Raw genomic sequence first — 72,089 nt, 5'->3', positions numbered from 1 at the left:
AAGGGAGAATATTTCATCATAATCAACTCCTTCTTCTTCTTGGATTATGATCGAGACTTATTAACACTTTATCTGTTTCAGAACTTACTTCTCCCACGTTCCTGGTTACCCTTTACCACAAGCCCTTCACCTTCTGAAATCACATCGTTAGCCTTCTTTCTTTGATGTAAACTTAGCAGAGTGCTTGTTACCTCTTCCAAATTCAAGGTTTCTTTTCCCCATGTTAAAGTATTAACTAGATTTTCATACATATAAAACACAGGTAGGGAATTCAATAGCATCAACACCTTGTCTTCTTCCTCAAACTTCACATCAACCCACATCAAATCACTTATAATATGATTAAATACATTTATGTATTGGTTCAAATCCGAACCCTTCGTCATCATAAGCCAATACAACTTCTGCTTAAGATACAACTTGTTTGTTAAAGACTTAGGCATATACCGGGTTTCAAGTTTATGCCAAATAGCAGCATGATATTCCTTATCCATAATGTGATACAACACGTCATCTGTCAAACAAAGCTTGATAGTCGCTACAGCCTTCGCTTCCAACTCCTTCCAACTTGTTTTGTACATGCCTTCTGGTTGACCTCTATATAATGCGTTCACCATACCTTGTTGCACTAACAGATCCTTAATGTAGTGACCCGAAGAATAATATTATTTTAATAATAAAGAGGAAGGAAAATGGAAACAGGAACAGAAGGAGGCAATAGACTTCGTCGACGAACGCTCCATCGCATTTTGGAGATAATAAATAATAATAATAATTTCAAGGAATTGACAAGACTCGTCGACGAATACAGGGGTTCGTCGACGAGTGCATAAGGAAATTCGTCGACGAATACAGGGTTTCGTCGACTAAGGTCTCTAGGACCTCGTCAACAAAGGAAAGATTTCGTTGACAAGAAACAACAGAGCAAAGGATAGGCTACTCTGAATTTCGTCGACGAATTTAATGAAGGACTCGTCTACGAATCTGGCCCTATAAGTAGTGACAAATCGGATTTTTTATCACATTTCAGCGCCTTTCTCTCTCTCCTATAGATCCTCTCACTTAGTTTTCTACAAGTCAGCTGGAGCGGATCGTTGGTGAAACGAAGTTGGATTTCATCCCAAATTCAAGGTAAGGCCTTTTAACCCATTTTTGGCCTTTTGACAGTTATAGGAAATGATGTAGGTGAAGAAATACTAATATTTTGTTCTAACAAACGTTATTTTCAGGGTGTTATGTAGGAGGCTCTGCGGGGGTTAGGCCAGTATACCGTAGGGGCTTTCTGGTTATCAAGTAAGGGAAATATGTTATGCTAGGAAATTTTGAAATATTATATAGTTTATTAAATTATGAAAATTATGTATTAAGTATGGTATGGCTTGAGAATATGAATGTAGTACGGAGATATGTTTTATGAATTTTAGTACCATGATTTTATGAATTTCAGTACTATGATTATATAAATTCTAGTACCATGATTATACGAATCTCAGTACCATGATTCTACGAATTTCAGTATTATGATTATGCAGTTTCAGTGTAATGATTATACAGTTCTCATTATTATGACGTATGAATTAAAGTACAGTTTATGCAGTATCATGGTTATTACGGTTATTTCAGAATCATGGTAAATCAAATAGTTGTATATAGAGATATATTATATAGTATCAGACCCTGTTGGACTATGCAGTTATAGAGCACAGTACCGTTACTACAGATATTATGTTATGTTATGAGTGCAACCACCTATTTAGATAATACGTAGTAGTAGGTCGATCACCTAGGCCCTTGACGTGGATAGGCTCCCCATCAGATATGAGTTGAGGTGGGCAGATCAAACCGATGGAGTATAGTGATTTATTCCTGGTTGGCCAGCCAGGGTAAATCCCGCCTACGGGCCACACAACCCTGTTATGAGGGGTTAAATCATGACACACAGTTATCCACAGGGAAAGTTTTCAATTACTATTACGTATGTACAAATTTATAGAAACAGAGAACATACTTACTTATACTAGAAGTATTTTGAATAATAATATTCAATACTGTTATGTTAAGTAACATGGAAAGGGGTGGTGGATTTTATTACTTGTATTGTATTTACATATTCAGTTATACATGATTATATGAAAACGGATTTTCATAATATTGTAGCTCATTTGCCACACACTAATAATAGCATATTTCGTCTTACTGAGCGTTGGCTCATCCCAGTGTTGAATCATTTTTCAGGTGATCCAGGTAGGCGAGCAGACCAGGCTCGCAGATAGAGGGGATTCTGTAGTGCCCTATTAGTGAAGTGGGTATTGTGGAGGATTTTTGTATATCCTAGTATAGTTGAGGGTATTTTGGGAAACAGATATATGTGCGTATTTTGGGGAAACATGTTAGTACTTTGGTACTGGTATTGTATGTATATTTTCATATGGTTATGTCTAAGTGATTTCTGCCTCTCGCTGCTTAGGCTAATGATTGGGTTTACTCCCAGAATGGTATCAAAGCATGTTATATGTCATAGTATAAAAAAAATAATATGGAAATTAAGCAGGTCATTACACTTAACCCTTCTTTGCCATAGTCTGAAATTACCTATTCCATCGAACTTAACAACATCAAACTTTTCAAAAGAAATTCTAGAAGTTATTATAATCAAATGCTCTGATACCAATTTTTTTGTGCAAATGAATGTGCAGCGGAATACCGAATCACACAATGCACCAACCAACACTGAAATATATAGAAAATATAATCACACAGATTATATGAAAGCAATAAAACAATGACATGGAGAATTACGTGGTTCAGCAATGCCTACATCCACAGGAGCAAACGGTCATGATTTTTCAATATCTTTTGTTAAAAGACAAAGAGTTACATTATACAACATGTATATATAACCCTTCCTAAGGGTTTTCCCCCAAAACACAACCTTTACAACTTCCCAATTCAAAATTTGAAAACCAACGTTGTGTAAGCGAGAAAAATCATCAACAGTTTAAAGTCGAAGACAAACAATCGATGTAACATTGCAAATTAGCCATCAATATGGTGTAGCTCACACCCATCGATGACCAGCCGAAACACACTAGTGATATTTCACACCCTTGGATATAGAGTCAGACACTCTCGCCCATGGTAATGACCCGGTACATGGCGCAGCGTACGATAATTAGCCGCCACATAGCTATTTCAGCGTATGGTAATTAGTCGCCACTAGCTGATTTCACAAAACCTGGAATCATTTTGGAACTCACGTTCCTATACTTATCAGTGTACGGTAATTAGCCGCCACTAGCTGTTTTACAAAATACCTGGAATAATTACATACAACCATACATTCCACACTTATTTGGTATATCATAAATCATATCGTTTTCCAATTCAAGCATACAATTTTATACAAATATGGATACGGTCACCTCAATAATACAGTTTAAACACAACATACAGTTTTCCAATCAAAGTAGAGGTGATACCTGAAAATCATGATTTTCCCACTGTAACCCGAAAATCACGCATTTTTACCTGACAGATTTTCCCAAATAAGTAGTCAAAACATACATAGGATCATAACCTACTGGTTTACCGATCTCGATTTTAAAAATAAACTGATATAAACAGAATTCCCTTATCTTAACCCGAAATCTAACCACAAACTCTACGGCTCCCAAAACTACGAACCGAAACACCAAAACCGAAACAACGTAGAACAATACTTCCTTACAACTCGTACTACTACCCATATTTCGAAACAGAAATGAAAATTGAACCTTACCTCAATTTTTATCAAAACCCAAAACTGCTCGAAACGAGATTTCGATCCCCTATTCAACAAAGAGAATCTTGCCCTAATCTACGCAGTAACGTCGGATTTACGAATCAGGCGATGAATTGCGATGAAATCTAGAGAGAGAGAGAGAGAGAGAGAGAGAGAGAGATCCTCAAGTTCTAGAGAGAGACGGAGATGACATTTTGAGATTACTTAGCTTGGAAGCAATGGAAACTGATATTTATAGCCCTTAACTCGGTCGTCTTCGTAGACAAAATGGCGTCCTCGTCGACGAGTCACTAAAGACACCTCGTCGATGAGACGGTGACCTCATCGACGAGCCTGAGATCCCTGATTTTTTGAAATCCCTCGGCTTCTTCTTGTCGACAAGACACTGAATTTCGTCGCCAAAAATAGAAGGGACTTCATCGACGAACCTTGGCTTCGTCAACGAAGTTTACCCAATTTACCAATTTACCTTTCTTTTATATAATTAATCCATATATCACGGTTCGGGTTCTTATATGTCGATTGCTAGAAAGGTTCCAACTGAGGTAAATCAGTTGGGGACTCTATTGAAAAAGGAAGTTGACATGAAAGTGTTGAGTACTACTAAGAGTATTCTTGAGTTGGAGATTCGCAAGGTTATAGGGAGATTGGGATTATATCAAGGTGACTTTGTAGCTGCGGGGAGATTGGTGTTCTCTCAGGAAGATTGTATGGACAAAACTACATGGAGATTGTGGTTATCTCAAGGTGGTTTTGGGGATCAGGTGTTGGTGAGGTTTAGCATGGTTGATGTTAAACCTATCACCAATACACCATTGACGAATCTAAGTAAACAATCTACCGCTCAGAACTCATAGACGAACAGTGATGTTTGGGTCATGTCAAAGGTTTCCTACGCCAATACAGTTGGGTACATCGGTAGGCAACAAAGGGTTTCGTCAATTGTGAGGTTCACAAATGGAGACTACACAGGGGGCTTAGAAGACAGGAGGCTTGCAACAAGGTACGTTGGGGGAAGACCTAATTGTTGGAAGTCATGGGTACAGTCTCAGGGTGCGCTGATTACAACTGGATCGGAGTTCTTTACATAGGCTGAGGCTGCCAAGGTAGTATTGTGGTTCGGAGGATCATTCAAGGAGTTAGGTGTTCAATTAGGTGAAGTTCATGTTACCACAATCAAGTTCAAGCATAGCTTGGACTTGGTTTACGTCTCCAAGTGTTAGAGGGGAGGCAGGTCCCGATCTATAGCCCATGTGGAGCAGTGGTTATGCTTTCATATTTCCAAGGTGGTGAATATTCACCAAGATGGAGATTGTTGGGGATGTGACTTGTATTCATAGCGGATCAAATGTATCGGAGAGAGCTTCGTGAAGCAAAGGGCAATTGCATGAGAAGAGGTTTCAGGAAATATGCAAGAGGACCTTTGCTCAGCGCAAAATTGTCAATAGTTTGGTTAAACCGTCAACGGTTTTCGTCGGCGCAAATTACATAATTTGAATTCGAGAGCTTGTAAATTGGGCTTATTTGGAGGATTTTCCTCCGGGGGATTGCTAATGTAGTTTAGATATACTAGAACACTTATGTATGTATATAAACATCATTATGTAACCTTAGATGGGATTAAACATCATTATGTAATCATAGTTATACAACTATTACTATAAACTAGGATGTGCACAAAGATGACACAAATATTTTTAAAGAATTATGATTTCTTAGACTCAAAATTTTAAAGCTTAAAAATTGTTATGATTCATCTTTTATGTTAACCAATGTCACATGCATTTATGTTGGCTTTGAAAGAGTTTACGCAAATCTAAGCAACTGTATGACATGACGAGTTGACCTAAGAACTTCAAAAATATAAGGTTTGTACGTAATAATAAGTTTGTCATAAATTTGATAACAACGAGCTATTAGCTTCCCTCTTTCACCCTCTAAAGATGCATTGTTAGGATTCTTCGAACTAGGAACAAGTTCGCTAAAAGAGGTATGGACATTGATCCAACCAGTACAATTGATGTTTAAATTTATTCTTGGGTGCAAGTTCATTTAAAATATGGTTCTTCGTGATCTTATCTTGAGTTAGACCAAACCAACCACCCCCCCCCCCCCCCAAAAGTCCACCATAAATTGACATATTGTGGTTTGAGCGATTTAGAAAAAAAGCAAAAATATTATGTTTAATCACAACTGTAGGTTTGTAATTTTGATTTCATCTGCCATTTTTTAATTTTCTTAACTGTGCATGATTTATAAATAAGGATTAATGCAATATTCTATATACCCATATCATGACCTCTTCGAGTAATTTCAGAATTAAAGAAATTTATATTTCCAGACATAACTTATCCTTTGGATAATGTTTGGATGCATTTTAGATTTTGAGTTGTTTGGAATTTGGATAAAATATAATATAAAATAATATTAAAATTTTTTAAAATTTTAAACCCAAAATTCAGTGAAAAAAGTGTCAGGCAGGTTGCATTCAAACCAAACTTTTTTTTTTTTTTTTTTTAAATTTGGAAATCAATTAACCCAACCCTGGTGTGAACCATCAAAGGAAGGAAGTGGGTTTGGTTGGATTGGGTTGTTAAAGGTAGCTGAGCAGCCCCAGCTGGGCGTACACGTTCTGTGTCGTTTTGTTGTGTTTCGTCATCGTTTTGATATGGGTTTCACGGTTAGTGCCATCACGTAACTCAATTAATCTATCATCACAATATGACATCTTCTTTCTCCATCGGTTCAAGATGTAGTTCGCTACTCATCACTGTACAGCAGTGGTTACAAAGAAACACACTCTCTCTCTCTCTCTCTCTCTAAATTCCTAATGTGATCGGTCCTAAGAAAGGCAAAAGCAACAGCAAAGCGACGATCCACCTCAGCTCTTTTTGACTGAAATTGATTCCATCTCGTCCAGTATTCCTGCCAGATGATTTTTAAAGAACAGCAAAAACAATCTTCTCAGTATTTCTGTTTTTCAGTCAGCAAACTGAAAGCAGAAAAGATAAATTAAATTAAAATTAAAATTAAAAATATATATATATATATATATATATATATAAATTAGTTTTTTTTATAAATTAAAAAAAAAAAAAGTATCCAGATCCGGACCCGACCCATCCACAGTATAGAAAGTTCCAACCCGGTAAATCAGTTAGACGGTGCGGAAGACTTCGCGGGAGACCCGAAAATAATGCAACTAGACGAGCGCAGGATAAAAGGCGGGAAATTGGGGGGGAGATTTTGAAAATAATAACAACTTTTCAAAAAGGAAAAACGGGAATTCGGCGCAAATGAGTTTGATTGTCGCTTTCGACGCGGTTACACGAATCAAAGATCCGAAGAAAAAGATGAAGATCGAATAAATTTGAGGACAAGATCGAGTTGAATTATTAATTCTGTACTCATCAGGAAGTTAAATTTTGACAACGAAAGACAAGTATTTTTTACTCTGAAGTTTTTTAAGAAATTTAACTAATCAGAGTATAAAATTTCGAACATAAGATAAAATCAAGAGTACAGATGAAGAAAATCATGAGTCAGGGAGTTCTTGTTTACAGTAATTTTTAATTTGTAATTTTAAAAGGTGAAGAGTTGATTCAATAACTATTGATGTTAGCTACAAGAAAAAATTAGCTCGCAGTCGATCAATTTTCGCAGATGAACAAAACTAGTAAACAAAAGAAAGATCGAGAAAGAACCTTGAAGATCGAGTTCAGGAGCTGCGATCATCAGTGTAAAGCCTTGACGGGAGTCTTGCCGCTGAGAGGCGAAGAAGGCAAGATCGGTCTCGAGAAGAGCATGAGATCCATGTGCGGGGCCACCTGATGATGATGAAGATGAAGATGATGATGAGCGCATCCCATAACCTTGTGATCCTTCGTGCTCAAGCCCTCCCCAATATCCTCGCCGAGATGCGAGTCCTCCTCCCTGATCCTCAGCACCTGGCTGTGTACGTTCGCGATCTTCTTCCGCCATTGCCTCACCTTCGCCACCGACTTCGGCGACTCCGTCTCCTCCGACGACCCCCAGCTCTCTTGATCCGTCTCCACCTCCGCCCACATCTTCACTTTCTCCGAGACAGAGAAACTCCGATGATCCACCCCCACCTCCGGCTCCGAAACGTCAACGCTCTCTCCTCCTGCTGCCATGTACAAGTCGGGCGGCGAAATCTCCTTCGATTTCTCGAAATCTGAACCGGAGACTCGGTCCTGAGACTCACTCGCCGGCTTCACTGTCATCTCCGATCTCGATCACCGGGGCACAGAACTGAGTAACCAGGCTCTACGGGATCGATGCGCATAGGATAATGTATATAGATTTATACAGGTGTGAGGGAGGGCCGGTGTTCGGGTGCAGGGGGGAGTATCGTAGAGACTCACGCCACGTTGCGTGTTGAAGGAGACAATGAGGAGGCGACACGCGGCGTTTGATGGAGAGAAAGAGTGGGGAAGATCACGTGTTGAATGATATGGCATGTGGTGATTAGTGGATGGGAAAGTCCAAGCCGTTGGAGTTTTGATGGGAGGAGGGCTCGGATGGCTTCCTGTGCTGCCACGTCACCGGTGCCAACACGCCTCGTCTCACTAGCTTACGCTAGTAAATATGAATAAATAATGGGATTTTGTTCATATTTCGGCCAAGATTATCTAATTTTGTTAATAAAAAATATTAAAGAGATTAATCAATTCAAAACACTTTAAAAAGAAAATGGAGAATTAAATAAATAATTTAATTAATGAAAAGATTAATTTTTAATGATTGTGTCAATTCATCTTTTTATTTGTGTTTGCCACGAATTGCCTAACTTTTAATATTAAAAAATATATCTTAAATATTTTTAAAATTTAAATTTATTGAGTTAATTACACTAGATCTTCTCATTAACTTTACAATAAATAATTCTAAAAAAATAATCGCAAAAGAGTTTATCTAATTTTGTTAATAATACAAAAGAGCATTACTATTTGAAATACTTTCACAACAAAATACTTTATTTGATTGAGAATTTCATCTATAAATTTACATTTATTTTAAATTACTAAGTTTTAAATATTATAAATATTCTTAATATTGTAAAAAAATTTATTGGTCAATAAATACTCGATTCTTTTCATTAATTTTTCAACTAATAATTTTTATGCTATATTTGAAAAGTTTAATTTAATTTTAAAAAAATCATTTTCAATCATTTTTTTCTCATTTAATCATCTAAAATCTATTCTTCAGTTAAAGCATTTTAAAATTAAGGTGATAAAGTAATTTAATGAATACAATTTTATTTTATATCTTTTTCTACTTCCTATTATTCTTTAAAAAAAATATTTAAAATTCCTTTTTGGTCATTTTCAAATTGTACAAATTCTCTCTTTTAAAAAAAATTAACATATTAATTATATTTTACCAAATCTATTTCCAAATCGGTTTGTTGGTCAAGTGGAGGGAGGGGATTGGGAGTGGATCACATCAAATCTCCTTTCAAGCACTGCAGGATTTTAACGGGATCAGAGGCATCCACGTGGCGACATGATGAGGTTGCGTGGCCGCCGACTCAAAAGACGTGGGCCTAGACGGAAACTGGGGGACAAGTGGCGTGAGGCGGTCAAAACAGATACTTTTCTTCAGTGACGTGTCCCCCACTCGCCCAGCCTAACGCCCTTTTTATAGAAGATGACGTTGGGATGCGGAAGTTAAAATATGGGAGCTCTTGAGAACGGCTTACACGTGGCGGCGAAGAGCAGGGGAGGCTGGGGCCCATGGACAGGTGGACAGTCGCGTGGAGAACAGTCCCTCGAATTGGCACACTCGCGCGCTAATAATGGTGGGATTACGTGTATGGGGTGAATTGGGTCACGTGACTTGGGACATATATTATTGTATGGGTCCGCCTTTGTCAAAGTTTTGACCCTGCTTATCATCACATGGATAACGGGTTGAATTGAGAGTTGACAGGGTTAATAAGATTGGAATTTTAAATTATTTTATTAATTATAAAAAATAGTATTATAAAGAAATTACAATTTGACATATTTTTTATTACAAACAAAAATATTTTTTTAGCTTATTAAATAAAAATTACGTTCTAGTCACATGGTTAATAAATTAAAATTTGGCAAACTGATAAGTTATAATGAGTTTAAAATTTATTAAATTAATTAATTACATATTAAGTGTTATGAATAGATGAGGGTGGTTGTAATTCATCCATATCTTGTTCACCTCTTCATATCGCACAAACCTGCTCCATATGTTTGCACTAATTAATGTCCCCTTGAACTTGTTTCATATGTCTGCACTAATTATGTCTCCATGTGAACATGTCTCATATATTTACACTAATAAAGTAAGTATTAGCTAGCTTGTGAAGACTATAAAAGTCTCCTCCCACCTAGCCCGTGGAATAGAAAAAAAAAAAAAAAGAAGAGAGAGAAAGAAACAAAAAGAATGAGGAGAGATATAGAAGAAAGTGGGAGAGATATTTTGTATAAGGTCAGTTCTATATTACTTAGTAATTCTTCCTCAAAATAACGAAGTTCTAATCTCATCTGCCCTTGAAGTAGGCATATCCGAACCACATAAAATTTCAATCTTGTCTTATTTAATTTTCTATTTATTTTCCTGCATATTTTATAACATGTTATCAGCATGAGACTCTAACCAATTGAGTTATTTTTTTAATTCTTATTTAATTTATTCATTTTTTGTAAATTTTATTCCACAAGAATATAATATTCTCCAGAAGAGAATATGTTTTTTAAATTTTAAAGAGAGAGATGGTAAGATAGTCCTCCTGCTATATATATTTAAATCTTCCGAATAGATAGTCATCTTAAAGAGAGTATATTTAAATCTCTTGTCTATATATTTAATCTCCCGAAGAGATAGTCCTCCTGAAGAGACTATATATCTAATCTCCAAAAGAGATTTTAAATTCGACATCCTGAAGAAGTGAAATGTCTATCCTCCAAAAGAGGTAGTATATTTAATCTCTGGAAGAGGTAGTAAATTATTACTCAATTTAATATTATAAATTGAAATCATACTCTTGAAGAATACAAATTGAGAAAAATAAAATAATGTTCCTGAAGAAACATATTTAAGTACCCCAGAAGAGTGGAAATAATATTATATTATTATTTCAGTTTTTACATTTTGTTTTTGAAATTGCCTTATTATTATTAATTTATTCAAATGTTGAACCTAAGCAAAGTTGAATTTGTTCCCCGTACTATCAAATACAACAATTATTTATCATGGATTCTTAATGTTGATATCCATCTAAATGCAATAAGCATGGGAAACAATATTTTAAATGGAAATACTGCTTCCTTACAGGATCTTGCAAAAGTTATGATCTTCCTCCGTTATCATTTAGATGAAGAATTAAAGACTGAATACCCCACTCTTAAAGACTTACTTATCCTATGGAAAAATTTAAAGGATAGATTTGACCACTAAAAAACAGTAATTTTACCAAAAAGCTCGATATGAATGGTTGCACCTGAGATTGCAAGACTTTAAAATAGTCGGTGAATATAACTCAGCTCTATATAAGATTAACTCGAAGTTAAAATTATGTGGTGAAAATATTACTTATGAAAACATGTTAGAAAAAACTTTTACTACTTTCCATCCCACTAATATGTTCCTACAGCAGCAATATAGGGAGAGAAAATTTACCAAATTTTCTAAACTTATATCATGTCTTCTTATTCCTGAGTAAAATAACAAGTTTTTGATGAAAAATAACCAAACTCGTCCAACTGGTTTGACCCCATTCCCTAAAGTGAATAGTAATACATCTTGTTGTCGAGGACGAGACCGCAAGCATGGTCGTGGGCATGGTCATGGTTGTGGTCGAAATAATCATTAGCATCAACCTGAAGTTGCAATCCCCCAGAAGAAGGATAACCCCCAAAAGAGGGATGGCCCCTAAAAGTGGGTAAATGATCAAAATCAGCGACCTGAGCAGCATAAAACTGAATGTTACAGATACGGAGGAAAATGTCATTGATGGCATACCTATCGTACGCCTAGGTACTTGGTAGATCTATACCAAGTCTCTATAAAAGAAAATGAAAAGAGTAAAAAAATTGAAACAAATTTTGCTAATAATGTTATTCCAATAGATCTTAATGTTGGACCATCCAACTCGGTTTATCTTGATGTTGTTGATTTCCTTGTAAATCAAGATGAAAATAATGATGTAATATTTTAAGGTATATATAGTAAGCAATATTGTATTTTGATTTTAATAAATTATCATATTTATTGTTACTATAATCAATTATAATAATGGGTTATTAAAATATGTGTTTGAGTATGAATTGTCTTAAAATTTTGATTGATTCTAAGATGTCTTTAGAATAAGTTTGTTTAACTGATAGTGTTATAACACACACAATTTTTCGAGATAGGAAATATTTTCATTACTTGAATAAATCTTCAAAAATGTTAATATAATATTTGGTTCTACAAATTTGATTGAAGGCTTTGGAAGAGTTAAATAAAGTTACCCAATGGTACTTTATTACAAATTGATGAAGTTTTAAATTCCAAGAGATCCTGAAGAAATCTGTTAAACTTTAATGATTTAAGACTCAATGGATATCACATTGAAACTACAAATGAAGACAGTAAAGAATTCTTTTATATTACTTCTATTGTTTCTAGGAATAAACATTTTTTTTTTAAAAACTATCAACTTTATCTTCTAAATTATATTATACAAAGATTAAAACAGTTGAATCATATAATGTCTTACACCAGAAGTGTAATGACCCAAAGTCATTTACACTTTGGCATGATCATCTTGGACATCCTGGAGATGTAATGATGCGTAGAATTATTGATAATTCACATAGTCATCCACTAAAGAACCAAAAGATTCTTTTATCAAATAATTTCATGTGCATTCCTTGCTTTCAAAGGAAATTAATTGTCAAACCATCTGTTTCAAAAGTAAGTCTTGAATCTCCCAATTTCTTATATAGAATTCTTGGTGATATATGTGGACCAATACATCCACTATCTGGACCATGTAGATATTTCATAGTCTTAATTAATGCATCTACTAGATGGTCGCATGTTTCTCTACTTTCTACTTGTAATATTGCATTTGTTAGACTTTTTTCTCAACTGATTGGATTGCGAGCTCATTTTTTCGATTATCCAATCAAATCAATTCGTTTAGATAATGATGGTGAATTTACATCTCAAACTTTTGATGACTATAGCATGTCACTTGGAATAGATGTTGAACATCCCGTTGCTCATACTCATACACAAAGTGGTTTGGTTGAATCTTTTATTAAGAGACCTCAACTCATTGCTAGACCTACGATTATGAGAACTCAATTGCCTTTATCTATTTGGGAATATGCTATTCTTCATGTTGCATATTTAGTTCATATAAGGTCAACTGCTTACAATAATCTTTCACCCATGCAATTAGTTTCTAGGCAACAACCTAATATTTATTATTTAAGAACTTTTGGTTGTGCAGTATATGTTCCTATTGCCCCTCCTCGAAGAACTAAAATGGGTCCTCAGTGTAAACTCAGTATCTATGTTGGTTTTGATTCCCCTTTTATTATTAGATATCTTAAACCTTTAATAGGTGATTTGTTTAAAGTACGATTTCAAAATTATCATTTTGATGAAACAGTATTCCCTACATTAGGAGGAGCAAAATCAATGCCTGAAGTACAACATGAAATCACATGGAATGTCATGAGTTTATCTCATTTAGATTCTTGCACAAATCAAAGTGAACTTGAAGTTCAAAAGATTATACATTTGCAAGGGGTTGCAAATCAATTACCAGATTCTTTTGCAGATACCAATGCCGCATTAAAATCTCATATATCTGCTGCAAATATTCCAACACGCATTGATGTCCCTAAAGAAGAACAGCCGACTAATGAACTTAAACCACAAGTTAAGTGTGGAAGGTCTGTTTGTGCAAAAGATAAAACTCCCAGAAGGAGAAAGTTGAAATATGTAAACACTCCAGAAGAGGTTATAGAGGTGGATAATTCATTTGACATTCACAAAACCATTTCTCCTAAAAATGAAATCCCTATTATGGAACCTCCGGAAGAGGAATCTCCAGAAGAAAAAACTCCTGAAAAGACATCCCTTGAAAAGGGACAGGTACCTAGAAATAATAATAAGATCTCAATTCATTACACATGAGAAATGTGGGATAGAAATAAAGTTGTTGTCAACAACACATTTGCATATGGAATAGCTACTGACATTGCCAAAAGTAATGAGGATCCTGAACCTAAATTAGTTAATTAATGTCGATATAGAAGTGATAGGCCAAAATGGAAAAAGGCTATCACACCAGAATTAAATTATCTATTAAAAAAGAGAAGTTTTGGACTTGTAGTCCAAACACTAGAAGATGTCCAGCCCATTGGATATAAATGGGTATTTGTGCACAGGCAAAATAAAAATAATAAAATTACTCTATATAAAACAAGGCTTGTGACACAAGGTTTCTCGCAAAAACCCGGATGTTAATTTAGGTGTAATCCCAAGAGGTGGTGAATTGGGTATTTAAAATTATTTTGGTATTTCAATCCTTAATTGAAAACCTAACCATACAAGTACAAATTTGGATATACACTGATTTCAATATTATACAACTTAATTGATTTAATCAGTGGATATCTCAATTAATTCAGTATTACCCAATTATTCTCACGTATTTTAGATATTCATATATATCAATATTTAAAACATGCATAGCAAATATAATATGAATACAAGTATGGAAATATAAAGAGAGATAAAGAGAGAGTGCGCGCAAACACCGAAATTTTAACGTGGTTCGGCCAAACCTGGCCTACGTCCTCGCCTTGGGCAAAACACCCAAGGATTCCACTAATCCCGCTCCTTTAACTGGTACGGAGCTTCCTGTTACAAACTCACCGCTTACAAGAGGCACAACTTCCTCCTACTTTACTGCTTACAAAAGACATAGCTTCCTCCTACTTCGTTGCTTACAAGATGCACAACTTCCTCCTACTCCGCTGCTTACAAGAGGCATAGCTTCCTCCTTCCCCGATTCACAACCCAAACCGTCAATACGATAGATTGATAAAATTCCTGAGCACTTAGATGCTTATCAACAAGCTAATGAGTACAATAAAATTCCTAAAAAACATTCATAAGATATAACTTGAAGCTCAATGAATGTATGTGATGATTTCAATAATAATCAAATATATGATATTTGTATATAAAAATATGTATGATGGGTTTTCTCAAACATCTACACCCAATGCAATATATTTCCAAAAATTAATTTTTCAAATAATATGTGTTGGAGATCTAGCGTTTTCTCAAATAACTTTTGGCACGAATAAAAGAATATTAAATCTTTGAATAAAATAATAACAAGAATGCTTCAAAGATTTAAAGTCCTAGAATGAACTTCTCCCACAAGATTTTACAAACAAAAATATGAAACTTAGGGTTCTTACTCTCTTAATAAAATAATAAATAAAATATGAGAGAAAAAAAAACTTTTACAATGAAGATTAAGTGCTAAAATATAAAACCTTGTATACCAAACCTCAATATCAAATGTGCTTAGCAAGATGTGCGAGTCCTTTGTGAAGCTGAGACAATGCCCAAAAGATGTTTTAACTTGATAGAGTATAGGCAAAAGTTTGCAAAAAGTGATCTCTTCTTGTCTTCTTGTGTTATCCTAGGGTTTTGGGAGTGTTTAAACATGTATTATCGGCATTGGATCAATTCTTGGTCGTTAAATCATTTAAAATAAAGTATTTATGTATGTTTCTGCACTAAATCGCCGTTCTGCACCAGGAACTCATCGATGAGAGCACGCGTTCATCGATGAGTGTTCAACACTCGTGCGTCGACGGGACCATGAATTCGTCAACGAGAGACCTGTATTAAATTTTTGAGCTCTCAGTATTTTCTCATCAACGAGAAAAAGTGTTCATCGCCGAATGGCCATATGTATTCGTAGACAAGGCCAATAGGTTCGTCAATGAGCTGCTTGTTATTCAGCCCAATTCAACCTAGGTACAATTTATATGGATATATCATAAAAAATATGCACCCTAAGGCCATTCTATATGTCATTTTGAGCTTCCAACTATATGTAAATACAAGTGAGACTAAACACACATTACAACTGAAAATCTAAGGTGTCTTCATCTTTTTGCTCTTTTAATTTCATGGAATATGTTAGGTCGTATACGCTTCTGGTTCCTCATGACTTCCATAGCATTCGTATCATCCATGCATGCTAAATAATGTCCTGCTAAAAAGTTCAATGCACAGATGAGATAATTGTGTTTTGTCATTATCAAAACAAAATCGGACTCAAAAATCAATAATCTCCCCCATTTTGATGATGACAAACACAAGAGCAAAATGCATAAATTTTAAAATAAATATTGTAATTCAAATATATCTAAAGAGAAGACACTGAGATATTTCAAGGTGAGAATTTTAAATGCAGCTCAATATGTATCTAGATATAGCAATACAGCATATGCACATTAATCCTCACCCCCTAAAAATCCTCTCCCCCTAAACACAAGGAGTATATCATTTTGCGCATTAATCCTCTCCTCCTTTTGGCATCAGCAAAAAGGGTTAAGTTAAATGTAAAAAAAAAAAAAATCTTAGCTTTAGAAAGGATGACTCCCCCTTTTTGAAACAATTTTTATTTTAACTTAGAAAACTTTCCCCCCCTTTTAAAAAAAACTTTCACCTTTTTTTTTTATTTAAGCTCATACACATTGTAGACTATGCACTTTTAAAAAATATCTCTCCCCCTTTTGATCTCAAAAAAAAAAAAAAAAAAAATTTCTCTCCCCCTTTAGATCTCAAAAAAGTTTGCTTTAGTACATATCTCTCACCTTTTGGAAAAAAAATTTTGCTTTAATTTTTTTTTGCTTTAACTACATATGGAAAAGAATTATAACCAAAAAGACTAATCATATAGATCCTAATTATATCAATGCATTTTAAAACAAGATCATATGGTTAAATCAAAGAATTTGTGACAAAGTGATATATTTTTCATTTAGAGTATTCAATAAAATCATCATAATTGTGTACATGCTACAGAAAGTTCAATGCACATCTAAGTATAACAATAATGGTGAGCAGAATAAGATAGAAAATAATTTTTAGATGCTCCTCCTATAAGTTTGAAGACTTGCTTAGATGAAATGAAATGTTTATACTTATCAAAGATTAATTTCACTAATACATCCAAATCGTATAAACAATCATTTTAGAATAACTTAGACCAACTATAGCGATACCATGATGCACATAAGTCCTTTATGCTCTTTCTCTTGGGATGGAGCTCAGCTCCCCTACATATTTTCAAGCATGCAACAAGTTTAGTTCAGTATAGTTTTTAAAAAAAAAAAAATCATGTGGTTAACAAGTTGCATCAAATATGCATAGAAGAATTTACACATACCATTCATCATTTGATACCACATGTAAATACCAAATGTGATTATGCTTATTTTTCAGAACCATAGTATTTTCAAGTTAATTTGCTGCCTCTCAATTATGCACTTGTCATCGTTTTATGTCTTTTATTTTAATCATTCTTCACCAGTTTAGCTGAGTGTTCTAAGATTTTCAATGATTTATACTTGACTTTACCTGCTTTGGCTTAGAGGACCAAAAAGTCATAAACAATTCTTCTTCAAGATCATAAGCCTATATTGCTTCTTTTCTTATAGATCTCAATGCATAAGCTTTCTAATCATTTGCATTTTCATATAGATTATAACCTATTGCATATGACTTAGCCATTTGACATATTCAAAAATTTCTAATAGATTTTATTTGAGGTTTGAGAGCTTGTGAAGTGAGATTGGACAAATATTGTTCAGAAGAATATTCATTATGAGTGGACAATGTTCAAAATATTTCGTGGAAGCGAATATATCCAACTACTTAGTCAAAGAACAATTTGACAGAATATTAATTTTTGAATACTGCTCTTTGGGTAATTCTGATTATCCCACCATTGGACGGTACCTTATAAGTATGTCTTCAATTTTAAGTAAGGGTATGAGCCTAGGATAGAGGAATCTTTATCGGATATGATCGTGGTATGGTAAAAATTTCTTATGGAAGAGATAGCTTTAGCGTAAATCAAAATTAGGGAATTTTATGTTTTGAGTACAAAGGGAATATTTATTAAAATGTTTTGATAAACAATTTGTTTGCAGATGATATTGTATTAATTGATGAAACTAAGGATGGAGTAGAGGCTGAGTTAGAATTATGGAGAGAAGCTTTGGAATCTAGAGGCTTTAAGATAAGTAGAAATAAAACAGAATATATGAAATGTAATTTTAGTAATGATAGGAGGAATATTGGAGACAAAGTTAAACTTGATGATGAAGAAATAAATAGCACTTGTAGATTTCGATACCTTGGATCTATTATGCAAGCTGAAGGAGAAATTGAAGATAATGTAATGCATAGAGTTAAAGCAGGTTGGGTAAAATGGAGAAGTTCTTCAAGTGTTCTATGTGATCGTAGAATACCCTTAAAATTGAAAGGGAAGTTTTATAGGATAGCTATAAGACCAGCTATGCTATATGGATCAGAATGTTGGGCGACGAAGAAACATAATATCCAAAAAGTAAAAGTTGCCGAGATGAGGATGCTTAGATGGATGAGTGGTATAACATTGAAAGATAAATTAAGGAATGAACATATTCGTGGTAAGTTAGGTGTAGCTCCTATAGAAGATAAGATAAGGGAAGGACGACTTAGATGGTATGGACACTTGCAACGTAAGCCTTATAGTGCACCTGTGAGGAAGAGTGACTTAGTTACTGTGGGGGGCAGTAGAAGGGGTAGGGGTAGACCTAAAATAACTTGGGAGGAGATAGTGAGTAAGGATTTAATATCTTTGAATCTATCAAAAGAAATGGTCCATGATCGCATAAATTGGCGGTAAAGGATTCATATAGCCGACCCCACTTAGTGGGACTAAGGCTTGGTTTTGTTGTTGTAGAGAATGCTCCTTATTTGATTATAACAGGATGTCTTTTAATAAGCACTTGATAGATATTGAATTTATGATTGTTAATGTTTGTGGCTAGAGTGATGACTGATTTAAGTATTTAAGTCTCCAAGAATGAGTTTGAGATTAGATGATGCTTAGTATATGATTTATTTCCTAAGGCTTATTCTTATGCAATGGACATGATCTGCTTAACTTAAGATTTTAATATTTAAGCATGGGTTAAGCAGTAAGAATTATTCGCTAAACAACAATGCTTTAGTCCATTTGAAAGTGGATATATTCTTCAATATTATGATTTATGTTACTCATTGCAAAGATACAAGGTTCCTGATATTAGCTAGTTAAGTCTTCAACCTTTTACTTTGAACGTTAGCATGGTTTAACCAATATTTTTATATCTTACCCGATCATTATATATATTCATTAAGTTTAGATTGGATAAATTACTTATATTTCCACATTGGCTAGCCTTTCTATGGTTCTTAGTATACCAGTGGTGTGCATACACTAAGATTTGTCATTATAATCACACACCACTTCCTAGGCCTTTAGTCATCATTATCCTTTTTCATTTCTATGGTTGGCTCCACTAAATTTTCAATCCTAAGGTCAAAAGAGGAGTTTTTGGGGTTCCTTGTTTATACCCATTTTTCTTTGACTCTTCAAACTTGTTTAGATTTCACACCTTTCCTTTTAAATGGACAATCAAATTTAATGTGTCCTTTATTTTCACGCAATACGAAGATGGTATGAACATACGGACCAGAGGAGATACTAGCATAAAATTTTGATGCTTTAACAAAGTACCCCATGTATAGGTTCTTTCTTCTCCTATTTTCAATTCCATTGTAACATATATCTTCTTTGTATAAGGTCATCTTTTGTAAACCTAGAAGCTTGTCTAAGTTTTCTTTGCCTCTTGTAAGTGTATGGATGATCTTAGTTTGGTCCTCAATTTTCCTTTCTAGACCTTGAGTCTTTGAATCTTTTAAGCTCTTGCAAATACCTTGTAGATTTGTGAATTCTTTGGACATTGTGTTTGCATTACACTCAAGTTATGAAGTAAGATTTTTTTTATCCTCACTCGAAATCTTGGACCTTAACTTTTTCAGCTCTTTTGCCATCATATCATTCTTGTTTTCTAATTTCGTGATTTTCAAATCCTTTTCTTTTTCAACCCTAATTTTTTATTCTAATTCTTTCAGTGATGCCTCATTTTTGTTTACTAATCTCTTAATTTCTAATTCCATTTCAACCTTTTCTTTTTCCCAAGAAGTTTGAGACTCTAAAATCTTCTAACTATTTTGCTAAATCTTTATTTTCATTTTCCTACATTGTTTTCTTTTTAGACATCTTTGTTAACATTTTATGGGCCTTAACAAATCCTTTTTGTAATTCCTCATAAGATGGCATGCTATCATTATCATATTTATCATAAGATTCACTACCAAAATTATCACAATATATATCACAAGATGTATCACAATTATTGCATGAATCATTAAGAGAAGTAGAAGGAGTAGAGTGTACCTCTTCATCGAGTAATGCAACTAAGTTACAATTTTCCACTACTTGATCATTCGAGCATGAATCTTCCCAAGTGGGGTGGACTTCTTTCCTTTGGTCTCTCCAAATCTTCTATCAAGTTCTTCCCATATCTCCTTAGTACTTTGACATGACTTGATTTCATGAAAGACATTAGTATCTAAAGTAAGTAATAGAATATTCATGGCACCAAAATTTATTTGCATTAAATTCATGTCATTCTCATTCAGCTCATATCCAGATTTAGGAATTTCAACATTATCAACAATTTTAATAGTTACAAAGTTCCCTTAAGCAATTACTCTACAGGTCCGCCAATTCATTGATTTGATAAAAATAGTCATTCGTATTTTCCACTCGGTGAAATTTTCACCATAAAACGTTGGAGGGCTTGTAGAGAATTTCCCCACACCGAATGGGGATACACCAAAATAAGTCATCGTGATCTTTTTACAAAAAAAAAAAACGATTAAGTCTATGCAACCAGACTCTAATACCAATGTTAATTTAGGTGTAATTTCAAGAGGGGGTGAATTGGATATTTAAAATTATTTTGGTATTTCAATCTTTAATTGAAAACCTAACCATATAAGCACAAATTTGGATATACACTGATTTCAGTATTATACAACTTAATTGATTTAATTAGTAGATATCTCAATTAATTCAGTATTACCAATTATTCTCATGTATTTTAGATATTCATATATACCTATATTTAAAACATGCACAGTAGATATAATATGAATACAAGTGCGAAAATATAAAAGAGAGAGAGAGAGAGAGAGAGAGAGAGAGAGAGAGAGAGAGAGAGAGAGAGAGAGAGAGAGAGCGCAGACACTGAATTTTTAACAAGGTTTGGCCAAACCCGAACTATGTCCTCGCCTTGGGCAAAACACCCAAGGATTCCACTAATCTCACTCCTTTAACTGGGACTAAACTTCCTGTTACAAATTCACTGCTTACAAGAGGCACAACTTCCTCCTACTTCGGTACTTATAAGAGGCACAGCTTCCTCCTACTCCGCTACTTACAAGAGGCGTAGCTTCCTCCTTCCCCGGTTTACAACCTGAACTGTCAATACGATAGATTGATAAAATTCTTAAGCACTCAGATGCTTCTCAACAAGCTAATGAGTACAATAAAATTCCTAAAACACATTCATAGGATATAACTTGAAGTTCAATGAATGTATGTGATGATTTCAATAATAATCAAATATATGATCTTTGTATATAAAAATATGTATGATGAGTTTTCTCAAAGATCTACACCCAATGCAATATATCTCCAAAAATTGATTTTTCAAATAATGTGTTGGAGATCTAGGGTTTTCTCAAATAACTTTTGGCACGAATAAAAGAATATTAAATCTTTGAATAAAAATAATATCAAGAATGCTTCAAAGATTTAAAGTCCTAGAATGAACTTCTCCCACAAGATTTTTCAAACAAAAATATGAAACTTAGGATTCTTGCTCTCTTAATAAAAATATTATATAAATATGAGAGAAAAAAAACTTTTACAATGAAGATTAAGTACCAAAATATAAAACCTTGTATACCAAACCTCAATATCAAACGTGCTTAGCAAGATGTGTGCGTGAAAGTCCTTTGATAAGCTAAGAGAATGCCCAAAAGATGTTTTAACTTGATAAAGTATAGGCAAGAGTTTGCAAAAAGTTATCTCTTCTTGTCTTCTTGTGTTCTCCTAGGGTTTTGGGAGTGTTTAAACATGTATTCTCGGCATTGGATCAATTATTGGCTGTTGGATCATTTAAAATAAGGTATTTACGTCCATGTCCGCGCTGAACCGCCGTTCTACACCAGGAACTCGTCGACGAGAGCACGCGTTCATCGACGGGACCATGAATTCGTCGACGAGAGACCTATCTAAAAATTTTGAGCTCTCGGTATTTTCTAGTCGACAAGAACAAAGTGTTCATCGTTGAGTGGCCATACGTATTCGTCGACAAGGCCAATAGGTTCGTTGACGAGCTGCCTATTATCCAACTCGATTCAACCTAAGTACAATTTATATGGATATGTCATGAAAAATATGCACCCTAAGGTTATTCTATATGTCATTTTGAGCTTCCAACTATATATTATGAAATATGTAAATACAAGTGAGACTAAACACACATTACAACTGAAAATCTGAGGTGTCTTCATCCTGCTAAAAAGCTCAATGCACAGATGAGACAATTGTGTTTTGTTATTATCAAAACGAGATCGGACTTAAAAAGTCAACATCGGAATTGATTATGAGGAGACATATTCTCCCATAATGGATGGAATCACTTTCAAATTCTTAATTGTGCTAGGAGTCGCTGAATGACTGAGCATGCGTCTTATGGACGTAGTAACAACATACCTATATGGATCGTTGGATAATGAAAATTATATGAAAATCCCTAAAGGATTTAAATTGCTGGAAGCAAAACCTAGAAATTTATATTCAATTAAACTCCAATGCTCTTTATATGGATTAAAGCAATCTAACGTATGTGGTACAATCAATTAAGTGAGTACCTTGTGAAAGAGGGATTCATAAATGAGCCAATTTGTCTATGTGTTTTTATTAACATATCAGAGTCCGGATTTTCCATAATTGTTGTTTATGTTGATGATTTGAATTTAGTTGGTACTCCTGAAGAGCTCACTAAAGTTGCTAATTATTTAATGGGGGAATTTGAGATGAAAGATTTAGGAAAGACAAAATATTGTTTTGTCCTACAAACTGAACATGTAAATGGCGAAATTCTTGTTCATCAATGTAAATATACCGAAAAGGTATTAAGGCAATTCTATATGAACAAAGTTCATCTTTTGGGATTTCCAATGATAGTGCGATCACTTGACGTTAAGAAAGATCCATTCTGATCAAGTAATAATATAACATATTTGTTCACCAAAACTTTGCCTACTAAAAGATTCAAGAAATTGGTTCATCTCATCGAAATGAGACATTTTAAATATTTTAACAGAAGAAGTTAATATATGAGTGACAATCAAGGGGGAGTGTTATGAATGGATGAGGGTGGCTATCATTCATCTATATCTTGTCCACCTCTTCATATCCCCATGATCCTGCCTCATTTGTCTGCACTAATTAATGTCCGCATGAACCTGCTTCATATGTCTGCACTAATTAATGTCTCCATGAACCTACCGCATATGTCTACACTAATTATGTCCCCGTGTGAACATGCCCCATATGTTTGCACCAATAAATTCAGCATTAGCTAGCTTGTGAAGACGATAAAAGCCTCCTCCCACATAGCCAGTGGAGTAGAGAAAAAAGAAGAAGAGAGAAAGAAAGAAGCGAAAAAAAAAAATAAAATGAGAGATATAAAAAAAAGTGGGAAAGATATTTTATACAAGGTCAATTCCACATTACTTTGTAATTTTTCCTCAAATAGTGAAGTTTTGATCTCATCGGCCTATGGAGTAGGTATATCTAAACCGCGTAAAATTTCTATCTCGTTTTATTTAATTTTCTATTTATTTTCCTACATATTTTATAACATTAATACATTAATATTTTTAAAATAATACTACATTTTAGAAAAATCTTAATAAAAAAAAAGAATATAACTATTCAAGCAAATTAATCAGTAATATTTAAAGCTAGCATATAACATCAATTAGTCAAGGACTCTAAAAAATAATGAATAAAAAATATACTAGCTCGTGAGATTTGTGCATAAATTGATACAGACAACAAGTAAGGCGATAAAGTGCTAAAATTTTTAAGTGACAAATAATGGATTTAATTTAAGTTATAAATATTTCATTTTGATTGACATGTTCACTTTTTTCAATAGTGAAATTCCTCTTTGAATAATCTTTTAACTCAGTTAAGCATGTTAATCATATTGTTTCATATTTGATGATATGATAAGAATTCATGAAAGTTTATAATTGTTGTCACTTGATTAAAATCCTCTAATGCACCTCTAGACTATGAAGCTAAAGAGAGGAGTAAACAAAAATTAAATTTTCAAAAGGAATAGAGTTAATATAAGAAAATTATAACATTACTTGACTCGAAATGATGAAAAATTAAAAAAGAAGATAATATGTTACTAACTCAATACTTTAGAAAATTTAGATAGTTTTTGAACAACTTAAAGTCTTTTGATAAGAATAGTAGACAGTTAAATTTTTATTTTGCCCAATCCTTTGAGGGGTTAAGTAGGAAGGTGTGTAAAAGGTCTATCAAAACTAATGAAAGAGTGAAGTACTTTGGTTCAATTGAACAATCCTTTGAGGGGTTAAGTAGGAAGGTGTGTAAAAGGTCTATCAAAACTAATGAAAGAGTGAAGTACTTTGGTTCAATTGAACCAATAGTTCAATTCAATTTGTAAAGGAATTCAAGAATTAATTGTCTAATTATTTGGTTTGTTACTAATAATTAATTAAATCGAATCATGAACTAATTCAATTGACTTTTACAAATAAAAATAAATAGTGTTGTCCTCAATGCACATGGATCCACCTTTTTTGGTTTGTTTGACCTAATCATATAAGTTGCAAACTATTCTAATTTTAGGTTAGCTCTTTCCAACCAAATTTACTTCCTAATTATGTATGTTGCTCGACATCAACCCCAAAAAAGTCCCCCCCCCCCCCCTTTTCTTTTTTGCAAGGAGCCCTCTTCCCATAAGAGGATTTATTCAATCATATAGTTTAAGCTCACCTTCTTCAATAACTTAAGCTCGGAGAAAGAAGAGATAAAATGACCCTATGAAAAATGTGATTAAAAATCCATAATAGAAGATGACCACAGTGGATGAAATGATTAAAGATTTAAAAATCATCACAAAACCTTCCTTTTTCTTTTCTATTACATTTTATGAATTATTATATGACAAATTTTATAAGGTAAAAATTTTATCCATCCCACAATTCCAAATACAGTTGCATCAATTCAAACATAATAAAATTTGTTGAGTTTTTCCCAAAGTAATGAAAATTGAACACAGCCTAAACTCCAAACCTATAATTTGAAGCTTTCCAAGAGCGCATACACGTAACTATGACAAATTGCATCTTCACACTGAGAAGGTTCCAAACAGAATAGAACCACCACCGAAAAAACCTCAGCCGATTATGGATTGGAAAGCAGATGAAACTGGCAAAGCCTGGAACATTGTTTATAGATCCCCTAATTGCCTAACTGCCTCTTCCCAAAGGAGCCAGATAGCATTGATTATGAGGGGGAGGCTGGATTAATTGAGCACAATCAAAACAATGTAACAAGCAAAATCATCCAATGTCACAAAAATTAAAAACAAACACCAAAAAGGAATTGAACTTTCATGTTCAGCAAAATAGGCAAACAAGAAAAAGTACTACTACCAAGTACCAACACCCGGTAAAGTAACATAAGGGGACATGAATGTGGTTTAATCCTCGTCCTCTTCGTCTCCATCTCCACCAGCAGCCTTCTTGGCAGCTGCCCTCTGGTTCTTTCTCTTCACTCTTCCGGGGCGTCCGCCTCCAAAAGGACTGGTGAGGGAGAAGTCAATGTGCTTCTGAGAATCCACTCTCACCATGAAAGATGGGATGTTCACCACCTGCCGCCCAACCCTGAGATTGGAAAGATGTTACATCTTCTATTATGTGGACAAGAAAATGAAACTCATTCCCCTCCATAAAAAGGATGGGAAAATACAGCTTCAAACAACTAGGCCAGAAACCACTACTACTGCTATCTTACTACCCCTGTGAGGAAATTGCACATGTATTGATAGCACAAAAACATTCAAGACAGTATCTTCCTAACAGAGATTTTAAACATAAAGAAATTTTTGCCACAAAAGCCAAGTGCATATCCTTTTCCCTGTTTGATGTAATAAATTGCCATATGCTGTACTTAATATTGAAGAAAACAATGGCATGAATGCAATAAATTAATCATTGGGTCAGCAATGCAAAAGGTACAGTTGCCAAAAATGACAAATGTAAAATTTACACATTCATATTTGTCATCATATCAGACTTCCACCACCATGAGGTCACATTTAACTGTTGCCAAAAACCACAGTACATAGGATTGTTAGAGGGAGGTCTGCAGGAGCAGATCGTGGGATTGGATCGAGAATCAAAAGATTCTATTTACAATGTAAAACAAATATTAAAAAGTTATGTATGCAGAATTTTATTGTACACAGAATTTTATGACAATTCTTAAAAACTTCAAATATAAGTTTAAAACACATTTCTGGTATGTAAACTATTAAAAAGCTTTTTCTGCTTTTCTACCAGACTGCCACTGCAATTAGACTTTTAGAATGATCACTCATCAAAATATAAAATTCAGAATTCAGACTCTATTCTGGGAACCAATAATCAGTACATAGCAGGCCAGCACTGCTGTTTGTTGAAACTAGGAGTCAGAGAAAGCCGGAATCAAGAGCAAGCTCTCTGTTTTTCGAAGGTCTGACTCCAGAGCTCTCTGCCTCTGCAAGATTGCATCATAAAGAAACAAAAACTCTGCAAGCTGATCAAACTCCGGAATCAAAGACAAGAAGAGCCTAAGAAACACAAGCTGGGTGAGCAAGAAAAACTCAGCAGCAAGGAGAGGAGTGGACCCAAGAAATCAGAGCAGACAGAACAAGAACTATGCAAGCTTATAGAACGCGAAGTAAAACTATTGCTGCTGTATAGAGTTCTCTACAAGCTGGACATTTTTCCTTTTGTGCTGTTAGTGAGAGGAGAGTCCGCTGCATGTTGCTGCCGTTGAGATGTATAGAGAGTAAAATAAACTAATCAGGTGCTATCTTGCCCTAGTTGTAAAGGATTTGGACCAAATGGGTTGATAGAGTTCAACACAAAACTATTCAGCCAAGAAAAATGCATCTAGGGCCTCATATTTAAAATGCAGTACAAAAAAAAATGGTTAGTTCAGCTCAATAAGTACAATCGGCAGAATCTACTGTAGGATTGAGATTCTACAATTCTAGTTGCACTTCTACGACTCTAAAATTCTACTTGCGCTTCCAGCTGATCCTCAATCTATAATCAGGATAGCTTGGATAAATATGGATAATTAAATCAGATACCAAAATCTATACAAAGAAAATAATCCCAATAGTCAAATTGATTTCATAAAATTGAGAGGGAAAAAAAGTATATGATGCACCAGGACACGCAAATAGGTACACACTGGGGTCTATAAAGTAACAACAAAATGTGGCCTGACTAACCAGTACAGCAGAACATTTTTTATTTAAAAAAAAAATTATTCTGAAGTTGCAGCAAGCAGATTGTGGCCTCCTGTAAAGCATGGAATTGACACAATACAAATATGGTGGAAGACAGAAGTGGACATTGGAAATTCTCAAAAAAGAGATATGAGGCAATACAGCATGCACAGAAATAAACAAGTACATAGGAATGTACAAATTTCATTACACATGAAAAAAGTTTAAAAAGAACATTTGTCTAATATATGGCTAAACCTTCCTATAATTTTTCACAATGATAATATTGAAATTCTTACTTTATGGTTTCAATAGCAAAAGATTAATTTAAAAAACATCCGCAATGGAAGTCTTAAAAGGGTGTCAAAGAGGTTCAGAAATATTATATCAGTGTCAAAAACCTGACCCCTTGCCCTTTAATTGGTGCAAGAGTGTTTCTTGGTTGATTTCAACTATTGCAATTACCTCATATGGCATATGGCTGTAAATGAATGATACAGGCGTCTCACTCCTTGAGCAAGGAAACTTGCCTAAGGCATCATTGAATAACACCAACTTAGTAAGTGAAGGATGATCCCTGAGGCTGCTGATTTCATAGATATTCCGTACTTAACTGGGAAGATCAGAAGTTTCAAGAAGAATCTGTTGTCACCGTGCTTGGTTGGCTGCTATAATATAAATACTAACCTACTAGCTTTCTATATGCTAGATCAGTTTTTTAAAAGACTCAATCGAGGCTCGCCTCAAGGCACAACATGCCTAAAAAGCCTCGAGGCTAAATCTAAATTACCAAATTCCAAAAGGCTAACGCATTTTTACAAAAGGCACACCTTTTGCGCTTTTTTAATTGAGGCTTAAGCATTTTGGGTGTGTGATTCTCAAGTAAAAAATTAGTTAAAAATTTTAACTACATGTTTGCATAAAAGAAATCTCATAATATGAGTTGGTTCCAAAACTCTTGAACCTCAATCTTTCCAAAATATTAGAGTTTAGAGAGTTGTATCTTAGATCATGAAAATAGTTTGAAATATGTAATAGTATAACTATCTCTTGTCATGATTTAGGTCATGTATTCAAGTTAGCAATTTTTTAATACCCGACTAGTTTGCAAAGTATATACAATTTTTCTTGGATTTTCATAATTTTTCTTTATTTTTAAATAAATAAAGTTTATTTACATTTTTTTAATCTTAAAAATAAATTCTTAAAAGGCTTATGCCCCATTGCCTTAAGGCTTATGCCTTGCCTTTTAAGGGTTAAAAGGCCTCACCTTACGCCTTTGCCTTTTAAAACATTGTGCTGAATACCACTCATTGGTATGCATTAAAAAAACCATTTCAGCAAAACTGCCATATCAACAGATAATGTGAAGGAAACACTAAGGTGAACCCACAGGCCAATAAAAAAGCAAGCAGATCAGGTGCCTGACCCAGGTACTGCTACATCTACAGATTAATAAACATATCTGAGCAGTTTTTCAAGATATGTGGTGTCAAACCCCAAAACACCTCCCTTCTTCAGAGATGTCCATGTCACAAGGCCAAGAATTGAAAGGTAGTCTCTTGAGGAGCCTGCACGATAAATTGCCACATATCGTGTCCCAGGACCTTCTCAGCACTTATTATAAGCTACTTAAAAGAAAGATCTTTTGTCTTACATGAACTGGGAAATCAAGCTTGGAAATATATTAAATGCTTAAATTTGAAGTAATTAAAACAAGGATCCAAGTACCATACCCAAATCCTGTTATAAGGTAAGGATCTTTGGGAAACAGCACATTCTGAGTATGGTGAATGTTCCTTGGGTGAAGGCTGATTCCATTGCCCAAGAATGGGCTTGGCCAGCATCAAACCATGCAGAGAATAGGCAGAAAAAGTTAACTTTTTGGTAATTGCAAGATAGATGTACATGTTATTCCTGAAATTTTTAACTTTTTGAATTGAAAGCGCTACAAACTTGGGTTGACAGTTAGCAACCCCTTGGTGACAGTTTAATGGCACTACCTTGTTTTACTGATAAAATAAAGTTAAACCAAAAAACAAATCTTCTAGCAACTACAAGAAATGAAACAAATCCAATTGATTGAAAAGGTTATTTCAACCATTAAGAACTTTAGAACAAGAATCTTTTTGGGGATATAAATGGGAAAACCTCAAAAAATCAGTAATGCAAAAAAATTGACAAAGAATGAATGCTGTGTGCAACATACATCAAGAAATATATAACTTGAAAATAGGGCAGATTTCTCTAGGATAGATCCTAACCACCTTCTGCAGAAAATTGGAACTCAGCAGAAATATTTTAAATATCTGTGAAACATGATTTAAAAATTACAAAAATAAATGGTCATAGAATTTCAGAAAGAAAATCATGACTTATACCTGACATGCCTCTGCCTGATGAGTACACGAGCATGGTGAATAGACTTTGCCATGCCAGACTTGAAGACGAGTGTTTGAAGCCGGCGCTCAAGAAAGTTCTCCACGGTCAAGGCCAAGACGTAATCAAGCTTGTTCTGGCTCTCATCCAAAAGCCCATACCTGTTCATCCTCCGGAGAAGTGCTTCACCCTCAAAGATCCGACGAGGATTTTTCTCATCAAGAGTGAGAAGCATCCTAGCATTATTTCGGATGCGACTTAAAGCATACTGAACCCTCCATAACTCCCGCTTACATCGAAGCCCATACTCTCCGACAAGCTTCAACTCCGCATCCAAACGCTCCTTCTCATATGGACGCCGGGGCTTCTTGAATGTCTTCCCATCTATACCAACCCATCATTGTGCATATATGTTATATCCCACCAATAAACGCACGCAAGCTGAGAGAGAGAGAGAGAGAGAGAGAGAGAGAGAGAGAGAGAGAGAGAGCTTACAGTTTCTGTAGAAACTGACGTGAACCATGCTTGCCTCCGCTCGGCCGTCAGACGAAGAGACAGAGAGGGGAGGGGGCGAAAGGAAAAACTAAAGAGGAGATGAGGGAGGGAGGGAGCCGCCGTCAGACGAAAAGACAGAGAGGAGAGGGGGCGAATTGGCGAAACCCTAATGGAATTTTGGGCTAGGCTGCATTATTGGGCCGAATCTATAATGAGTTTGAAATTTATTAAATATTAAGATATTAATATTTTTTAAATAATACTACATTTTAGAAAAACCTCAATAAAAAAAATCTAACTATTCAAGCAAATTAATCAATAATATTTAAAGCTAGCATATAACATCAATTAGTCAAGGACTCTAAAAAATAATTAATAAAAAAATACTAGCTCGTGAAAGCATAAATTGATACAAACAATAGGCAAGGCGATAAAGTGTTAAAAATTTTAAGTGACAAATAATAGATTTAATTTAAATTATAAATATCTTATTGTGATTGACATGTTCACTCTTTTCAGTAGTGAAATTCTTCTTTGAATAATTTTTCTACTCAATTAAGCACGTTAATCATATTGTTTCATATTTGATGATATGATAAGAATTCGTGAGAGTTTATAATTATTGTCATTTGATTAAAATCTCTAATGCACCTCATTTTAGGTTAGCTCTTTCCAACTAAATTTACTTTTATATGATCCCAATTATGTATGTTGCTCAGCATCAAACCCAAAAAAGGTTTTTCCTCTCTCTCTCTCTCTCCTTTGCAAGAAACCCTCGACCCATAACAGATAGAGGAGGATTTATTCAATCTCATAGTTTTGGCTCTCCTTCTTCCATGACTTGAGCTCAAAGAAAAAAGAGATAAGAGGATCTTATGGAGAATGTGATCAAAAATTCATAATAGAAAATGACCAAGCGGGTGAATTGATTATCTTCATGTATAAGGACACTAGATTACCTAGTAGAAAATATTTGAAAATCATGACAAAACCTCCCTTTTTCTTTGCTATCACATTTTATGAAGTATTATATGATGATTTTTACAAGGTTAGCATTTAGAGTTTAAATCACATGAATGTAAATTTGGAATAGTGGTCGATTACAACGAAGTTTTAGCCCCCATTCGGTATGGTTGTTTCATTGATATTGTTACTGTTTCCTATTTTCTATTTCTACACAATAAAGAAACATATTATAAATATATGTTTATTTATGTTTATTTAATTGTTCCTATGCTCATTACAAAATATTTTTACTATTTTTTTATTACATAAAATTTTTATTGTAAAGTAAAATTTGAAAACATAATAATCAAATAAAAATTTATAATAATTTTATTTTTATTCTAATATTGTTAATGCGTATTATTTTAAAATTTTATTATTTTAATCATATTTTTATAATATTATTTGATTTAATGACAAAAATAAGTTTTTTTATAATTTATTTTAAATTTAAAAATATCAGCCAAACATGTTGCTAGTTTCTAATATTTTTAATTTATGTTTCTAATTTTTATGTTCATTTCTATTTTTTGTTTTCATAATTTTAGACAACGATACTAAATTAAATGTCCCTTTAATTTTTGATATTTTTTAAAATGAAAAATCATAACAAGAAAGGGAGAACTCTATTTCTAAAGATAAAAGAATTTTAATAATATTTAGCTTATTTTTATTTGTTATTTTAAAATTGTTTAACATTGATGACGAAAAAAGACATTTTATTTTTTTAATCTTTTAAAAATTATCTAAAGCATAAAAAAACTAAAAAAAAAATTGAAAATGCTTATGAACTTTCTTATACACATTTTAAAAACAAAAGAAAAGGGTAATATTTCTAAAATATTTTTAAAAATTAAAAATAAAATTACTTCCACAATAGAAGTGTTGAAACGTCTTACTATTCAACAAATCTTCATACAAAAAATTAATATATATATATATATATATATATATATATAAAAATTATTTTTCACACCTAAGAAACAAACCCTAAGATTTGCGGTCCAATCAATTATTTGGGAAACTAAGATAAATTAAGGGCCTATGATATTATTGTTATTTTTTATTTTTTATTTATGTTTTTGCACAGTGAAGTAATATATTATGAAAACGAGTTTGTTTATGTAACTAATTTTTTTATTTCAATTACCGATTTTCAACTATTTAGGAAAAAGCTAAAAACCAAATTTTTTGATTTTCAAATATTTTTACAAAATGGAAAAAAACATTTTACATTCAAATCCAAGATGAACATTCCCAAACAATAAAACTTTCAATAATGTTACAATTGAAAAACTTAAATCCTAATTTAGTTAAGGAAGAAGAATTTTTGTACGGCTAAAAATATTTAATAAATTATATCTCGTATTTTTAGACTCAAAAGTAAATTTAATAGATAGATATTGCAATTATTGCCAAAGACAACAGCACGATAACCATATCTGAAAGAAGTTAATTTAAGCGATAATATACATGTAAATGTTGCATGAACATTTAAAAATAAAACTATCTCATTCTATTCAAGTATTAAATAAGTCATTAAAATCATTTTCCGAAAACATTACTCATAGAAAGGTTTTCAGATGCAAACTCAAAACGGTTTTGCAAAAATACACCAACAAAAATCATGGGCCTCCGTCCGACGATTCCAAACACATGGTATCCCCATTTTTTTTCTATTTCATTCCAAAGCTCAAACTCGACTAAGAAAATAAATTTTCCCAGGCAAAATAATATATGATATAAATGCATCCTAAAACAGTGAAAGGAACGGAAAACTGAAAATAATACCTAATCTTTGCTACAATTTTTCCGAAAGTAACGAAAATTGAACACAGCCTAACCTCCAAACCCTATAAATTGAAGCTTTCCAAGAGAGCAGACACGTAACTATGACAAGTTGCCTCTTCACACTGCGAATGTTCCAAAAAGAATAGAACCAAAATCCTAAGCCCGCCAAACCTAATTATGAATTGGAAAGCAGATGCAACTGGCAAAGCCTGGAACATTGTTTATAGCTCGCCTACCTGCCTCTTCCCAAAGGAACCGGGTGAGGCTGGATTAATTCGGCACAATAAAAACAATGTAACAAGCAAAATCATCCAATGTCTCAAAAATTAAAAACAAACACCAAAAAGGAATTGATCTGTCATGTTCAGCAAACAAGGCAAACAAGTAAAAGTACTACTACCAAGTACCGACACCCAGTAAAGTAAACATAAATATTCATTTTTTCTAAAAAACAGTACTACGTCACGCACACCTACGCTAAGGTTTAATCCTCATCCTCTTCGTCTCCATCTCCACCAGCAGCCTTCTTGGCAGCTGCCCTCTGGTTCTTTCTCTTCACTCTTCCCGAGCGTCCACCTCCAAAAGGACTGGTGAGAGAGAAGTCAATGTGCTTCTGAGAATCCACTCTCACCATGAAAGATGGGATATTCACCGCCTGCCGCCCAACCCTGAGATTGGAAAGATGTTATATCTTCTATTATATGGACAAGAAAATGAATCTCATTCCCCTCCATAAAAAAGATGGGAAAATACAGCTTCAGACAACCAGGCCAGAAACCACTACTACTGCTATCTTACTACCCCTGTGGAGAAATTGCACATGTAATGATAGCACAAAAACATTCAAGACAGCACCTTCATAATAGAGATTTTAAACTTTCGCCACAAAAGCCAAGTGCATATCCTTTTCCCTGTTTGATGTAATAAATTGCCATATGCTGTACTTACTATTGAAGAAAATGGCATGAAAGCAATAAATTAATCATTGGGTCAACAATGCAAAAGGAACACTTGCCCAAAATGACAAATTTAAAATTTACACAAACATATTTGTCATCATATCAGACTTCCACCACCATGAGGTCACATTTAACTGTTGCTAAAAACCAGAGCAAGGTTGTTAAAATTGGGATCCTCCTACATAGGATTGTTGGATGGGTCTGCAGGAGCAGATCATGGGATTGGATGGAGAATCAAAAGATTACTTACAATGTAAAATAAGTATTTAAAAGTTATGTATGCAGAATTTTATTGTTTGCAGAAGTTTATGACAATTCTTAAAAAGTTCAAATCTAAGTTAAAAACACATTTCTGGTATGTAAGCTATTAAAAAGCTTTTTCTGCTTTTCTGCCAGACTGCCACTCCAATTAGACTATTAGAATGATCACTCCTCAAAATATAAAATTCAGAATTCCGATTCTATTATGGGAACCAATAATCAGAGTACATAGCAGGCCAACACTGCTGTTTGTTGAAACTAGGAATCAGAGAAAGCCGGACTCAAGAGCTAGCTCTCTGTTTTACGAAGGTCCGACTCCAGAGCTCTCTGCCTCTCTGCAAGATTGCATCATCAAGAAACAAAAACTCTGCAAGCTGATCAAACTCCAGAATCAAAGACGAGAAGAACCTAAAAAACCCAAGCTGAGCAAGAGCAAGAAAAACTCAGCAGCAAGGAGTAGAGTGGACCCAAGAAATCAGAGCAGACAGAACAAGAACTATGCAAGCTTTATAGAACCGGAAGTAAAACTATTGCTGCTGTCTAGAGTTCTCTACAAGCTGGACCTTTTTCCTTTTGTACTGTTGAGTGAGAGGAGAGTTCGCTGCATGCTGCTGCTGTTGAGATGTATAGAGAGTAAAATAAACTAATCAGGTGCTATCTTGCCTTAATTGTAAAGGGTTTGGACCAAACGGGCTGATAGAGCTCAAGACAAAACTATTAGGCCAAGAAAAATGCATCTAGTAAAATCCTGTCAGATTTCTAGGGAATAAATTAGGACATTCTATTTTTTAAAATCTGAAATTACTATTTCAGTTTCTAGTAGTTTCAGTTTCCGGTTTTCTAGCCTAGAGATCTGCTGATTTGATTTGCTGATTTTGTGGTGATTTGATGTGGTGATTTGATTTGCTGATTTTTTGGCCTTCCTAATTTGGTGGCTTTCCTCTACTATTTATCTTGTAATCGTGTCTCTTGAAATTCAATAAAAATGGTTATCCTACAGGATCTTCCAGTACTTCCGAAACCATTCCACCCAATCCCACTATTTCTCCCAACTCTGTATCTGCTGATTACTATTCCCAGAATTCAGCCCTTTATCTCACAGTTATAAAACTCAATGGGTACAACTATCTTGAATGGGTTCAGTGCGTAAAATTGGCGATGGATGGCTGAGGCAAAATAGGGCATTTGACTGGCGAAATATCGAAACCTGCTGCTGGTGACCCTGATCTAAAAAATGGCAGTCCAAAAATTCTCTTATAATTGCTTGGCTCATCAATAACATGGAACCCGCCATTGGAAAACCTCACCTATATCTTCCCACTGCTTTTGGGAGGCTGTTCGAGATCTTTATTCAGATTTGCAGAATTCTTCTCAAATATTTGAGCTGAAAACTCGACTCTGGAAATCCAAGCAGAATGATCATGATGTTACTACTTATTACAACGAATTGGTAATGTTATGGCAGGAACTTGATCAGTGTAATAATGATGTTTGGGAGAATTCGAACGACCACGCTCGCCACAAGAAGAGAGAGGAAGACAATAGGGTTTACATGTTTTTAGCCAGCCTTAATCGGAGTTTGGACGAGGTCCAAGGCCGCATTCTCGGCAGGAAGCCATTGTCCTATACTCGGGAAGTTTTTTCTAAAGTAAGACATGAGGAGTCAAGGAGAAAAATCAGGCAGCACAACACTGAACTTGGTTTAAACCTGGAACCTGAGAGCTCTGCTCGTGTCAAGAGGTGTCAATTCTGACAATGATGGGCGCAAGAAACCGTGGTGTGAGCATTGCAAAAAACCATGGCATATGAAGGAGACGTGTTGGAAGCTTCATGGTAAACCAGCAAATTGGAAGCCAAAATCCAAACGAGACAGTCACACCTACCAAGCCACTGCTGAAGAGACTCAGGAGCCTTCTACCAACTCGGATGCAGTCTCTTTTACCAAGGAGCAATTAGAGCACTTGTACAAATTGTTTCAATCTCCAAAACTGTCCTTAACTCCATCTTGTTCTTTGGTACAAGAGGGTAACTCTTTTACCACTGTGTTTTTAGGTGTTATTCCTAATTCTGTTCATTCTTGGATAATTGATTCGGGTGCAACTGATCATATGACTGGTTGCTCCAAATTGTTCTCATCCTCTAGTCTGTGTGCAGGCAATAAAAAGGTCGAAATTGCAGGTGGTTGCTCTTGGTAATTTCCGGGATAGGAACTATCAAACTCACTTCGTTGTTAACTCTCTATGATGTGCTCCACGTTCCAAATTTGTCTTGCGATTTGTTGTCCATCAGTAAAATTACCTATGATCATCAATGTCAAGCTAATTTCTACTCTTCTTATTGTGAGTTTCAGGAATTGACCACGGGGAGGATGATTGGCAATGCTAAGGAAAAAGATGGACTATTATTTTGACGATGGACTTAACTCGAGTCGACAATGTCAAAGTATTTGCTTAAATTCTGTTTCTGTTTTCAAATATAATGATATCATGTTATGGCATTATAGGTTAGGCCATCCTAGTTTTCAATATTTAAAATACTTGTTTCCCAATTTATTTCGGAATAAAAGTCCATCTTCTTTTCAATGTGAAGTTTTTCAGTTTTCTAAACATCATCGTGCATCCTTTTCCACCCAACCCTACAAACCAACTATACCATTTACTGTGATTCACAGTGCTATCTAGGGCCTATGTATAACATCTACGTATTCTGGAAAAAAATGGTTTGTGACCTTTATTGATGATCACACGAGATTAAGTTGGGTTTATTTGATAAAGGAAAAATCTGAAGTGGAAACAATTTTCAAAAAATTTTACACCATGGTGCAAACACAATTTCAAAAAAAAATATTCACATATTGCGGAGTGATAATGGTTGAGAATATTTCAAAAACATTTTGGGCCAATTTTTTCTTGAAAAAGGAATTGTTCATCAAAGTTCTTGTGCCGAAAGTCCGTAACAAAATGGTTTGGCTAAAAGAAAAAACAAATACTTATTGGAAGTAGCTCGGGCATTGCTTTTTACCAATCAGGTACCTAAATATCTTTGGGGTGAAGCCGTTCTTACTACTACATATCTCATTAGTAGAACACCTAACAAGGTTTTAAGCTTTGAAACACCTTTTGATGTTTTTCATGAGTTTTATCCAACAAATCAGCTGTCTTATTCTTTACCACTAAGGATACTTGGTAGTACCGGTTTTGTTCATATTCATAGTCATAATCAAGGAAAACTTGAACCCCAAGCCACAAAATGTGTATTTGTTGGTTATGCTCCCACTCAAAAGGGGTATAAATGTTTTGAAACCATTTTCAAAAAAATGTTTGTTACCATGGATGTTACATTCTTTGAATTACATCCCTATTTTAAGCCTCATCTTCAGGAGGGGTACCAAAACAAAGATTTGGCTGCGTTTCATGATTTTTTTCCAAACTGAAGACTCGCAAAATCATCCTCCAACTTTGATTATTCAACCTAAAAACCCAAGCTTTATTATACCAGTAGAAAGTGAGTCGAGTTTTTGGGTATTGAAAAGGCAAGTCTTCCCACAATGCCATCTCATGATGTTCATGATCCTATAATGATTAATAAAGGAGAAACCAAAAAAAAAAAACACCACAGCGTTGGTACCATTTGACATTGTCTATTCGCGACAAAGGAAAACTCGAAAGAAAGGGTTTTCCAATCCTTAACATTGTCTAGAATCCGTAAACCCTCCAGGTAATGTCCTCACCGAGCCTTTACCTCATGTTCAGTCCTCTTGTAAGCCAGTAGACACTCCAAGATCCCAATCAGAAACTTGGAGATGACAAGGAAGGTGATCTAGTGAATACAACTCGACATCAAAAGATGGTAGGAAAGTTAATTTTTACTTATAACATACACGGTCCAATATTGCTTTTGTTGTGAGTTTGGTAAGCCAATTTATGCAATCACTCTACAACGAACATCTTAAAGTAGTTTATCGGATTCTCAAATACTTGAAAAGTACACCAGGCAAGGACCATACAACAGAACATAGAGGCATACACTAATGCAGATTGGGCAAGTTCAGTTATTGATGGGAGATCCACGTCAGGATACTGTACTTTTGAATATGGTCACATGGCGAAGCAAGAAATAGAATGTGGTTGCAGAGAGCAGTGCCGAGGCAGAATATAGGGCTATGGCTAACGGAGTTTGTGAGATGCTATGGCTGAAGAGAATTCTTGAAGAGTTGCGGATGCCAATGAACATGCCAATCAAGTTGTATTGTGATAACAAAGCTGCCATAAGTATTGCTCAAAATCCAATACAATATGATCGCACGAAGCATGTAGAGATTGACAGACACTTCATAAAAAAGAAGATTGATAGTGGAGTTGTTTGCATGCCTTTTGTTCCTGCTACTCAACAAATAGCCAATATCTTCACCGAAGGACTTTTCAGACCTAGTTTTGAGCTCTTTGTAAGCAAGTTGCGCATGATAAATATCTACGCTCCAACTCGAGGAGGGGGTGTCGGATTTCTAAGGAATAAATTAGGAAATTCTATTTTTTTAAATCTGAATTTACTATTTCAGTTTCTAGAAGTTTCAGTTTCCTGTTTTCTAGCCTATAGATCTGCTGATTTGATTTTCTGATTTTGTAGTGATTTGATTTGCTGATTTTGTGGCCTTCCTAATTTGGTCTTCCTCTACTTCATCTTGTAATTGTGTCTCTTGAAATTCAATAAGAATGGTTATTCTTCTTCTCAAAAATCTTTCAGCCTCATATTTAAAATGCAGTACCAAAAAAAAAAAAAAATGGTTAGTTCAGTTCAATAAGTATAATCGGCAGAATCTACTGTAGGATTGAGATTTTACAATTCTAGTTGCAATTCTACCACTCTAAAATTCTACTTGCGATTCTAGCTGATCCTCAATCTATAATCAGGATTGCATGGATAAATATGGATCATTAGATCGATCAGGATGGTAGGATGGTTCAATCCTACAATTCAGATTGGGATTTTGATAACCATGGTAAAGAGAAATAACAAGCGAAGGGTAAACAGAGATAGGCTTCATAAGGAACTTCACAATAGAACTGCTAACAAAATCTATGCAAAGAAAATAATCCCAATGGTGCAAATTGATTTCATAAAATTGGGGGGGGGGGGGGGGAGTATATGATGCACTAAGACACGCAAATGGGTACACACTGGGGCCTATAAAGTAACGACAAAATGTGGCCTGACTAGCCAATAGAGCAGAACTTTTTTTATTTAAAAAAAATCTTCTCAAAATGCAGCAAGCAGATTGTGGCCTCCTGTAAAGCATGGAATTGATTTGACACAATACCAATATGGTAGAAGACAGAAGTGGACATTGGAAATTCTCAAAAAAGAGATATGAGGCAATACAACATGCACAGAAATAAACAAATACATATTTATCAACAAATTTCATTACACGTGAGAAAAGTTTCAAAAGAACATTTGTCTAATATATGGTTAAACCTTCCTATAATTTTTCACAATGATAATATTGAAATTCTTACTTTATGGTTTCAATAGCAAAAGATTAAGTTAAAAAACATCTGCAATAGAAGTCTTAAAAGGGTGTCAAAGAGGTTCAGAAATATTATATCAGTGTCAAAAACCTGACCCCTTGCCCTTTAACTGGTGCAAGAGTGTTTCTTGGATGATTTCAACTGTTGCAATTACCTCATATGGCATACGGCTGTGAATGAACGACGTCTCACTCCTTGAGCAAGGAAACTTGCCTAAGGCATCATTGAATAACACCAACGTAGTAAGTGAAGGATGATCCCTGAGGCTGCTGATTTCATAGATAATCCGAACTTAACTGGAAAGATCAGAAGTTTCAAGAAGAATCTGTTGTTGCTGTGCTTGGTTGGCTGCTATAATAAAAATACTAATCTAATAGCTTTCTATATGCTGGATCAGTTTTTTAAAAGGCTCAATCGAGGCCCGCCTCAAGGCACAACATGCCTAAAAAGCCTTGAGGTTCAATCTAACAAAAGGATTTTTTTTTATCATAGTTTTTTTATTTGAATTACTTTTATTTTTTTTTTTCTTTTGTCTTCATAAAGACAAAGAAAAAAATTAGAATTTCTCTCCTATTTACTACGGCAACAAAGAATCAAATTATCACTATATTTATTCCCTTTTCTACTTCTTCTTCCAAGTGCAGGATAATCCAAAGAGGCCGTTGGTTTTTTTCCACCCATTGGAGGCTAACGCATTACATGCCGAGGCTAAAGCATTTTTACAAAAGGCACGCCTTTTGCACCTTTTTAGTTGAGGCTTACGCATTTTGGGTGTGTGATTCTCAAGTAAAAAATTGGTTAAAAAAATTTTAACTACATGTTTGCATAAAAGGAATCTCATAATATGAGTTGATTTCCAGAACTCTTGAACCTCAATCTTTCCAAAATATTAGAGAGCTGTATCTTAGATCATGAAAATAGTTTGAACTACATAATAGTATAACTATCTCTTGTCATGATTTATGTCATGTATTCAAGCTAGCAATTTTTGAATAGCCGAATAGTTTGCAAAGTATATACAATTTTTCTTTCTTACATTATATTTGTGATTTTCATAATTTTTCTTTATTTTTAAAATAAATAAAGTTTATTTACATTTTTTTAATCTTAAAAAAAATCTTAAAAAGGCTTATGCCCCAACGCCTCAAGGCTTATGCATTGCCTTTTAAGGGTTAAAAGGCCTCACCTTACGCCTTTGCCTTTTAAAACATTGTGCTGAATACCACTCATTGGTATGCATTAAAAAAACCATTTCAGCAAAACTGCCATATCAACAGATAATGTGAAGGAAACACTAAGGTGAACCCACAGGCCAATAAAAAAGCAAGCAGATCAGGTGCCTGACCCAGGTACTGCTACATCTACAGATTAATAAACATATCTGAGCAGTTTTTCAAGATATGTGGTGTCAAAACCCCAAAACACCTCCCTTCTTCAGAGATGTCCATGTCACAAGGCCAAGAATTGAAAGGTAGTCTCTTGAGGAGCCTGCACGATAAATTGCCACATACCGTGTCCCAGGACCTTCTCAGCACTTATTATAAGCTACTTAAAAGAAAGATCTTTTGTCTTACATGAACTGGGAAATCAAGCTTGGAAATATATTAAATGCTTAAATTTGAAGTAATTAAAACAAGGATCCAAGTATCATACCCAATTCCTGTTATAAGGTAAGGATCTTTGGGACACTGCACATTCTATGGAGTATGGTGAATGTTCTTTGGGTGAAGGCTGATTCAATTGCCCAAGAATGGGCTTGGTCAGCATCAAACCATGCAGAGAATAGGCAGAAAAAGTTAACTTTTTTGTACCACGGTAATTGCAAGATAGATGTACATGTTATTCCTGACATTTTTAACTTTTTGAATTGAAAGCGCTACAAACTTGGGTTGACAGTTAGCACCCCCTTGGTGACAGTTTAATGGCACTACCTTGTTTTACTGATAAAATAAAATTAAACCAAAAAAGAAAAATCTTCTAGCAACTACGAGAAATGAAACAAATCCAATTGATTGAAAAGGTTATTCCAACCATTAAGAACTTTAGAACAAGAATATTTTTGGGGATTTAAATGGGAAAACCTCAAAAAATCAGTAATGCAAAAACATTGACAAAGAATGAATGCTGTGTGCAACATACATCAAGAAATATATAACTTGAAAATAGGGCAGATTTCTCTAGGATAGATCCTAACCACCTTCTGCAGAAAATTGGAACTCAGCAGAAATATTTTAAATATCTGTGAAACATGATTTAAAAATTACAAAAATAAATGGTCATAGAATTTCAGAAAGAAAATCATGACTTATACCTGACATGCCTCTGCCTGATGAGTACACGAGCATGGTGAATAGACTTTGCCATGCCAGACTTGAAGACGAGTGTTTGAAGCCGGCGCTCAAGGAAGTTCTCCACGGTCAAGGCCAAGACGTAATCAAGCTTGTTCTGGCTCTCATCCAAAAGCCCATACCTGTTCATCCTCCGTAGAAGTGCTTCACCCTCAAAGATCCGACGAGGATTTTTCTCATCAAGAGTGAGAAGCATCCTAGCATTATTTCGGATGCGACTCAAAGCATACTGAACCCTCCATAACTCCCGCTTACATCGAAGCCCATACTCTCCGACAAGCTTCAACTCCGCATCCAAACGCTCCTTCTCATATGGACGCCGGGGCTTCTTGAATGTCTTCCCATCTATACCAACCCATCATTGTGCATATATGTTATATCCCACCAATAAACGCACGCAAGCAGAGAGAGAGAGAGAGAGAGAGAGAGAGAGAGAGAGAGAGAGAGAGAGAGAGAGAGAGAGAGCTTACAGTTTCTGTAGAAACTGACGTGAACCATGCTTGCCTCCGCTCGGCCGTCAGACGAAGAGACAGAGAGGGGAGGGGGCGAAAGGAAAAACTAAAGAGGAGATGAGGGAGGGAGGGAGCCGCCGTCAGACGAAAAGACAGAGAGGGGAGGGGGCGAATTGGCGAAACCCTAATCGAATTTTGGGCTTGGCTGCATATTGGGCCGAATCTATAATGATTTCGAAATTTGTTAAATTAATTTATTAAATATTAAAATATTAATATTTTTTAAATAATACTACATTTTAGAAAAATCTTAGTAAAAAAAAATCTAACTATTCAAGCAAATTAATCAATAATATTTAAAGCTTGCATATAACATCAATTAGTCAAAAACTCTTAAAAACAATGAATAAAAAAATACTAACTCGCGAGATTTGTGCATAAATTGATACAGTCAACATATAAAGAGACGATGTGATGATATAATAAGAATTTGTGAGAGTTTATAATTGTTGTCACTTGATTAAAATCCTCTAATGTACTTCGAGACTATGGAATTAAAGAGAGGAGTAAACAAAAATTATATTTTTAGGAGGAAAATACTTAATATAAGAAAATTATAACATTACTTGGAAGAAAAATAAGAAGGAAGATAATATGTTACTAACTTTAACAAATTTAGATAGCTTTTCAAAAACTTAAAGCCTTTTGATTAAGTATAGTGGAATGTTGAATTTTTATTTTGCCCAAATCCTTTGAGGGGTTGAGTAGTAAGGTGTGTAAAAGGTCTATCAAAACTAATGAAATCAAGTGAAGTACTTTGGTTCAACTAAACCAATAATTCGATTCAATTTGTAAAGGAATTCAAGAATTAATTGTCTAATTATTTGGTTTGTTATTGATAATCAATTAAATCAAATAATGAACTTATTCAATTGACTTTTACAAATAATATTAAACAATGCCGTTCTCAATGCACATGAATCCATCCTTATTGCGTTTGTTTGACCTAATCATGTAAGTAGCAAACTATTCTAATTTTAGGTAAACTATCTCCAACCAAATTTACTTTATATGATCTTAATTATGCATGTTGCTAAGCATCAAATCCAAAAGGTCTTTCCACTCTTTCTCCTTTGCAAGGAGCTCTTCATTCATAACAGATAGAGGAGGATTTATTCAATCACATAGTTTGGACTCTCCTTCTTATTTTAGAGAAAGAAAAGATAAGAGGACCCTATGGAGAATGTGATCAGAAATTCGTAATAGAAGACGACCATAGTGAGTGAATTGATTATCTTCATGCATAAGGATACTAGATTACCTAGTAGAAAATATTTAAAAATCATCACAAAACCTCCCACTTTTTTATTACATTTTATGAATTATTATTATATGATGATTTTTACAAGGTTAGCATTTAGAGTTTAAATCATATAAATGTAAATTGAGAATAATGATTGATTACAGGAAAATTTAAGTCCCCATTGGAATCATTGCTTCATTGATATTGTTACTGTTTCCTATTTTCTATTTCTATACAGTAAAGAAGCATATTATAAAAATATGTTTATTTATGTCAGTTTTTTGTTCCTATGGTCAGTTTTTAATTGTTTGAAAAAAAAAAAACCGAACTTTATGATTTTCAATAGTTTTGATAACTTGTTGTTTGAAATTTTAATATCCAAAAATAGTTTTTTTTTTTTAATAAAAACATACATTTTATACACTTTTAAATTGAAATTAAAAGTAAAATGACCATATGAATTTAAATACTATTAAAATATATATAAATTTCAAAAAATAATAATAAAGTTCGTTGCAAAATATTTTTACTATTTTTTGATTGCAAAATATTTTTATTGTAAAGTAAAATTTGAAAGCATAATAATTAAATAAAATAATTATAGTAATTTTTTATTTTTATTTTTATTCTAATATTTATAATGCATATTATTTTATAATTTTATTATTTAATCATATTTTTATAATTTATTTGATTTAAAAGCAAAAATGAGAATTTTTAAATTTATTTTAAATTTAAAAATATTTTAACCTAACAAGTTGCTAGTTTCTAGTTTTTTAAAATTGATGCTTCTAATTTTTTATGTTCATTTATGTTTTTATTTTTTGTTTTCATTGTTTTTGACAGTGATACTAAATTAAGCGTCCTTTTAATTTTGGATATTTTTTAAAATGAAAAATCAAAGGAGAACTCTCTTTCTAAAGATAAAATAATTTTAATAATATTTAACTTATTTTTATTTGTTATTTTAAAATTTTTGAACATTGATGACGAAAAAAGACCTTTTTTAAATCTTTTAAAAATTATATAAAGCATCAAAAATCTAAAAAAAAAAATTGAAAATGCTTATGAACTTTCTTATACGCATTTTAAACTCAGAAGAAAAGGGTAATATTTCTATAATATTTTTAAAAATTAAAAATAAAATTACTTCCACAATAGAAGTGTTGAAAGGTTTTACTATTCAACAAATTTTTATACAAAAATTAAACTAATTTTTAAAATTTTAAAAATATAAAATATAAAATTATTTTTCACATCTAAGAAACAAACCTAAGATTTGTTGTACAATCAATTATTTGGACAATTAAGATAAATTAAGGGCCTATTTGATAATATTGCTATTTTTTATTTTCTATTTATGTTTTTGCATAATGAAGAAATATATTATAAAAATAAGTTTGTTTATGTAACTAATTTTTATTTTAGTTACCAATTTTCAACTATTTGCGAAAAAGCTAAAAACAAAATTGTATGGTTTTCAATTGTTTTTACAACCTATTGTTAAAAATTTTAATATTTAAAAATAATTTTTTACATTAAATTAATATTTTATACACTTTTAAATTAGAATTAAAATAAAATCATCATACAAATTAAAATGTAATTAAAATAAATATATATTTTAAAAAATAAATAATAATATAGCCAATTACAAAATACTTTTATTATTTTTCGACTGTCATGGCCAATGATATTTTTATTGTAAAAGAAAGTTTTTTTTTTTTTAACTAAAAGAGAACGGCACCTTCATTTATTTATTAATATACTTTCACTTTTGGAGGAGGAATATCATGGTTACAAGATAAAACAAAAACAAGAGTATAGAAAAACCCTCCAAAAAAAAACCAACACGAGCAACCAACCAAATTAGGACAACAAAACTAGACATAACTAACAAAGAAGATAAAAACAAAAAATACAATCAAAATCAAAACAAAATACACCAAACGAAACTCTAGAGTTGAACTAACGATGAACAGAAACGAGACATCACCTATTAATTCGAATAATACCTTTCAGATAACGTGGTAGAAGGTGTTGTTTTTCGTAGATTACATTGTTTCTCATTTCTCCTTCTTTAACAAGAAAATCAGTCGCACTATTGCCTTCCCTATATTGTTATATCACCATGACGTTCACTCCTTCTAACTCCACCACGAGCTCCTCCTAAAATTTCTAAAGATACTACAAAATACATCTACCTTTTCGAAGCCAATCAACTGCAATTCGCGAGTCACTTTCAATAATCGCATTAAAATAATGCAAACGTTTGCACAAATGAATTCTTTCACTGATTACTTTTAATTCCGCACTATTATTCGTACCGTTGCCAAAATAACTTGAAAAAGATGCTTTTACCATGTCATGGCAATCCCAAATAACTCCTCCACCTCCTTAAGTACTCGGATTGCCCATACAACTCTCATCACAATTAAGTTTTATTCACCCTACTGGAGGTTTAACCCACAAAATAATTTTTTCAGGCCTATCGCAAACTCCCTGATGCTTAATTTGAAACTTATTCAAAATCTTAATATTCGACTTCTTCAATTTTTGAAAATAATTAGTGCTCTCAGCAATAAAACTAACCTAGAATTGGACACTTCTCCACATCTGATCTGCACTTTGATAAACTTCTTCCATTCTCGCTTTACATTTTCAATTCCAGAGACACCACGTAATCAAATACAGAATCAGCCCGATTAAAATACCTTTAATAGACGATTTTTTAGTATAGTGGAACCAATTTACCATTTTATTTTTCCAGGGAAGGGATCGTTGGAAAGGAATCCCTAATGCCACATTAGCCCGACACCAAACCTCTGAAGCCACCTCACCTAAAGAAAGAATATGATCAATGTTTTCCTAACTTCTCTAAACGCAGCAATCACAAGCCAAAACCATCGATATTCTTTTGGTCTGAATTTTATCATCTACGGCCAAACATCTAAACTAGACTCTCCACAAACACATTAAGATTCTTCTAAGCAATAAAGAATGTCAAAACCAGTCATTCCACACAAAATTATCACTTCTGCTCCTCACTGCCTCCTAAGCTGTTTTTGTAGAAAAATTATCGTCAGGGGCAGGCTTCCAGACAAAAATATCCTGCCCACTTTTACTCGCTGGCACTCGGTGCAAAATTTCCCTCATTTTATCGGTACCAACCAATTCCAGTACTAAATCAGAGTTCCAATTATTATTTAGCTAGCAATCCTTAATACATAGTTTCTTATTCAAAATATCTTCAGTGCTCACAGATAACAGGCCTGATGACAGCCACCTATCGAACAAAAAAAAAGAGTTCCTACCTCTCACCAAAATTTTAACATTATCCATAACTTCTAGAATGGTGGTCATAATTGATTTCCAGAACCGAGAGTCATTTGGTCTCTCCTTCCTTATTAATAAATGATCATTTCTGCAATATTTAGCTATGAGAAAACCTGCCCACAAATTGTTAGACGTGAGCAATCTAAAGGCAAATTTCAAGAGAAGAGATTTCTGAACTTCCTTAAGATCTCTTAGGCCTAGACCCCCTTCCGAGGTAGGTTTACAAATTTTCCCCCAAGAGCGCCAATGAATCTTGCTTTTATCTTTCACCTCTCCTCATAAAAAATTAGAAATAAGAGAGTTAATGTGAGAATATGTGACCTGCGAAACCTTATTAATACATCAAATGAATAGGCATGCTAGACAACACATGTCTTAATAAAATCAATCTTCCACCTTGCGAGAGTATAATTATTGTAAAAGAAAGTTATGAAAGTATAACAACTAAATAAAATAATTATAATTATTTTTATTTTATTTCTTATTATAATATTTTTTAAATATGTATTATTCATAATTTATTGTTTTAATAATATTTTTGAAATATTATTTGATTTAATGATGAAAATGAAAATTTTTTAATTAAAATTTTAATTTATGTTAATTTTATAAACATTAGCTAAATAGGTTGCTAGTTTCTGAATTTTACTCTTTATTTCTATTTTTTAGTTTTCATTTTTATTTTTAAAATTTTTTATGGCTATACCAAACAACTCCTAAACAATCTTACCATGAAACCATTACTAACAACCTAACCTTCCTTTTGAAAGCATAAATTTTGATATTTAAATTTAAAATTTATAAAATTAGATAAAAAAAATTTACATTCAAATCCAAAATGGACATTCCCAAACAATGAAACTAACAATAACGTTACAATTGAAAAACTTAAATGTAGAGATTCGGAAAATAAAAGTGATAAAAATAATTAAGAAAAGAGGAAATTTGATTTGGTGAGGATCAAACCGTCAACGGATTTGTGGAGCTTAGGAAAACTGTCAACGGTTTTGTGTTACCGAAGGCCCATAAAGGTAAAAACGGTAAAAATCGGTTTGGTTAAAAACTAAACTGTCGACAATTTTCCTGGCACACTAGCTTACAAAATGGATTCTAATTCATTTTTCTTTAGAAAAATTAAAACTCTCTCTCTCTCTCTCTCTCTCTCTCTCTCTCTAAGCTGCATTTGACACACACACACACACACACTCTCTCTCTCTCTCTCTCTCTCTCTCTCTCTCTCTCTCTCCCCTCCATTTCTCCCCCAATTTCAGCCTAAAACGACGATCGGACATCATTTCAGGATCTCGGCATCGATTCTCTGCAGTTTAATCGAAACATATTAGCTGTTTGGGGATCCTAGGCACCACTCTAAGGTTGAGTTAAGGAATATGAAGTATGTGAATTATTTTTGGAGTTTAACCAGTTAATGGGAGTGGTGAGCCTAGAGATGTTAAAAATAGTTAATATTCCGGGGTTGAGCTGATTAAAATAAAATATATGACTACAGGATTCCGAACGCCGCAGGCATCGTTTTAAGATCCTTGCAGGCACATTTTCAGTAAATAGGTAAAGAAATAGATTATGCCAAACATTTTTAAAAATTTAACTGGTTAAATTATAGTATGTAATTGCAGAAATAATATTTGTATGTTTTGATAAAAATTGGGTTATTGAGTTTGGGTAAAACCCTAGAGATGTTTATACCAATATTTTCAGTGGAATATTATAGTATGAACTATCACTCAAACTATGTGGCATGAGTTTGAATATTATGAATAATTAAATCTGTCAGTTTTTATAGAAATATATATACATATTTAGATAGAGATATGGATTAATATTGAATAATGTTATGACAGTATTTCCATTCAAAATTATGATGAGATTGATTTTGTACAGAGGTACATCATTCTATATAGAACTACAGTACATCGTTTTATACATAGTTACAACGTTATATATAAAACTACAATACGATAAGCAATTTATACAGAGTTATAGTATTACAGAGATTTGTATACAAAATTACAGTCTTATAGTTTTATATTAAGTTTGTGAGATGGAATCCTACTATTTTATTGTTTTAGAAATCACATTATATGGTTTAAGAACCCAGATGGACCATAATTAAGCACGGTATCGTAACTTCACAGATGTCAGTGCAGCCACACTACTATGAGTGTGTTGGTGGTATACAATCAATTTAGCCATTGAAGTGTAGAGTCACCCCCTAGAGTCCGGACTAGTTGGGCTTGCAAATCGAACTTACAGATACAGATATAGATACAGATACAGTTGACTTAGTCTGATTAGGCTAACCATGTCTAAGTCCCGTCTTTGGGCCGCACAACCCGGTCATGCAGGGTTAAATCCTGATGCTGTTTGTTTATCCATCCAGGGCAGTTCTTCTATGCATATGTGCGTATTTACTTATACATATATATTTATATGTCAGAGTATGATTTGAAAAGAAAGTAAGTATTTTGAAATATAATTCTTATATACGGGAGTTCAGTTTTATATGATTTCATACTAAAAGAAAAAGGTAGATAATGGATGTACATTTGGAACATAAAAACTCATGTTGCCACACACTGACAATAATTTATTCTTTCTTACTAAGAGGTGTTTCACTCCTTTAATCTTGAACATTTCAGGAAATCCAGGGAATCAAGCCTAGAGCATTCTAGGGCAGGGCTAGATTGTATTGCCCAGGGTGAGTTCTAGCGAGACACAATGTATACGGACAAGTTTTATTTGCTTTTGGGAATGGAATATGGATGTATTATGTTTTTGGGATTTATTTATGTATTTTGGAGATGGTAGTACTCTGGTATTGTTTTGGGTGTGTATATGGTTGTTCTGCTGTGTTGTATTATACGAGTTATGAATGGGTGTATATGGTGCCCCACCTTGGGTATCAAGATACTATAATGTATTTTAAGGAGATTAGATATGGAGTATAGCACACCGAGCCCCACTGGGTTTGGGGTATCACAGATCTTATGGTACCAGAGCATAATTTTATTTATATTTATAATAGCGGGTTTTATTTTTGGGGGCGTTACAAAGTTTGGTATCAGATCATAGGTTGCTAGGTTTTGCAGACTTCAGCAGGTAGCAATACCAAAGTATAGGAATGAATCTTGATGAAGGTAGGAAATAAGTAGATTGAGAATATAGCAAGTCATTATTGGAAGCTAGATAGAATCTTAGGTTTTGGTTTCGAAGTCTGGAAGCAAGAATCCATTGACGGTATTCTGTGATTTTCCTGTGACGATGGTTTCAGGAAAATTTCGGCAAACCATTGATGGTCTTTGTTTCTGAGTAGAAAGATTGGAAGTTGAGACGTTAGTTGGTCGCATAGGTTGAAATTTTTGTGGAAGAGGTTTGGTCCTTGAAATGGTTGAGTTTATAATTAAGAAAAGGGTTAGTGAAGGTTTTTGGGCCAAACCGTCGATGATTTTGTGTGGCTGGTGCAAACCATTGACGGTTTCCTGAAAACAGGTTCTCAGGATCTTAGGTTTTTCGTCGACGATTTCAAAGGTCTCAGAAAAGTTGTCGACGGTTTTGTGTGTGAGTTGTGTGTTAAGGTTTATGTTGAGAATATGGATGTTGAACTGTCTTCTTAGTTGGATAATTGTACCAGAGACGTTAAGATATTGAAATTCTAAGATTGTTTTCTGTCCTATTTTCAGGGTGGACCCCGGAAATAACAACGCGAACGCTGGAGGGAGTAGCCATGTGGGGGGTTCTAGCTCGGCTGTCAGTGATTCAAATTAAGTCCTGCGTAGCGTGGCTCAACAGGTTATGGCGTAGATAACACGGAATTCCAAAGAGCAAGGTTGCACCATAGAGCAGTTCACTCAGATGAATCTCCCGGCTTTTCTAGGAAGTGACGACCCGATTATGGCAGAAAATTGGGTGCAAGAGATTGAGAAGATCTTGGCAATACTACATTGCACTAACAAGCAGAAAGTTCTTGATGCGACATTTAAACTGACGGGTGAGGCCAAGCGATGGTGGTCAGCGGTGAAGCTCCTGGAGGAGTAGAGGCGAGTACCCGTAGCACTGACCTAGGGACGTTTTAAAGAAATCTTTTTCGAACGCTACTTCCCCACCTCCGTTAGAAATGCTAAGATGGAGGAGTTTCTGAATATGACCTAGGGTCATCTAACAGTGCCACAGTATGCTGCTAAGTTTATGGAGCTGTCCCGTTTCACTCCATTTATGATCCCAGATGAGTTTAGAAAGGCACAAAGGTTCGAGAGAGGGCTGAGACAGGAAATATATAAGCAAGTGGCAATTTTGCATGTGCAAGGTTTTTCAAAGCTAGTAGATAAAGCCACCGTAGTAGAGACCAGTCGGAAGAGGGGTACAAAAGGACAGAGTTAGAGGAAAAGACCCACACCTCATGGATTTCAAGCGAGTACTAGTTAGGGCCAGTGGAGGAGATACAATGTGGGCCAACAAAAAATAGCGGGATACTGAGTCCCTCAGGGTAACCCAACACCCCCTGTTTGTGTTAGGTGTGACCGAAGGTATTGGAGGGGGAGGGGAATGTCGAATGGGGTCAAATTCCTGCTATCGGTGTGGTCGACTTGACCATATTGCGAGAGATTGTCGAGCGCTGCCAATCAATGCACCTGGTCCTAATCGTTATCGGGGAAACAACCAAGTACCCGGAGGCAATCAACAAAGGAACACCACCTCAACACGAGTTTATGCACTGACATCGAGAGATGCAGAGGCGGCAGGCGATGTGGTGATAGGTACCATTTCTATTTTGTTATATAAAGTTGTCACGCCCCGAACCCTGAAATGGGACCCAGGGGTGAAAATGTAACCTAACCTGTCCCTGTATCATACAAATCATCCACAGATATAGTACCAAGGATGAGGGTTCAACCCCGTGGGGTTCCCAGACACCCTAAACACATCCAAATACAATCATATACGCAGCGGAAAAAGGTCATTCTATATATATATACAGTACCATATCAGAGTCTATACACGAGCAGAACACGGGCTCTATAAAAAATGTACAAACGGGTGCCCAAATACATCTCAAAATAGCAACCCACCAAAATACAATCCTAGCACTTACCCAAGCACTAACTACAGTACACCGGCCACTACGCTCCCTACACCAGGACGCTAGTCTAGTTACTCGAAGGACTTGTAAAATTGTACGTATAGTAGGGGTGAGGCACCTCTCAGTAAGGAAGAACACAGGTTATATCGGTGTGTGGCATTTGAGTGCTATCATGATGCAACATATACGCAGTTAAATGCAGTTCAGTACTAGTTTACACAGTGCATACACGCACACATACACATGATCAGCAATCCTGATGTCATCACACCCTTCGGCCTGAAGCCGGCCCACGACATACGGCGTTGGCTTGTAGCCAACCCGCGAACATGGCGCCACTGGCACATGGCTAGTCCTTAACTCCCATAGCATCGTATCGGCGCTAACTGGTGGATCCACACCCTTCCGCCTGATCTGCCGGAATAGGCTCACCCCCTCGGATATAGAGCCAGACACTCTTGCCTATGTGGCAGGTGATAAACACATGCTCTTGGATATAGAGCCGGACACTCTCAGTACCTGGAACAATTCGGAACCCTGTTCTTACTAGCATTTTAACAGTCACACACATGCATGCTCATATAACCAAACAAACCACACCCATTTGGTAATCTAAAATCATGGTTTTACAAACACATACAGTTTACACAAGTCAAGGCACGACCATCCCCATAACATAATATAAATCAACATATACACTCGGTTTCCAACAAAACTAGGGATGCAGCCCGTCGCCCCCTTTTTCCAAAAACTGTAATCATGAAAAACCTATAGTTTTTCCCTTTAGATCCCCCCCAAATGGGTAGCTAAAACACACACAGGATTGTGGACCATAGTTCCACTGAGTCCAATTTTGAAAATAACTGATATGAACACAATTCCCCTTACCTTTTCCCTGAATAGCAAATCCCGAACTCCAAGGCCCCTAAACTGCGAACCAAGTTCCAAAACCTACAAATCACAATACAGAATATACTCACAAGACTATTTCCTACAAAACTATCGGATCAAAATTGAAAATTGAGCCTTACCTCAATTTTACGCCAAAACCCAAAAATCTCCGAAACGGGATTCCAATCCGTAGAACTTGTAGAGAATCTTTCCACGATCCTCATGGTAACTTCAAATTCATGATTCTAGCGACGAACAGCGAAGAAATCTAGAGAGAGGAAGTGTAGGGAGAGTTCTAGAGAGAGAGAGATATTTGAGTTTTCTTAGTAGTTAAGCAATGAAATTTCTATTTATAACCCCTTTGACGCGGGCAAACTCGTCGACGAGATGGTGTCCTCGTCGATGAGGCTCTATAATCTTCTCATCAACAAGATGGTGGATTCGTCGGTGAATCCTGAAATCACCGGTTTCCCGAAACTCCTCGACTTCTCCTCGTCGACGAGCCTCTGAACTTCGTCAACGAGAGATGCATGGCCTTCATCGACGAACTCTAGCTTTGTCGACGAAGCCTGTTCAAATACCAATTTTACCCCTCTCTTATTTATTTAAGTCCACTTATCATGGTTTGGGTTCTTACAAAAGCTATTATTTTATTTGATTTAGGGGCGACTCATTCATTTATAGATCAGGACTTTATTAAGTTACGTGGAATAGAAGCTCATCCAATGGATGTCGGTTTATTAGTGGCTACACCGACAGGAGTCGTAGTGGTGTGTAAGAGAATACTTAGGGATTGTCCAATTAGTATTCAAGGGAGGTCACTGCCTACTAATTTGGTGGTCTTTGACATGCATGGGTTTGAAGTGATCTTGGGGATGGACTGGTTGGCTACCAACTATGCCAATATTGACTGCTATAAGAAAGAGGTAGTCTTCAAACCTCCAGGAGAGCAGGAGTACCAATACATAGGAATGTGCGTGCGCTCCTCACCAAAGATGTTGTCAGCTATTCAGATGAGGAGATTGCTTTTGGAGGGATGCCAGGGGTACCTAGCCTGTGTGAAGGAAGCACCAGAGGGGGGAATTAAAGTTGGAAGATATCCTGGTAGTGAGGAATTTTTCTAATGTGTTTCCAGAGGATTTGCCGGGGCTGCCTTCCAACCATGAAGTTGAATTTGCTATTGATCTACCTCCAGGGACGACACTGATCTCCAAGGCTTCATACATAATAGCTCTAGAGGAATTGAAAGAATTAAAAGAACAATTGCAGGAATTGCTAAACAGGGGATTTATCAACCCAGTGTGTCACCCTGGGGAGCACCAGTACTCTTTGTCAAAAAGAAAGACGGGTCGACGAGGATGTGTATCGACTACAGGGAGATAAATAAAGTTACGGTTAAGAATAAGTATCCTCTTCCCCGTATTGATGATCTGTTTGACCAGCTCTAGGGAATACGAGGTTTCTCTAAGATTGATCTTCGATTCAGGTACCATCAAATGAAGGTCAATGCAGAGGATGTTTCGAAGACAGCTTTCCGAACTCAATATGGTCATTATGAGTTCCTAGTTATGTTATTTGGACTGACGAATGCTCCTATTGTATTCATGGACCTGATGAATAGGGTCTTTTATCAGTATCTAGATCATTTTTTGTGGTTTTTATTGACGATATTATGGTATATTCAAAGAGCACGAGGACCATTTGAGGGTAGTTATTTAGGTACCGAGAGAAAGGAAGTTGTATGCCAAATTTAAGAAGTGTGAATTCTAGTTGAAACAGGTCACATTCCTCGGGCATGTGATATCCAATAGGGGTATTTTTGTGGATCCGAGCAAGATAAATGTAGTGATGTACTGGGTAAGACCGAAAAATGTCCACGAGATGAGGAGTTTCTTGGAATTGGCAGGATACTATTGCCGATTCGTGGAGGGATTTTCTAAGTTATTAAGCCCTCTGACAAAGATGACCAGGAAGGGTGTAAGATACGAATGGACAGATGAATGTGAACAAAGTTTCCAGGAATTGAAACAGCGACTCGTCACTGCTCCAGTTTTGACAATCCGTTCAGGAGAAGGGGGTTTTGTAATCTACAGTGATGCATCTCTGAAGCGGTTCGGATGTGTACTAATGCAACAGGAAAAAGTTGTGGCTTATGCTTCTCGGCAACTCAAGGAGTACAAAAAGAATTATCCAACATATGATTTGGAATTGGCAGCAATGGTTTTGCATTGAAAATTTAGAGGCACTCTCTATTTGGAGGTAGGTGCCTGATCTTCACAGACCATAAAAGTCTCAAATACTTTTTAACGCAGAAGGAGTTAAATATGAGACAGAGAAGATGACTTGAGCTGATTAAGGATAATGACTGCACCATCAGTTACCACCCAAGAAAAGCTAATGTGGTAGCCGATGCCTTGAGTCGAAAATCAGTGGATGCATCAATATCAACAGTGGTAGCTCAGCCCCAGGTCATGATGGATTTAGAAGGATTGGGTGTGGAATTAGTAGAGGGAAAACACCAGGCACTCATCGCCAACCTAGTAATCCAACTCACTTTGTAGGAAAGGATCAAGGTTGATCAGATAAAGGATGATGATTTGGTAAAAATTATAGATAAAGTGCGAAGGGTTGAGAGTAGATTTTAATATCTCAGATGATGGAATGTTGAGATTCCGTACCAGACTATGTGTACCTGCTGATGCTGAGATTAAAAGGACTATCCTAGAGGAAGTGCATTGTTCCTTTTATACAGTGCACCCAGGAAGCACTAAAATGTATAGGGATCTACAAGAATCTTTATAGTGGAGTAATATGAAGAAATAAATTGCAGGATACATAGAGCAGTGTTTGACATACCAGCAGGTGAAAGCTGAGCATCAGAGACCAGCGGGACTGTTGCAACCACTTCACATCCCAGAATGGAAGTGGGAGCACATTTCTAATGACTTCGTCACATAGTTATCGTCGGCACTTCATGGACAAGACGCCATCTGGGTAGTCGTCGATCGATTGACAAAGACTTCCCACTTTCTTCTAATCAGAGTTAACTACTCCATGAGTAGATTAACAGAGTTGTATATACAAAAGATAGTTAGACTGCATGGCGTGTCAGTATCCATCGTTTTTGACCGGGACCCACGGTTCACATCTCAATTATGGAAAAGTTTACAAAGGGCTTTGAATTCTCAACTGACATTCAGTACAACATTTCATCCTCAGACCGATGGACAGACAAAGAGGACCATATAGATACTGAAAGACATATTGCAGGCTTGTGTGTTAGACTTTAGTGGTAGCTAGATCCAGTATTTACCACTAGTTGAGTTTGCTTATAACAACAGCTATCGGGCTAGTATTAGGATGACCCCTATGAGGCATTGAATGGTCAAAAGTGTCAATCTCCGTTATATTGAGATGAAATTGGTGAAAAGTAGATTTTGGGGCCAGAAATAGTACAACAGACTTCTGAGAAAATCATACTCATCCGAGATAGAATCAAAATAGTTCAGAGTCGATAGAAAAGCTACGTTGATACTTGCCGACGAGCACTAGAATTTGGTGTAGGAGATAACGTATTTTTGAGAATTGCACCAATGAAAGGGGTAATGAGATTTGGGAAGAAGGTGTTGGAATTGGTGTATTCCCAAAAGGGGGGTGAATTGGGTATTTAAAAATTTTCTCCTAGGTCAATTCAAATTCCACAAACAGTATTACACAAACCTAGGGTCTTTCTATGTAATCATAAACTCAATCAAATAATCAAACAATTAAACACATGTACACCATATAATGAATCAAACATAAAACATACATGTGCCAAAATTTAAAGTGCGAAAATAAAATAGAGGGCCAACACAAAATATGTTATCGGGGTTCAGCCAATATTGCCTACGTCCCCGCCTCAAACTCACAAGTAAGAGGATTCTGCTATGGCTCGCTTAACGGGTGGAGCAGCACCTAATACAACACCTTACCAAGATGGTGTATTTAGTTCTCCTAACCAGATCTGAACCAGTCTGGTGCTCTCCTAACCGGGTCTGAGTAAGTCCGAGACTATTCATAAGGCTAGTCTCCCTCTTCCGACCATCCGTTGGGAATACAACAGATATTTAAATAATTTTTGTGTACAAGGAAATGCTTCTACTACAAGAAAATGTATACAACAATAAGCGCAAATACACACACGTATGGTATGCGAATAAACAAAATGTGAGAATGTGATTTTCATAAAAGTAATCTTTGAATAAATATGTATATGATGAGTGCTCAAAGATTTTATGCTCAAATAATAAATTTCTCCAAAAATATTTATCTAAATAAAGTGCTAGAGAATCTAGGGTTTATGGCTCAAAAAATATTTTCACAAGGACAAGCCAATGAGCCTTTGAATCTTGCAATGGATGTGCAAGATTCACAAGCAAATAATATTAACTCACAAGAATATTTATCAAATGAAATATGTGGGAGAAACTAAAATAATACTCTCAAAATAAGATATAAAAAATATATGTAAGATAAGAGTAAGAATAGTATGATTTAAAAGCAAATGCCCAATATATATAAAAATAGAAGGGTAAGCTAAGCCCTAGGTATATTGGGCCATTTGAGATACTGGAGAGAATTGCTCCAGTTGCCTACAGGGTGGCATTACCTCCAACTTTGTTTAGGATCCATGACGTATTTCATGTGTCTATATTGAGGAAGTACGCCCTAGATTCTTCACACGTGATCAGTTATGAATTACTGGAACTTAAAGATACCCTGTCATATGAAGAAGTGCCAGTTCATATTCTAGACCGAAAGGAACACGAATTACGCACTAAAAGGATCCCATTGGTAAAGGTACTCTGGTGAAATCATGCAATTGAGGAAGTTTCATGGGAGTTAAAAGAGAAAATGCGTTAGAGATATCCACACCTGTTTGGCAGAGCCCAGCGTTGAACCAGTTCAGGTAAAGGTAAATAATTGTTTTTGACTATTATCCTATACAATGTAGGATAGTTAGTTATGAGTTAGTGTTTTTGGTTGTAGGTTATGAATGGTTTTGGGAGAGTTTTCTTATTTATGTGATTAATTGTAATCCCAAGACCCTCTATTGTAACCACAATATTCCTCCACCATAAATGATGGTAATTAATAAAAGTTCAGCAATTTTCCTTAGATGTTAGTACAAGCGCTAGGTAGCAAATTTCGAGGACGAAATTTTTATAAGGAGAGAAGGATGTAAAGACTCGAAAAATAGAAGTAATAAAAATAATTAAGAAAAAAGGAAATTTGGTTTGGTGTGGACCAAATCGTCGACGGATTTGTGGAGCTTAGGAAAACTGTTGATGGTTTTGTCTTATCGAAGGTCAGTAAAGGTAAAAACAGTAAAAATTGGTTTGGTTAAAAACTAAACTGTCGGTGATTTTGGCACAACAACTTATAAAAAGGATTCTAATTCATTTTTATTTAGAAAAATAAAACTATCTCTCTCTCTTTCTCTCTAAGCTGCGCCACACACTATCTCTCTTTTTTCCATTTCTCCCCTAATTTCAACCTGAATCGACAATCAGACATCATTTCGGGATCCTGATTTCGATTCTCTGCGGTTTAATCAGAACAAATTAGCTGTTTGGGGATCCTAAGTACCACTCCAAGGTTGAGGTAAGGAAAATGAAGTGTGTAAATTGTTTTTAGAGTTTAACTAGTTAATGGGAGTGGTGAGCCTAGGGATGTTAAAAATAGTTAATATTCTGGGGTTGAGCTGATTAAATTAAAATATATGACTACATGATTTTGTGCTCCGAACGCCACAGGCATCATTTTAGGATCTTTGCATGCACATTTTCACTAAATAGGTAAGGAGAATAGATTATGTCAGACATTTTTAAAAATTTAACTGATTAAATTATAGTATGTAATTGTAGAAATAATATTTGTATGTTTTGAGAAAAATTGGGTTATTGAGTTTTGGTAAAACCCTAGAGATGTCTATACAAATATTTTTAGCGGAATATTATAGTATGAATTATCACTCAAACTATGTGGCATGAGTTTGAATATTATGAATAATTAAATCTGTCAGCTTTTATGGAAATATATATATAGACATAGATATGGATTAATATAGAATAATGTTATGACAGTATTTCCATTCAGAATTATGATGAGATTGATTTTATACAAAGTTACAGCATTCTATATAGAACTACAGTACAACATTTTATACAAAGTTATAGCGTTCTATATAGAACTACAATATGATAAGCAATTTATACAGAGTTATAGTATTACAGAGATTTATATACAAAATTACAGTCTTAAAGTTTTATACTGAGTTTGTGAGATGAAATCCTATTATTTTATTGTTTTAGAAATCACATTATATGGTTTAAGAACCCTGATGGACCATAGATAAGCACAGTATCGTAGCTTCACAGATACCAGTGCAACCACATTGCCGTGAGCGTGTTGGTGGTATACAGTCGATTTAGCCATTGAAGTGTAGAGTTACCCCCTAAAATCTAGACCAGTTGGGCAGGTAAATCAGACTTACATATACAGATACAAATAGAGTTGACTTAGGCTGGTTAGGCCAACCATGTCTAAGTCCTGCCTTCGGGCCGCACAACCCGGTCATGCGGGATTAAATCATGATGATGTCTGTTTGTCCATCTAGGGTAGTTCTTCTATGCATATATGCGTATTTACTTATACATATATATTTATATGTCAGAGTATGTTTTGAAAGGAAAGTAAGTATTTTGAAATATAATTCTTATATACAGGAGTTCAGTTTTATATGATTTCATAGGAAAAGAAAAAGGTAGATAATGGATGTACATTTGGAACACTAAAACTCATGTTGCCACACACTGACAATAATTTATTCTTTCTTACTAAGAGGTCTCACTCCTTTAATCTTGAACATTTCAGGAAATCTAGGGAATCAACTTAGAGTGTTCTAGGATGGGGCTAGATTGTATTACTCAGGGTGAGTTCTAGTGAGACACAGTGCATACGGACGAGTTTTATTTGTTTTTGGGAATGGAATATGGATTTATTATGTTTTGGGGATTTATGTATGTATTTTGGAGATGGTAGTACTCTGGTATTGTTTTGGGCGTGTATATGGTTGTTCGATTGTGCTGTATTATACGAGTTATGAAGAGGTGTATCTGGTGCCCCACCTTGGGTATTAGGATACTATAGTATATTTTAAGGAGATCAAATATGGAGTATAGCACTTCGAGCCCCACTGGGTTTGGGGTATCACATATCTGATGGTATTATAGCATAATTTTATTTATATTTATAATAGCGGGTTTCATTTTTGGGGGTGTTACATTAAATCTTAGGCAAACGAAGTTGACATTTGCACTGCATGATTGAAGTCAGGAATGAATTTGGAATCCTTTTTAACAAAAGATAAAATGTCATTTTTAACTCTCTTTCCATTTTGACAACTTTCCAAAACTTCTCTTTTGACAAAAATTGAAAATTTCCTTTTCAAAAGTTCTCAAATCCTTTCCTTTTAATGGCCAGTGATGAAGCCTAGATTTTAAAAAATTACTATGCATTTCATCAAAACATTTTTCCAAACTCAATCTTTTTGCTCACATTCTTCAAAGGCCGGTAATACAAACCCGGTGCCCCTCTTCTAAACTTTGGTTTTCAAGTTGGTAACACAAACCCAATATTTTTCAAAGCAAATATTTGTCATGATTATCATCACCATCATCATCACTATTGGAGTTGGTGTATTCCCAAGAAGGGGGTGGATTGAAATTTTAAAACTTATTCCTAGGATTAACCAGATATTAGCAGTATTTCACAACTCTTTCTAAATGCAATCCCAAATGCGCTGATAAATATAATCTGCGGAAATTAAATCATGTGCAGCATTCATAGTCTATTGAAAATAACATACATGCGTAGTAATTAAATTATGGAAATATAAAGTGCACCCACGGTATGTTATCGGGGTTCAACCAATTCCTCCTATGTCCCTGCCTACAAGCCCTAGGATTCCACTAATGCTAACTTAGCGGGTGGAGTGGCATTGGTTACAACATCAGGTCAAATTACCAAGGCTGACCTCAACCTTTACAACCTCTCCTTAACGGGGCGAAGAAGACCCACCTCAAGCCACGCCTGAATTACAACAATGAATATAAAATATGCGTACAAATAAAGATGCTTCTAACACAAGCAGATTTGTACCGACATACACAAGCAATAACCAATGCACTTCAATAGGATAAGAAATATAAGCTCAGTGAAGATATATGAAACTACTCTCAATATAATGTCAATATGCAATCAAAGTGTGAGAGTGAGTTTAGCAAAGTTTCTTTGAAACAATATATATAAATATATCAACCACAAATAAGGTTTCAAAGATTTTCAAAAGTATAATCAAATATCTCAAAAAGAATTTCCAAAAGTTTAAGCACAAGAGATATTTAGCAAACAAGCTTGTCAAAAATATTTTCTACAAAACACAAGACAAGTTCAAGAGTCTTGCAATAATGATGCAAAGACTCAAAAGCTTGGGAGGCTTCCCCAAAAATGAATTTATGAATTAAATCACCGGAGAAGACCTTTTGGCTTACTCTTACAAAAATCAACAATCAATCAAGTGTATGAGAGTGTAAGCTTGTACTAACAGTATAGGATATCTCAAGATACTCTCACCAAAGGTATTTTTGCAAACGAATGAGAAAGGGTGGAGTATGAATAGCTCAAGGAATTTCAGAGATATTTTGCTAATGATATTTGCTAATCCATGCTTAATCTTTCCAAATGAAGGAGTATATATAGACATACTCAAAATTATAACCGTTGGGGACTCATTCAGTATTTTTGAAAAAGTTTTGGTATGGTTAATAAAAAATAAACTTTGTTTTACCTTGGTAAAAATTGGGCAACCCTGGAGTTTTGGTCGACTGTACTGAGGGTTTGGTCAACCACTTTAGGAGTTTCGGTTGACCGTGGTGTTATTCAACTAAGAATATGGTCGACCGTATTCAGGCGATTTTGAACCATTTGAGGTTAGATCAACCAACAAATAGGTCGGTCAGCTACTTATACGGTTTGGTCGATCGTGGCCAAAGAGAACTAAAAATTTGGTCGACCAAGTGTACGGGGTGTCAGGCATGTGGCAGTTCGGTCGACCAAGGACACTGTGTTCAAAACTGGACGGTCGACCGTACGAAGTCCAAATGTTGACTTCTGTACAGTTCGGTCGACCGTATCATTCATATTGCACAAGTTCGGTCGACCAAGGCTTAATCTCCTCTGCTAAAAGTGGTTCGGTCGACCTAGCATAGTATAACTAGAATGGTTCGGTCAACCGAGGCCCTTTCAATGGTCATTTTAGGTCCTGATTTTTATTTGAAGTCGCCCCTGATCATATGAGTATAACTTTTAAGATATAGGGGATTTGTCATGTGGTGTGTAGGAACCTATGGTTAGTTTACGACCTAAGCTATTTAATTTAGCTTAAAAACCTGGCGTCGGTAGACCGAAGTCTTTTCTATGGTCATTGATTTCTCTATAGTCATTGAGCTCATAGTCCTACTGTAACGACTTGATTTATCATGCCATTTTTTTCCACTTAAACATATATAGCAAATCTCCCTATATTTTCCGCTAAAAATATCTCAGGCCCCAAGGGAGTACTGAGGTAACTCTGTTCACATTACATTCCTAAGCAGCGGTAAACATAAAACTGTAAACTATATTTACAATACCAGAAATCTAAAAAGTCCCAAAACATACATTACAAAACTCCTAGTGACATCCATTAAAAACTCAGGGATCTACCCAAACAACCAACACCCAGGAAACACTCACCCTTTAACAAGGGCAGCACAAGAACCTCTCTACCTACGAGTCTGATCTGCTCGCCTAATTGGATCACCTGAAAAATGTTAAGTCACTGGGATAAGACTATGCTTAGTAAGAGAAGATATGCTATCACTAGTGTGTGGCAATTGAGTTACACATTTAATATACTGATATAATACTAAAATTGTAACACTATTAGTATGGTATACCGTACAGATTACATTTATTATAATTTAAAATACAACTGTATATCTGAATTTTCTAACTACACAAAATTCTAGTATAATAATAAATCTACTGTTGTACTGTAAATCTGTGTATATAGAAACAACTGTGATAATACCCTGAGAACTGAATGTCATGATTTAACTTCTTATGACAGGGTTGTGCAGTCCGTAGGCGGGACTTATCACTAGTTGGCCCACCAGGTAAGTCAATCTGAAACTCTACCAATCACCAATCCTGCCCACTACAATCTCTCTGGGCACAATAACTAGTCTCTTGCTCGTCAAACCAGCTTCCTCAACCTAGAATACTGGGGAGACTACAATCTCTCCATAGATACGGTTGACGGAATCCACATACTATCTGAGATATGTGGTTGCACTTTGATATGAAAATAGCAACGGTACCGTGCTCTGTTGTCTGAATCTAACTGAATAATTCATTAGGGTCTGTTACTATTTAGTACTGATACTTATAATTATCTTACTGTTTTACCATGATTTTGAAGTAATCATAACATTTTTAAACTGATATGCATAATCTAAATATCTGACTGTATAACTGAATAATTGAGTGTTATGGTTCTAAAGTCATGACATTCTGAAAAATACTATAAACCATATTTTTTGAAAATTGCATATTGATATTTTCTGCTAATATACTGTAAAACATGATATTTGTAAAACTATATAAATACTATACCAAACTGTTATGAACTCATGCCACATAATTAAGTAATTAAAATCCCATGCTCTAAAATCTGAATCTCCTAATATAATAATAATGATATTTTGGAAAACTGAATAATAATACTGATATATACATAGTTTTCTAGTAAACTTTCTAAAATTCCTAGCATAGCATATTTCCCTACTTATCTGATTGGGAGGCTGGTCTCCACTCAACTCTCGCACCCTCGATGTACCAACCCCAAAAACCTGCATTTACATATACAAATTCTCCAGTAAATCAATACACCCATATTTTCTGAGATTGCCTATTCATAATTTCTTGAACTATAATTTACTTGGGCTCCCAAATAGATACTTACTGGGGTCCTCAACCTATAACTATAGGGGCCCAAAATACTCTATTCCTGAAAATATGACACCCCAAATTTATTCTACAAAACACTAGTATATTCTCATAGAATGCATAATTTGGCCTCAAACAATACTGGTAATACTAAAAGCACCTAAAAATCCACTTACCCAAATTTTATGATGGTTCCCAAACTGCTCAAATTGAATTTCCACTTAAGTTAGGTTGTAGAGAATCCCCAGAATCACCGTGGTAACTTCTGATCATCTAACCGGGGAGAATCAGAGTCAGAATTCTAAAAAGAAGTGAGAGAAACCCATTTTTTAGAGAGAGAGAGAGAGGAATTTTTTGCTTCGCTGAAAACCTATTTTCTGCATGTTTATAAGTGGCTGGCCACGTGGCCTCGTTGACGAGCCATGTCGCCTTGTCAACAAGTCCATGAAGGCAGTTCGTCAATGAAGATGGTGCCCTCGTCGATGAAATGCAGGCCCTGAAAAACAGTCTCTTGGTAAATTCTCGTCAACGAGACACGCGTCCACGCTAACGAGCCCAAGAAGACGATTTGTTGACGAATGCGGAGACCCTGTTCCTTTTGTGAAATTTCCCTTTTCTTTCCTTTTATTATTATTTAATTACTATAAATTCTCCAGGTCTCTACATTCTCCCCTCCTTATAAAATTTCGTCCTCGAAATTTACAATCTATACCATACACCACTCTCTAAAAAAAATTGGCTACTTATTTTATTAATTACCCTCACTTATGGAGGAGGAATACCGTGGTTACATTCAAGGTCCTGAGAGATTACAAATATACTCATAAAAGAAAATTCTCCCAAAACCAAAACATTACCTATCATATAATCTAAAATACAACCATATATGTATCACTCTACACTAAACAAACTTTGTCTTTATCTAAATAACATTGACTAATATTATAATTCATTAAATAAGTGTGGGTATTTCTGTCTAATTTCTTCCTCAAGCTCCCATGAAACTTCTTCTATAGCATGGTTCCTCCACAAAACTTTCATTAGCTGAATTTCCTTGGTGCGCAATTCTTGTGTCTTTCAATCTAAGATTTGTATTAGTACTTCCTCATAGGCTAGTGAATCTCTAAGCTCTATTTCTGCATAACTGATTATGTGGGATGGGTCTAGGATGTATTTCCTTAGCATGACAACATGAAATATGTTGTGTATTCTAGACAAAGCTGGTGGCAGAGTTAGCCTGTAGGCAATTGACCCCACTTTCTTAAGTATCTCAAAAGGGCCAATATACCTAGGGCTCAACTTGCTCTTCTTCTCAAACCTTATAACCCCTCTCAGAGGAGCTACCTTCAAGAATACCCAATTCCCCTCATCAAATTCTAACTCCTGGCGATGAGTGTCTGCGTAGCTCTTCTGCCGACTCCAAGCTGTACTAATTCTTTCTTTAATTAGTTGGACTTTATCATACGCCTGTTGCACCATCTCTGGACCCAAAACTTGACTCTCACCTAATTCATCACAGAAAAGAGGAGAACGACACCTCCTACCATAAAGCGCCTCGTAAGGTGTCATGCCGATACTGGCCTGATAGTTGTTATTGTAAGAAAACTCAACCAACGACATAAACTGCGTCTAACTACCCCCAAAATCCAGCATGTATGCACGTAGCATATCCTCTAATATCTGAATTGTCCTCTCAGTATGACCATCCGTCTGTGGGTGAAAAGTGGTGCTGAATACTAACTGTGTTCCCATAGCCTCCTAAAAACTTTTCCAAAATTGTGAAGTAAATCGAGGATCTCGGTTTGAGACTATGGATACTGGTACACCATGAACGCGAACTATTTCCTGAACATATATTTCTGTCAGTCTGTCCATGGAATAGCTGACTTTAATAGGAATGAAGTGAGCGATCTTTGTCAAACGATCAACGATCACCCAAATAGCATTCAGCCCATGTCGCACTAGTGGTAGCCCAGTAACAAAATCTATAGAGACGTGATCCCATTTCCACTCTGGAATGAAGAGTGGCTACAACTGCCCCGCGGGACTCTCATGCTCAACCTTTATCTGCTAGCACGTCAAACACTGTTTTACAAATTTAGTGATATCCTTCTTCATGCCGCTCCACCAAAAGGATTCCCATAGATCCCAATACATTTTAGTACTACTTGGATGTATGATGTATAGGGATCTGTGAGCCTCCTCCAATATAGTTCTTCTGATCTCGGCATCTACAGGAACACATAGTTTGGTACGAAACCATAGGGTTCCGTCATCTGATATGCTGAAATCCTCCTCCTGTCTATTTTGCACTTTCTCTATCAACTCCACTAACTCTAGGTCAAAATTCTGGCCAGCTTTAATCCTTTCTTGCAATGTAGGCTGAATCACCAGGTTAGCAATGAATGAATGGTGATCATCCTCTATTAGCTCCATGCCTAATCTCTTCAAATCCATCAGAATAGGGTGCTGAATCTCCACTGCTGATAATACAACTCCCACTGACTTTCGGCTCAATGCATTAGCCATCACGTTTGCTTTCCCTAGATGGTAGCCAATAGTGCAGTCATAATCTTTAATAAGTTTCAGCCATCTTCTTTGCCTCATATTTAGCTCTTTCTGAGTGAAGAAATATTTTAAACTTTTGTGGTTCGTAAAGATTTCACATTTCCCTCCATACAGATAATGCCTCCAAATCTTGAGAGCGTACACCACTGCAGCTAGTTCCAAATCATGCATAGGATAGTTTTTCTCATATTCTTTAAGTTGCCTAGAAGCATATGCGATAACCCTGCCGTGCTGCATCAATACACACCCTAGTCCCTTCAGGGACACATCACTATATATCACAAACCCATCCTCTTCTAATGGAATAGCTAACACTGGGGTGGTCACCAACCGCTGCTTCAATTCCTAAAAGCTCTGTTCATAGTCATCAGTCCATTCAAACCTCACATTTTTTCTCATGAGTCACGTCAGCGGACTCGATAATAAGGAGAAATCATCAACAAAACGTCGGTAGTAGCCTTCCAAACCCGAAAAACTCCTAACCTCCTGGACATTCCCTGGTCTCACACAGCTCACCACAACCTTTATCTTACTCGGGTCAACTGATATGCTGTCCCCAGAGATCACATAACCGAGAAACGTAACCTTCCTTAACCAGAATTCACATTTCTTGAATTAAGCATACAACTTTCTTTCTCTCAATTTCTGCAACACCAACATCAAATGATGCTCGTGCACCTCAAAACTCCTCGAGTAGACCAATATATCATCTATAAAAACTACAACGAACTGATCCAAAAATTGATAGAACACCTGATTCATTAAATCCATAAATACTGCTGGTGCGTTAGTCAATCCGAATGGCATCACTAGAAACTCATAATGCCCATACCTAGTTCGGAATGTCGTCTTTGAAATATCTTCTGCCCTAACTTTCACATGAGGGTAACCCAATCGAAGGTCAATTTTAGAGTAGACCTGGGCCCCTAGAGCTGATCAAACAAATTGTCAATCCTAAGAAGAGGATATTTATTTTTGACTGTCAATTTATTTATTTCCCTATAATCTATGCACATCCTCATGGTCCTGTCTTTCTTCTTCACGAATAGAACTAGTGCTCCCCAGGGCGACACACTGGGCCTGATAAATCCTTTATCCAACAATTCTTACAATTGATCTTTCAGTTCCTTTAACTCGGTTGGAGCCATTTGGTAAGGTGCTTTAGATACCGGTGCTGACCCCGGTAGAAGATCCACAGTGAATTCAATTTCACAGTGTAGTGGTAAACCAGGTAATTCTTGTGGAAAAATGTCTGAAAATTCTTTGCCCACGGGAATATCGACTTGTTTCAGTTCTTCTTTTGGAAATTATTTTATTTAGGCAACAAATCCGTGACAACCATCTTGAATCATTTTCCTCACTTGAATAGTTGACACAAGCTGTGGCGAAGTGTGCACACGTGAACCAATAAATCTATATTCTTGCTCATTAGGATGTCTGAAAATTACTTCTTTCAGATGACAATCAATACTGGCATGATTAACTGCCAACCAATCCATACCCAAAATTACATCAAACTCCTGCATGTCTAATATCACAAGAGCAACTGGTAGAACTTTTCCCTGAATGGCCACTGGAAAATCCCTAAGTACCTTCCTACACCTCACCACAATCCAGTTGGCGTAGCTATAGCCAACTTGACATCTAACAACTGTGCCTTAATCCTAGTTAATTTAGCATACCTCAACGAAATAAAAGAATGGGTGGCACCTGTGTCAAACAAAACAACAACTTTATATGAAAAAGTCGTAAAGGTAACTATAACTACGTCTCCAGCTACCTCGGCGTCACCCGGCGTCAACGCATAGACCCTTGATGGTGTAGTGTTCCTCTGTTGGCCTCCACGGGGCGCCTGATAACCACCCCGAAATGGTCTGGGAGCTGATGCTTGGGCCAGCGATCTCTGACATGACCAAAACCTGTGCCCGGGTCTCCCATAACGATAGCAAATGTTCTCTCCTATCTTACAATCACTTGGATGCCTCCAGCTACATCTGGGACAAATAGGAATAAACTATCCACCTTGAGAACCATTGCGCCCCATCATTCGTCCCTGACTTCCTCCATATCGGTCTCCCTTCCATGGCACTCGGCTAGAATCCGCTTGAAAATGCTAAGGCGCGGGCCTTTTCCTCTGACTTTGAGCTGTGGCACCCCTCTATATGCCACGTTTGATAACAATAACTCTATCCAACACCTCCACAAATGTTAGAGCCTGAAAATTGATGACCTGCTCAAACAAATTTTGCCTTAGACCTTCCTCAAATTTCCTTGCTTTCTTCTCCTCGTCTGGTGCCAAGTGTGGGGAAAATCAAGACAATTCAATAAATCGTGCTGCATACTGTGACACTGTTATCTACCCCTGAGCTAAATGTAGGAATTTTGCTGCCTTCGCACTCCGAACGATAGTAGAGAAATATCGGTCGAAGAATAGCTCCTTGAGCCGACTCCATGTCACTGGCACGGGATCAGGCCTTTACTCCTCAATCAGCTTTGCCGATCTCCACCAGCGTTTTGCCTCCCCTGTCAATTTAAACGACGCAAATGACACCTTCTGCTCATCTGTACATGGAAGCACTGTCAATATCTCCTCAATGTACTAAACCTAATTTTCAAATTATTGCTAGAATGCTTGAACCGTTGGTCTCAAAAATTTGAAATAAGGTGGCAAGTTGGAAGATGAGGTTGCTGTCTCAGGGAGGTCGTCTCATCCTTATTAGGCATGTTCTATCATGCATGGTGACACATACGCTAACGGTTCTCTCAGTTCCTTTGGTGATGATGAGAAATATTAATCACATTCTCTCTTCTTTTCTCTGGAGGGAGAGTAATGGTGGGGTGAAAATGAAATGGTGTGCTTGGTCAAAGGTTTGTAAACCCTTAGATAAAGGAGGTGTTGGTGTAAGGGACCTTAATGACATTCAAAGATCTTTCCACATGAAGTTTTCTTGGAGACTTACGACATTAGGTAATCTTTGGATCCGTTTCTTTAAGGCTAAATATGTTAAATCAAGTCATATGACTTCAACCAATCCTACTCCTGCGGGCTACTAATTTTGGGAGACAACCTTGAAGGTTTTTCCAGAGGTTTATAAGAATATTTATGTGAAGGTTAGAGAAGGAAAAACTTATTTCTGGTTTGATAAGTAGCTAAATAGTGGTCCCTTTGCTGAGTGTTCTTACACGGTCCATCATCCCGAGTTAAAGATTCAAGATTGTTGGGAGTCTAAGAATTAAGATACTGATATGCTGAAAGAATTGGTAGGGGTCTCCAAAATGGATAAGATTTTGTTGTCATCTATAAAGCATGGAGCAGGGTCTGACGTGTTTATTTGGAAGCCTTTCATGAATAGAAAATTTCCAGCCACCTCGGCTTGGGAGGTGATAAGAATGAAAGGGGAGCAGTTCCCAGGGATGGAGTGGGTTTGGCATAAACTACTTCTTAAGAAAGTATCGTTGTGTATGTGGAAAGTCATGTTCCAATGTCTTCCTGTAGATAAGAGAGTGCTGAAACTGGGATTTGATATCGTCTCATGTTGCAACTGCTGTGTGGATAAAAAAGAGGAGTCTCTCAATCATGTTTTGAGTACGCGATCCATCGCAAGTATGGTTTGGAAGAGAGAAATATTTGTCTTGGGAATTCTAAATTTTGAGGCTGAACCATGGAGGGTGAAAATTAGTAGATGGTTTAGATGTGCCAAAAAATCAACCTAAAAAGGTACGATCATCGGTTTGTTACCTATTATAATTTCTTGGAGACTGTGGCTTAGACGTTGTAAAGCCTGCATGGAAGATAAGTATGAGATGAGAAATGCAATTTGATTATCTATGAGGTTTTGGCTCGCAAAAATTGCAAAAGGCGTGAATGGTTCTTTGCCCTCTATAGATAAGAATTTATTAGAAGAGTTTCAGGTGAAAATGAAAACATCAAAGTTTAGAACTCCTCTAAAAGTAACCTGGGAAAAGCCTCCAGTACGTTGGTTGAAGCTAAATATAGATGACTCTTGTAGAGGGAATCCGAGTTCCTATGTTGGTGGTGGTATCATCAGTGACTTATCGGGTAATATTAAGGCCGCTTTCTCTAAAAAAATTGAGTCAAGTACTAACAATGGAGTGGAGTTGCAGGCTATTACTAGTGGTGTTTGACTCTGTAAAGAGTTGAGATATTGGAATATTTGTATTGAAAGTGACTCAAAATTGGTGGTGGGATGACTCACATATGGAATTTGTTCCTCCTAATACTTATAAGACTTTTGGGAATTATTAAAGGAAGAGTTATAAGGTCTTCAGTTCTTTATAAAGCACCAATTTAGAGAAGGTAATCAGGTGACGAATTTCTTGGCTCATCAAGGCGAGGGAGGCAACACGAGGAGATATTTTATATGTGATGTGTTGTCAAGTAAAATGAGAGGTCTCATTCATATAGATAAGATGAGTATTTCAAACCTTCGTCTTTAATTGTCATCTTTTGGTTTTCCCTGTTTTTCTCCTGGTTTATGTTTGTAAGTAATTGACATCGTTTTATAGGTAATTTGTTTATGTTTGTTTTGTTTGGTTTCGATTACATATAGACATGTTTAGATTGTTTTAGTTGGATAATGGAACTAGTTTTTTAGTGTTGGTTTTGATGTTTGGGATGGTTTTGATAGTTTAATTGTAAATCACATGTGTCATTCACAGTCCTCCGCCATAAGTGAGGGCTATCAATAAAATTGGGGTTTTTGTAAAATTAAAAAAAAAAAACTGTAAGTCCGAAGTTAGGTCTCAAAATTGTTCCGAGGGGTGTGGTCCATGCTACTAGCTTGCATAAAATTAGCCATAACTTTATTTCATAAGGTCCAAAAAGTGCATGTCCAAAACCAGATTAAAAAAAACACTTGAAATGACATATTATTCATCGGACAACCCAAAAGGATGAGGAAATAAGAGTTGGTCAAAGTTTAGTCAAATTAAATCGTTGTCATGTACTCTTCTGCATGTGCAC

General features: G+C 35.4%; 3 protein-coding genes across 3 annotated transcripts; all 3 read right to left on the bottom strand.

The window, feature by feature from the left end:
• Positions 1-6,462: 6,462 nt before the first annotated feature.
• On the bottom strand, positions 6,463-8,128 carry LOC131158554 (uncharacterized). The gene is made up of 2 exons (XM_058113425.1): positions 7,486-8,128; positions 6,463-6,706 (listed from the first exon to the last, which is right to left on the bottom strand). The coding sequence occupies exon 1, from the start codon at positions 8,023-8,025 to the stop codon at positions 7,516-7,518; it is 510 nt and encodes a 169-aa protein (XP_057969408.1). The 5' UTR covers positions 8,026-8,128; the 3' UTR covers positions 6,463-6,706; positions 7,486-7,515.
• A 17,419-nt stretch (positions 8,129-25,547) lies between these two features.
• On the bottom strand, positions 25,548-30,693 carry LOC131158546 (small ribosomal subunit protein uS4y). Its single transcript, XM_058113418.1, has 3 exons — positions 30,475-30,693; positions 29,982-30,363; positions 25,548-25,984 (listed from the first exon to the last, which is right to left on the bottom strand). The coding sequence occupies exons 1-3, from the start codon at positions 30,500-30,502 to the stop codon at positions 25,801-25,803; spliced, it is 594 nt and encodes a 197-aa protein (XP_057969401.1). The 5' UTR covers positions 30,503-30,693; the 3' UTR covers positions 25,548-25,800.
• Positions 30,694-33,596: 2,903 nt separating this feature from the next.
• On the bottom strand, positions 33,597-43,051 carry LOC131158537 (small ribosomal subunit protein uS4y-like). Its single transcript, XM_058113410.1, has 3 exons — positions 42,837-43,051; positions 42,330-42,711; positions 33,597-33,938 (listed from the first exon to the last, which is right to left on the bottom strand). Exons 1-3 carry the CDS (start codon positions 42,862-42,864, stop codon positions 33,755-33,757), a joined length of 594 nt encoding a protein of 197 aa, XP_057969393.1. The 5' UTR covers positions 42,865-43,051; the 3' UTR covers positions 33,597-33,754.
• Between the last annotated feature and the right edge of the window lie 29,038 nt (positions 43,052-72,089).

This window comes from Malania oleifera, chromosome 1, assembly GCF_029873635.1.
Source record: "Malania oleifera isolate guangnan ecotype guangnan chromosome 1, ASM2987363v1, whole genome shotgun sequence".
NCBI lineage: Eukaryota > Viridiplantae > Streptophyta > Magnoliopsida > Santalales > Ximeniaceae > Malania > Malania oleifera.
Note: the sequence above shows the minus strand (reverse complement) of the source record. Positions and strands in the feature narration are given on the sequence as shown.

What these genes read in the sequence shown, in the direction of transcription:
- LOC131158537 (XM_058113410.1), bottom strand. Translation starts at nt 42,864, where the DNA reads ATGGTTCACGTCAGTTTCTACAGAAACT. An exon ending in CGTCAGTTTCTACAGAAACT is followed by an intron (nt 42,712 to 42,836) that starts GTAAGCTCTCTC and finishes GGGTTGGTATAG; the next exon opens with ATGGGAAGACATTCAAGAAG. An exon ending in ATCAGGCAGAGGCATGTCAG is followed by an intron (nt 33,939 to 42,329) that starts GTATAAGTCATG and finishes TTCCAATCTCAG; the next exon opens with GGTTGGGCGGCAGGCGGTGA.
- LOC131158546 (XM_058113418.1), bottom strand. Translation starts at nt 30,502, where the DNA reads ATGGTTCACGTCAGTTTCTACAGAAACT. An exon ending in CGTCAGTTTCTACAGAAACT is followed by an intron (nt 30,364 to 30,474) that starts GTAAGCTCTCTC and finishes GGGTTGGTATAG; the next exon opens with ATGGGAAGACATTCAAGAAG. An exon ending in ATCAGGCAGAGGCATGTCAG is followed by an intron (nt 25,985 to 29,981) that starts GTATAAGTCATG and finishes TTCCAATCTCAG; the next exon opens with GGTTGGGCGGCAGGTGGTGA.
- LOC131158554 (XM_058113425.1), bottom strand. Translation starts at nt 8,025, where the DNA reads ATGACAGTGAAGCCGGCGAGTGAGTCTCAGGACCGAGTCTCCGGTTCA.